Consider the following 72,089-nt stretch of genomic DNA (forward strand, 5'->3'; position numbering starts at 1 on the left):
ACATGGTTTATACCTTTCTTGTTGAATTAAATCGAAGTCTCGAAGTCGGGATATAAACTCTGTCACTCCAAATCTGAAATGGCAATGTACAGACATACAATATCAATTCCCAACTCCATTCAACACCTATCTAATTCTATACGAAATCTTGGCACAATCTGACGGCATAACGACATGATTTCTCAATACCTATCAGTCCAACTCACAACATATAGCAATACATCTTAATTCTCAACCCATAATCATCATCATAGCCATATGCTATTATCCAAAATCTGCATAATTTAGTTCTAAACATGCTGGAATTCATAGTAAATGCATACAATGTTATTTCTTCGATCCGGTTTCGAATATATGTTCAAAATCATCACAAGAACACATATCTATGAACATATTAAAGTTCCTCCAAGACCTATATCTCAAATCATGCAGGAATCGAATGAAACTTACATCACCTTATAGCTCTTAACGCGAGGAACAAGAATCTCAACTCGGAATGAAAATCGGATGGCTAAATCCTTCAAAATCACAAGTCTAAGATGGAAAGGAAATGAAGGTTTTCTCCTTGTCAACTCTCGGTCTCAGCATTCTGAGATGAAGGAGAAGCGACCAGCACATCATATTGCATGGTTATGTACAAGTGTTATTATTTTTCAATCTCCACGCATGACCGCGGGTGCGGTGACTTAAGGAGCGCGGGTGCGCTGTGCTCACGGCACATCTTGCATTTTCTGAATTTCGAGGACCGCGGGTGCGGTCGCTGCACGACCGCGGGTGCGGTCGCACCACCGCGGGTGCGGTGTTATCCTACCACGGGTGCGGTGTGGCTACGGGAATTTTACCAACTTTCTGCCCATTGCACCGCGGGTGCGGTGTCTACAAGCACTGCAGGTGCGGTGTGACTTCGAATTACAATGGCATAATTCTATATTTTAAGCCAAACTTCTTCATCTCTTATTTCTTATCTCTATGCACATTCTTCATAGCATATCTATCAATTTAGAATGATCACTCAGTGTTCGGGGCATTACATAAAATGCCTCCTAGACGTGTATGTAGTCCGATAGACAGGCTGATACTCATGAGGATCATCAAGAGCATCTTAGGCCACTTCTTAATTTGAATGCTGCTACTCGGGTACTGGAAGGTATGGCACGATTATTTGAGCAGCAGGCTCCAAGACTACAACATGATATGCATGATTAGATTTAGAAGGCTCGGTCTGAAGGGGTTTTGTAGGTACCACCGACCCATTTATTGCTGAGGGTTGGATCAGGTCCCTTGAGGTGCATTTCTGCTATCTGAATATGGGGGATACTTATCGAGTTAGGTGTGCTACTTATATGCTGTAGGATGATGCTTCTCTTTGGTGGGAATGAGCTGAGCAGGGTGTCAATTATACACCCTTACATGGACGCAGTTCAAGGACATCTTCTACGAGAAATACTTTACTGCTGACGTCAAGGGACGTTTGAAGAGGGAGTTTATGAGTCTCCATCAGGGAGACATGTCTGTGGCCGAGTTCATAAAAAAGTTCAACATGGGTTGTCACTTCGTGCCACTCATAGCCAGAGATGCTGCTCAGAAACTGAAGTATTTCATGGATGGCCTCAGACCCACTACCCGTCGTGATGTCATGTCGATGAGGCCGGAAAATTATGCAGCTGCCACTGCTTGTGCTTTTCAAGCTGAACAGGCTTTGAAGGACATTAACTTCGAGATGCAGTGTAAGAGACAACAACATCACCAAAACTCTCAGCCAAACAAGAGGCAGTTCACAGGACCTCTGTTGGAACATCTTATGTATGCAATCTTGATTTTGATGTTAACAAAAATTGTTACTTTATTTATAACGTTACCTATTGCGTAAAAAGCTGAAACTGATCGGGTCGTAAACTGATCAGTTCCTAAAGCCAAAACTGAAGTTGTCGAGACGCCAACTGAAAGTGCCAAGTGATTTCCAAAACTGAACCAACCCAATTGATATATCAAAGAATGGTTTAACAGATAGGTGATTCAACAATAGACCTTCAAAAGCCCGGCCAGCTGATGAAGAGCTCAACTGATAATGAACTCAGCTAAACAAAAAAAAATGGATACAGTAAAATCTGGCCAAACTTATTTCAACAAATCATCTCAGAAAACCAGTTCATGTGGATAGTTTAGAGCATCAGTTGTAACTAATCTGTTTGCATGTCACGAAAGACTATCTAATGGAATCCAGTTAAACGTGAATATTCATCGTAGAAGCTACAAGATACCTCACAGACGAAGGTACAATAATGGATGTTGTAGCAATGCTGAAAAGAGAAAAGCTTCCAGAAAAGTTGTCAGAATCACAAGACATGTCCTAAGAATCACATGCAAATGCAACCGACATTATTATAGAGTCTTCATGTACGGTCAGCTGAGCGCCTATAAATACCAGAACAAGACCGTTGAAGATTATAACAACAACCACATCAAAAACAATAAGAGAGAAACTACAACTGAATTCCAGTGAGTGAAGAAAACTTAAATTACGCTTTTTTTATATCAGCTTACTAGAAGAAGTTACCTCAGTTGTGCGAGAACTCCTTCATGTTGTATTGATTAGATCAGTTCTCACACATTCACACTGAATCACTCACATATACAAATGGTTGAGCTTATTGTTTAGCTGAGTGAATCTTCACACAAAGACATTAAAAACTGTGTTGTAGTATTGGCATAAAGACTTTAAATATTATGCAGATTTCAAGGTGGTGCCTACAATCTTGTGTGCTAGGAGTTCTAGTTTGGTGCTGCCCTTATGGAATAAGTTTGTACAAAGAGTTGTATAAATTAAAATTCCTAGTGGATCCTACCCGAGGTGGTAGAAGAGGTGACATAAGAGCAGTTGAAATCTCCGAACATCCATAAACATATCTTGTGTCCTTAACGGTTTAACTATTGTTCTAAAACTTATTTGATCAGTTCAAGCTAATATCAGTTCAGTTCCTCCCATAACCAACTTGATACAAGCCAGAACTGATCCTCCTTACTTCAGTTATTCAGTTTAAACACAAGCTAAAAGCTTTAAACTATTCAGTTTTCTTAACGAATGATTATTTCAAGTATCTTCCACTTGGTGTGAAAACCAAACTCGATTTAATTCATCGGTGTATTCATTCTTAGAACACAAGCTATTGCAGCTTATGGAGAATATTATGTTTGAAGCATATTCAATGGTGTCAAAACCGATCCTTCAACCTCCTAGAGCTCAGAGGTAGCAGAAGCCCCAACTTCAGTCAGCGAAACCAGGGCAGCAGAAGCCGCCAAAGTTTGGAGCCGCCCCAAGGTCTGAAGAGAGGCCACTGTGTAAAGAATGCAACCGCCCACACTATCGAAAGTGCATGTGGGGATCATTCGAGTGCTTCATTTGCAAAGAAGAAGGGCACAAGGCCATTGATTGACAAAGAAGAAAGGACCAACGGCTGGCAGAGCTTATGTCATGCATGCCTAGGAGGCAGAAGCAGAGCCAGGGAAGACTTTGATCACTGGTAAGCTAGTTACTTAACATCTTTACTCTGCTTTCATGAAATTTTGAGTTGGTTAGTAGGATTTATTTTAGGTAATGAAGAACTTAGAAAAAAATAGATTGCATGCTCTACTTTAGTTTGATTCAAGGGATGACATTGAAAATAAATATTAGAAATTTGGGCATAAAGTATAAGTTTTAAAAATGTAAATGAAGGAATTGAATCAATTTAAGAATTATGGGGCTTCAAAAGGAAGAAAACGAAAGTATGAGGTTTGCATTGCATAAATTGAAAACTATATGAATTATAATGAAAAAACAAAATCGAGAGCTCGAGGGTTTAAATGCACAAAGCCGAGAATTTCAGGAGCTAATCTGTAATTTTAAGAAGTCCAGGGACTAAAATTGAGATGATCGAAAGTTCCAAGTTGAAATATGTAATTTTTTAAAATTTAGGGTCTAAATTTCAAAGTTTCAGAATTACAGGAGCTGTTTTGTGAATTCTAGAAAATAGGGGTTGTTCGTAATTTCTGAAATTTTTGGATCAAAACAGTAAATTTAGAGGGGGTAGGGCCTGAATTGATTAAATTCGAAAACAATTTTGGGCAAAGATGCAAATTTCGGAACTTTCTGGCCAAAATCGAAGGAATTCGAGAAAGGTAAGGGCCGAACACAATATTCGAAAATTTATTTTGGGAAGATTGTGCATTTTCAAGATTTATTAAGGGTTAAGTATGGTAATTTTTGAGAATTTTGGGTGAATAATGATAGAAATTCTTTAATTTTTCGACTCAAATGGATTTGATGATATATTTGTCGTAGGAAGGATATTTATTTCACGTGTAGCTACCTATGCATTGCTAGATTCAGGAGATACACATTTGTTCATATCCTAGAACGTTTGTCAAGCGACTGAAAATTATACCCGAGGATTTGGATTTTGGCTCTAGAGTTTCTATTCTTTCTGGTGATCAGATGGTTACTGCGAATATAGTGAGGAATCTGGAGCTTCGTTTGCAGAAGAATGTGGTGCATGCAGATTTCATCGTACTCTCGATGCCTGAGTTCGACATCATTTTTGACATGGATTGGCTAGCTTTGAATGGAGCTTCGATTGCTTTCTGACAGTGGTCAGTCTCTATTCGACTGTCCGGCGGGAAATCTTGTATTTGAGGCAGTGAAGAACAAGCAAATTCCTCACATTATCTCCTGCATCTGTGCGAGAAAACTTATGAGGTGAGGCTGCAAAGCTTTTCTTGCGAGTGTTGTTTCAGTATCTGTTCCGGTCAGTCAGAGGCTAGAGGATGTTGAGGTTGTCAGAGACTTTCCTAGAGTATTTCCTGAGGATTTTTCTATCAATTCCACTAAACCGAGATATGAAATTTTCTATTGAGTTGATGTTGGGTCATTGCCAATTTTTAAGGCACCCTATCGTCTAGCACCAGCCGAGATGAAAGAGCTGAAGGGTCAGATTCAGGAGTTTCTCGACAAAGGTTTTATTCGCCCTAGTTGTTCTCCATGGGGAGCACTGGTTTTATTCGTGAAGAAGAATGATAGTAGTATGCGACTTTGTATTGACTATAGAGAGCTGAACAGAGTCACTACCAAGAATAATTATCCCTTGCATAGGATCAAAGACTTGTTTGACCAGCTGCAGGGATCTTCGGTTTTCTCGAAGATAAATATTCTTTCGAGATTCCATCAGCTGAAGGTGAAGGAGTTAGATATTCATAAGACGGCTTTCAGACTTGATATGGGCATTACGGGTTTATGATGATGCCATTCGGCTTGACCAATGCGACTACGATCTTCATGGATCTCATGAATCGCGTATTTAAACTATATCTAGATCGGTTTATCATAGTCTTTATAGATTATATTCTGCTTTACTCGAGGAGCAGAGAAGAGCATAGTCAGCACTTGAAGACGGCCCTACAAACATTGCAAGACAGAAAGCTATTTGCTAAGTTCAGCAAGTGCAAGTTTTGACTTGAGAGAATGGCGTTCTTAGGACACATTATCTCTAGAGATAGAGTTGAGGTCGATCTCAGCAATGTCGAGGCAGTTAGAGAGTAGCCAGTACCTAAGAGTGTAACCAAGATCCGCAGTTTTTTGGGTCTAGCTGGCTATTACCGGAAGTTCATTTAGGGTTTTTATTCTATTGCAGTAACCTTGACCAACTTGACAAAGAAAAATGCTAAGTTTATTTAGGGATCAAACTGCCAGGAAAGTTTCGAGAATTTGAAGCAAACTTTAACTTCAGTGCTAGTCCTATTGATGCCATCAGGGCAAGGAGAGTATGTTATAGATACAAACGCTTCGAAGCCTGGTTTGGGTGCAGTCCTAATGCAACATGATCGAGTAATAACATATGTGTCTAGACAGTTGAAGGTTCATGATAAGAATTACTCAACTCATGATCTCAAGCTTGCAGCAGTAGTATTTGCTCTGAAGGTTTATGATATGAATCCTCGTACGAATGAAAGGCAAGCACGAATATAGAAATCGCACCCTCAATTCAATAACAAACAAGGAACAATTATGTTATCCCGATATTTTGAAACGAGTAACGATTTTGTGATATTCACCTCTAAGCGATTATAACTTAGCAACAAATATCAACGATAAAACAATTGAATTTCAAACGAACCTTCAAAGAACTTGTTTTGACAATCCGAGCGAAGAACAATCGACAAACGCCACAAAGATGTAATCTTTGATAAGTTTGATTTTGATTTTGAGCACAAAGCTTTTGCCTTGTAAATTTGAGAGAAATCTGAAGAACTTTTATATATCATTCATCATAATTTGTTCATGGTCTGATACACTGAATATATATTCAATAAAGTATGAAAAAGTAGTGTAAAAAGGCTTATTAAGATAACAAGCAAATCTGACACGGAAGTTGACAATAGACCGCGGGTGCGCTGCAGACTGGACCGCGGGTGTGGTGTGGCTTCGGTGAAGTCGGATATAAAGGACTGCGGGTGCGGTCCATTGATTAGCGCGGGTGTGCTCATTGAACCGCGGGTGCAGATTAGCTTGACCGCGGGTGCAGTCCTGCTTCGGCAATATTCTCTTAAATCTGATTATTATGGACCGCGGGTGCAGTCCCTGAACTAGCGCGGGTGCGCTCTACCTTCGGCAATTGCACTTGAATAACATTCCAAAAACCTCCAATATTATTCCCATGATTTCCAACCTCCTCTAATTTAGACATCCAACTTGTAGGACTTCCTTGATAGCTCATCATGAGTCCTTGAAGTGCATCTTTAAACTTCTTACTTCGTCCCCTCGTTATAGGTCATGCGGGCAACTCCAATGACTCCCATGCTTTCTTTGGTGCTTGATCAACCACGTTTGCATCATTCTCCCCTTCTTGAAAAGGATTTGTCCTCAAATCTTGATCATCTCCTACATCAAACAACGAAAGATCACTAACATTAAAAGTAGAACTGACATTATACTCACCTGGTAGGTCTAATTTGTAGGCATTGTCGTTGATCTTTTCAAGCACTTGAAATGGTCCATCACCCCTAGGTAAGAGTTTTGAACGTCACTTTTCTGGAAATCTTTCCTTCCTTAAGTGCAACCACACCCAATCTCCCTTTTCAAAAACCATCTTTTTCCTTCCCTCGTTGGCTTGCTTCGTGTATTGTAAATTCTTCTTCTCGATGTTATCCTTGACCTTCTCATGCACACTTCTAACGAATTCAGCTTTCTTCTTGCCATCCATGTTCAACCTTTCACTCACAGGTAAAGACATCAAATCCAACGGAGTCAAATGATTAAAACCATATACAATTTCAAATGGCGAATAATTTGTAGTAGAATGCAAGAAACGATTACAAGCAAACTCAACAAATGGTAAACAATCCTCCCAATTCTTTAAGTTCTTCTTAATAATAGCACGCAAAAGTGTTCCTAAAGTTCGGTTAACAACTTCAGTTTGTCCATCCGTTTGTAGTAGAAAACATGAGTTTCGTGCCAAGTTTAACCCACAAGGTTTTCCAAAAGTAACTCAAGAATTTAACGTCACGATCAGACACAATAGTCCTAGGCATACCATGCAACCTAACGACTTCCTTAAAGAACAAATCTGCAATGTTGGATGCATCATCAGTTTTGTGACAAGCAATAAAATGTTCCATCTTAGAAAATCTATCCACAACAACAAATATAGAATCCCTCCCCTTCTTTGTCCTAGACAACCCCAAAACAAAGTCTATAGAAATATCAACCCAAGGTTCACTAGGGACGGGAAGTGGTGTATACAAGCCACGTGGTTGTGTTTTAGATTTAGCTTGTCTACAAGTAATGCATTTTTCACAAACACGTTCAACATCACGTTTCATATGTTGCCAATAAAAATGCTCATGCAAACAACTCAAAGTTTTAGCCACACCAAAGTGCCCCATCAAACCACCACCATGTGCCTCCCTCACAAGCAATTCACTAATTGATGACTTTGGAATGCACAATGTATCTTCTCTAAATAAAAACCCATTATGCAAAAATAAAATTTATCATGTGGACCATGCATACATGTTTCAGATATCTCCTTAAAATCTTCATCCAACAAATACAACTCCTTCATAGGTTCAAATCCCAAGATTTTCGAATCCAAGGTAGAGATTAATACGTACCTCCGTGATAGTGCGTCAGCCACTACATTATCCTTACCTTGTTTGTATTTGATTATGTAGGGAAATGTACCTATGAATGCCACCCACTTAGTATGCCGCTTGTTCAGTTTCTGTTGCCCCTTAAGGTACTTCAGAGACTCATGATCGGTATGGATCACAAACTCCTTAGGCCTCAAGTAGTGTTGCCACACCTCCAAAGTCCTCACAAGCGCGTACAACTCCTTGTCATACGTTGGATAGTTCAGCGCTGCTCCATTTAGTTTCTCACTAAAGTACGCCACAGGTCGTCCTCCTTGCATCAAAACACCTCTAATACCTACACATGAAGCATCACATTCAATTTCAAAAGTATTAGAAAAATCAGGCAAAACAAGTAAAGGCGCATTAATTAATTTTTGTTTAATAATATTAATAGACTTCTCTTGCTCCTCGCCCCAATGGAATGGAACGTTCTTCTTAATCACCGCCGTCATCGGTGCCGCCAGTGTGCTAAAATCTATTACAAACCTCCTATAGAAGCTTGCAAGACCATGAAAGCTTCGAACTTGACTAACATTAGCAGGCGTTGGCCAATCTCGAATAGCACTTAACTTGTCCTCATCCACTTGTATCCCCTCTAAACTTACCACAAAACCAAGAAATACAAGTTTTCTTGAACAAAAATCACATTTCTTAAGATTATCATATAAATGTTCAGCCCTAAGTGTTGTCAGTACAAGTCTCAAATGCTCTTCTAAATATTTGCTATACACAAGAATGTCATCAAAATAAACCACAATAAATTTCCCTATGTAAGCACGCAAGACATGATTAATCAACCTCATAAAGGTACTAGGAGCGTTTGTTAAACCAAAAGGCATTACCATCCACTCATATAACCCATATTTGGTTTTAAATGCTGTTTTCCACTCATCACCTTCCTTCATCCTAATCTGATGATAACCACTCTTCAAGTCAATTTTACTAAAAATACATGCACCATGCAACTCATCTAACATATCATCTAATCTAGGTATGAGATGTCTATACTTGATGGTTATGTTATTAATTGCCCTACAATCCACACACATACGCCATGAGCCATCTTTCTTAGGAACTAGCAAAACAGGTACATCACAAGGAGACATGGACTCACGCCCAAAACCCCTATCTAACAACTCACTTACCTGTAGTTGTAGCTCCTTAGTCTCCTCCGGATTGCTTCTGTAAGCTGGACGATTTGGCAATACACTTCCGGGTACCAAATCAATTTGGTGCTCAATCCCCCTCAATGGTGGTAATCCTTGAGGTAGCTCCTCCGGAAATACATCTTCAAATTCCTGCAAAAGTGAAACAACAATGTTCGGAAGGGATCCGGCTATATCACTTGTGTTAAAGAGAATCTCTTTGTAAAGAATCAACACAAGTGGATCATGTGTGTGCAACAATTGTTTCAACTCACTCTTTTGGGCCATATATGTTTTCTTTTTGACCTCTTTCCTCTCATTTTCTTTTCCCTCATTTTTCTTTTGTATGGCTATCTCACCTTTTCTTTTAGCCATTTCATTTTTGTTTTCAAAGGCCATCTCACTTTTTAATTCACTCTTTTTTCCGGCCTTATCTCTCTTTTTTTTTTTTCAATTGGTCCTCCAACACTTGCTTTGGGGACAAAAGAAGTAAAACAATGGGTTCTTTCTTGAGTACAAAATAATATTTATTTCTAAACCCATCATGTGTCACTTGCCTATCATATTGCCATGGTCTCCCTAAAAAAATATGACAAGCATGCATTGACACCACATCACATAACACCTCATCAACATACTTCCCAATCGAGAATGCAACCAAGACTAGTTTGTTCACTTTCACTCCAGCACAGTCATTCAACCACTGTAGCATATATGGTTGAGGATGTTTCAAAGTAGGCAAGCTCAATTTTTCAACCATCTCAAGACTAGCAACATTGGTACAACTTCCTCCATCTATAATAAGATTGCAAACTTTGCCATTGACAAAACATCTAGTATGGGACAAGTTTTCCCGCTGATTCGTCTCCTCTTCTTTGACTTGGGCACTCATGATACGCCTAGTCACTAATGCCTCACCCACAACTGCTTCATATCCCTCATCAGGATCCTCTAATGTAGGCATCTCATCTTCATTCTCTCCATCATCTCCCTTACTATGAGATTCATACTCCCCATAATTATTCAACACCATCACCCTTTTATTGAGACATTGGCTAGCAATATGTGCAACTCCTTGACACCTAAAACATTTAATATCTCTAGAACGATTAATAGGAGTTTCAGGTTTACCTTGCATTCCCTACTTAGGCGCCTCCTGTTTAATGTCAACTTTGGGCTTGACCACTACCTTGCTTTCTTCACGTTTAACAACATTTGAACGCCAAGGTGTTGATGTATTCCCAGCTTGTGTGGTACGAACAACTCCTCTCCTCTTGAGTTGTTGCTCCAATTTTATCGCCATCTACACCATTTCATCTAGATCCAAGTAATGTCTAAGTTCCACTTGGTCTTGAATTTCCCTGTTCAAACCGCACAGAAAACGAGCCATAGTAGCCTCACTATCCTCATCTATGTTTGCTCTAATCATGACTACTTCCAATTCTTTATAGTAGTCCTCAACACTCTTCACACCCTGTCTCAAAGTTTGTAACTTCTTAAACATTTCTCTATAGTAGTGATTTGGTACAAACCTCTTCCTCATTACGCTTTTCATCTCAGCCCAAGTTTCTATAGGCCTCTCATTGCATCTTCTCTTAGTGGTCAATAATTGATCCCACCAAATAAGTGCATAATCAACAAATTTAACAACGGCCAACCTAACCTTCTTTTGTTTGGAATAATGGTGACAATCAAACACGAATTCAACTCGCTTTTTCCATTCTAAATAAGCCTCTGGATCCGACTTACCATGGAAGGACGGAATTTTCTTCTTAATGCTACCTATGTTATCATCTTCCTTAGTCCCATCATCGTACCTACCACGTAAGGCTTCTCTTCTTCCTCTACCAAATCCTCTACCTCTTCCGCTCCTACCCTAGTTTTCGTTTTCACTCCCCTCTTCTATCCCCAATTCATAATCATCCTCTTCTTCTTCGACTCTACCCAATCCTTTAGGCTTAGATTTATTTTCATTAGTGCTAACTTCAAGCCTATCCAACCTCTCATATAAAGGATCCAACTCGGCCCTCATCATTCAACTAAAATGCCCAAATAACGCCTCCATTTGAACCTCAGACAACCCCTGGTTAGAACTCTCTCCTACTTCCCTCTCCATTTTAATTTCAGATTTTGTACCTACAATAAAATGTTAGTAGAAATAAAAAATTTTTCTCACCCAAATTCTCACGATCACTCCAAAGAAATAACACTCTCACTCAAATGTTTTTCACTTGAATTTGATAGTTCTCTCAAAGGTGTGCTCAATCTTGCATATATATATATATATACATATATATATATATATATATATATATATATATATATATATATATTGTCAAATTAACAAGATTCAACTTGTGAACACTTGCAACTATCTCACTTGGATTGCACAAAAACAAGAACGATAGAATAACACAGAATAATTTTTTTTCGAGATTTTTGGATTATCAAATAACAAAGGATGATAGAACTAACGCAGATATTAAAATAGAACAAAGGATAACACAAAACTGAAACAGAATGAATTTTTGTTTTTGTTTTTGATAGTTATGACAATAGAAACAAAAGTATAACACAGATCTGGCGAATTTTAAACAGATTTGAAAATAGCAACGATAACTTACTTGAATCAAATAGAACCAGAAGCTCTGATACCAAATGATACGAATCCTCGTACGAGTGAAAGGCAAGCACGAATATAGAAATTGCACCCTCAATTCAATAACAAACAAGGAACGATTATGTTGTCCCGATCTTTTGAAATAAGTAACGATTTTGTGATATTCACCTCTAAGCGATTATAACTTAGCAACAAATACCAACGATAAAACAATTGAATTTCAAAAGAACCTTCAAAGAACTTGTTTTGACAATCCGAGCGAAGAACAATCGACAAACGCCACAAAGATGTATCTTTGATAAGTTTGATTTTGATTTTGAGCACAAAGCTTTTGCCTTGTAAATTTGAGAGAAATCTGAAGAACTTTTATATATCATTCATCATAATTCGTTCATGGTCTAATACACTGAATATATATTCAATAAAGTATGAAAAAGTAGTGTAAAAAGGCTTAATTAAGATAACAAGCAAATTTGACACGGAAGTTGACAATAGACCGCGGGTGCGCTGAAGACTGGACCGCGGGTGCGGTGTGGCTTCGGTGAAGTCGGATATAAAGGACCGCGGGTGCGGTCCATTGATGAGCACGGGTGCGCTCCTTGAACCGCGGGTGCAGCTTAGCTTGACCGCGGGTGCGGTCCTGCTTCGGCAATATTCTCTTAAATCTGATTATTATGGACCGCGGGTGCAGTCCCTGAACTAGCATGGGTGCGCTCTACCTTCGGCAATTGCACTTGAATAACATTCCAAAACCTCCAATATTATTCCCATGATTCCCAACCTCCTCTAAAGACATCCAACTTGTAGGACTTCCTTGATAGCTCATCATGAGTCCTTGAAGTGCATCTTTAAACTTCTTACTTCGTCCATTCGTTATAGGTCCTTCGGGCAACTCCAACGACTCTCATGCTTTCTTTGGTGCTTGATCAACCACGTTTGCATCAGTTTTGAGACATTATTTATATGGTAAAGAAGTGCAAGATTTTCACTGATCATAAAAGCTTGAAGTATATTTTCACCCAGAAAGAGTTGAACATGAGGCCGAAGATGGTTAGAGCTGGTGAAGGATTATGATTACGATATTAGCTATCATCTGGGAAAGGCTAATGTGGTCGCAGATGATTTAAGTAGAAAGACATAAGTTATTTCTCAGTTGTCAGTTCAGAGACCATTGCAGGCAGAGATTCAACGATTCGAGCTTGCAGTGTATGCTAGGGGCGATGCTCCTAATATTTTTACTATGTCAGTTCCGTCGACTCTGAAGGATAGAATCAGATCATGTCAGTCTTCTAATGGAGCAGTTACAGAAATGGAAACTGAGAGATGAATCTAATGGTTGAAAACTGTATTCAGAGGAGGACAACATAGTTCGATATCGAGATCGACTTTGAGTTCCTTGTTGTGATTCACTGAGGGATGTTGTTATGAAAGAAGCCCATAATACTCCGTACTCCATTCATCCCGGAAGTATAAAGATATATAAATATTTTTAGTCATTGTACATCTGGCGTTTTGTTTCTGAGTGTTTGACGTGCCAGTAGGTTAAGGCAAAACACCAGAGGCCAGCTGGGAATCTTAAGCCACTTCCTGTTCCCGAGTGGAAATGAGAAAATATCATTATGGATTTTGTAGTGGGATTGCCAAGGACTATCAGAGGATTCAATGCCACTTGGGTGATAGTTGATTGTTTGAAAAAATCATCGCATTTTCTATCTATTAAGACGACATTCACCATGATTCAGTATGCAGAGCTGTACATCCGAGAGATAGTCAGATTGAATGGGATCCCAGTGTCTATTATTTCGGACAGAGATCCAAGGTTCACGTCGTCCTTTTGGAAGAGTATACATTCAGCCATGGGGACGAAGTTGTTGTTCAGTACATCGTTTCACCCTCAGACTGATGGTCAATCCGAAAGGGTTATTCAGATTCTGGAGGATCTACTCCGAGCTTGTGCGATCAATTTCCAGGGCAGCTGGGAACCGAAGATACCTCTAGTGTAATTCACCTATAATAATAGTTATTAGTCATTCATAGGGATGGCTCCTTACGAGGCACTTTATGAGAGTAATTGCATATCACTGATACATTGGGATGAGGTTTGTGAAAGAGGAGAGTTGGGCCCGGAATTTGTCAGACAGTAGAGCTTGTAGTCAAAATCCGAGATAGGATGAAGACTGCTCAGAGCTGCCAGAAGAACTATGGTGGTAAGCGTCAAAGAGAACTAGAGTTTACAGTGGGCAACCACGTGTTTGTGAAGGTAGCACCTATGAAGGGTGTTATGAGATTTGGCATGAAAGACAAACTCAGTCCGAGGTTCATAGGGCCTTTTGAGGTTCTGGGAAGATAAGAACATTAGCTTATAGAGTGGTATTGCCACCGATGATGGCTGGAGTGCATAATGTGTTTCATATCTCGATTCTGCGAAAGTACATGCCGCATCCTTCATATGTACTGAAATATCAACCTCTGGAGTTGACGCCAAATATATCCTACGAGGAAAGACCTACACAGATTATGGATAGGCAAGATAGAGGGCTCATAAACAAGGTTATTAAATGGTCAACGTAAAGTGGCTAAATCATCCGGATGAGGAAGCTACTTGGAAAACTAAGACTGACATGAAGAGTCGGTACCGGGAGTTATTCGATAAGTCTTAATTTCGAGGACGAAATTTCATTTAAAGGAGAGAAGAATTGTAAAGTCCAAAATGAGATAACATATTCCAACATCATGCAAATCTAATAAAAAAATGGAAAATGTCTAATTTAATTATTTTAATTTCATTAATAAAATGTAGTAGACATGTTTACATATTTAAAGTAGGGATTCTATTAGAATGCATAAATCAGGGTTTTCAAGGGTTATTGGAGACGCGACCGAGAAACGGATACCGGGAACTGTAAAGAAAAAATATTTTTATCAAATTATTTTTAATTATTTAATATATGGTATAATTAATATGTAAAATTCGAAAACTGTGTCTTTTGAGATGTTTTTACACGTCGACTCATATTTTAAATCAGTAATCGATTTTTGACTAAAATAAGGACTTTTTGGAGGTTCGGTTAATATTTTCGAAAATATTCCTAAACAAGATATTTTTCATATGTACTAATGAGCTTAATGGGCCTATAAATTATTGGGACTAATTGTCTATCTTAATATTTATATCCAAAGCTTTGGCTTCCAAGCCATAAATCTCCCTCAACCTCATGCCTAACACACAAAAAAGCTAGGGTTTCCTTTCCCTAGTAGCGGCTGCACACACCTCACATCCTAGGTACTCACACACCGGTTCTGAAGGCAACAAACGCATCAAGGCTTCCCCGTCCCTCCGGCAACACTCCTTTATGTCTAGACTCGAATATTTGTGCGTGAATCACAAAAAGCACTCATTATTCCTTTTTTCTCATCATTCATGCCATAATACGTGTGAATATATATGTTTGCATGAAAAATCTGATATAATTTTATTATTTTTATTTTTACGGTTCATACATGGAAAAAAAGGAATTTTTATTATGAAACTCATGTTTCTTGATGGTATGAAGGGGCTCACAGTTTTCAGGGGTTAGGGGCTCGAATTACAGAAGTTTTAAGGGCCTTTAGGTGTACGATTCAGGTCTGGTATGGTGCAAGGAAGGAAGGCCGATTGGTTTTGGCTTGAAGGGTTAGGGCACGATGAGTTTTAGAAGAAAAAAAGATAGGAGGCTGTGTAGGGGTTGTCTAGGCGAGGGGCTGGGTTCGAGGGTCTGAGATAGGAGCCATGATGGTCCATACATGGCTAGGTGGGCACATATGGGTAGGCTCAGAGCTAGGGCACAACATAGCCATGCATGCGTGGGTTTTTATTGAACCATGCACGTCCTCGTGCATGGCTCGTTAGGTACAGCAGCATCCTAGGGGTTCGGTCATGGTCCTAGGGTGGTTGATCATGGGCTTGATTTTGTGCGGAAAATGTTTATCGTCAAAACCGAGGACCGTCAACTGTTAAATCATCAATTGTGCAGAAAACTTGCTTGGCTTGATTCTGTGCGGTTACTTCTTTATCACTGCTAATATTAAGGTTAGTAGCATCAATCTATTTCTTAAATCATTACATCATTGTTATTATTATCATGACATATGAAAGATTAATTGAAAACGTGCACAGATTCTTCAACGGTTAGAGTTCTAAGGTTATAAATCCTATATTCTTTATTAACAGAATAATAGCCTCAAAACACAACAACATCGGATTTAGCATCAAAAGCGATTAGATGTGTTATACCATTATTATGCATGAAACACACTAGATCTCTTAATCGTTGATCTATTGTCTGTATAACAGGCAGTGCTTACAACTTCTATCCAAAATATTTGAGAGATACCTGATTTAGCCAGCATGATTCGAGTCGCTTCCTTGATTGTTATATTTATTTTCTTAGCACCTGATTTAGATAAAGTTTTCACATTTCTTAAGCTAAAATTAGACATAAGTTTTCAGTAATTGCATGTTTATGTCATAAGTTTACCGAAACATGGGTAGATTATCGAACCATTGTTCTTTACTGAAAGCATAAGTTTTTACATTTCTTAAGCTGAAATTAATCATAAATTTAATGAATAATACATAACATTTGTTCTCTTAGTTTCCTGTTTATATCATAACTAGTTCTTATTATCATGTAAAACAAAAAAAATGTAGGATCAGCAAAATTATCATCATTCCAGCTCACTTTGTAAGTGTTTTTTTAAAATCATATTGCGGATAGCATAACATCATACACGGGTTTTTATTGAACCATGCACGTCCTCGTGCATGGCTCGTTAGGTCCAGTAGCATCCTATGAGTTCGGTCATGGTCCTAGGGTGGTTGATCATGGGCTTGATTCTGTGCGGAAAATGTTTATGGTCAAACCCGAGGACCATCAACTGTTAAATCATCAACTGTGCAAAAAACTTGTTGGGCTTGATTCTGTACTGTTACATCTTTATCACTGCTAATATTAAGGTTAGTAGCATCAATCTATTTCTTAAATCATTTATATCATTGTTATTATTATCATGACATATGAACGATTAATAGAAAACGTGCACAGATTCTTCAACGGTTAGAGTTCTAAGGTTATAAATCCTATATTCTTTATTAACAGAATAATAGCCTCAAAACACAACAACAATAGATTTAGTATCAAAAGCGATTAAATGTGTTTTACCATTATTATGAATGAAACACACTAGATCTTGTGGGAAATCGTTCCATGATTTTTATTAATCATTGATCTATTGTCTGTATAACATGCAGTGCTTACAACTACTATCCAAAATATTTGAGATATACCTGATTTAGCCAGCATGATTCGAGTTGCTTCCTTGATTGTTATATTTCTTTTCTTAGCACCAGATTTAGATAAAGTTTTCACATTTCTTAAGATGAAATTAGACATAAGTTTTTAGTAATTGCATGTTTATGTCATAAATTTACTGAAACATGGGTAGATTATCGAACCTTTGTTATTTACTAAAAGCATAAGTTTTCACTTTTCTTAAGCTGAAATTAATAATAAATTTAATGAATAATACATCACATTTCTTCTTTTAATTTCCTGTTTATATCATAACTAGTTCTTATTATCATGTAAAACAAAAAAAATATGTTGGATCAGCAAAATTATCATCATTCCAGCTCATTTATAATTGTTTTTTAAATCTTATTTCAGATAGCATGATATCTCCATTATATAGTTAACATTGCATATGGGTTTTACAAACTCAAAAAAATAACCATTGTCACATAATGACTGATGTTAATCAAGTTGTAACAAAGATACTCATATATATATAATCTTACACTTACCCACAGCCTTATTTTTGGAATTGCCTCTCGAAGTGATTATTGGTCTTTTCTAATTGATTATTTCAGACAATAGATTGTTATTTCTTTTCATATGTCTGGAGCATCCACAGTATCAGATAGATTCTTCAAAAAGCTTTTTCTTTAATACCTGAAATAATTAAAATAAACATTGTTTACCCAATTAGATCAGATTAACCCTTTTGAGACTTATACTTGAATTAACCTAACAGTCTTACTAGTGTGTGTATCCTAAAGAGTGCGTGCTTGAGCAGAACAATGTGATGTTTTGTACTGTTTTCTTTCTCTTACAATATGTTGTTTATGCTGTTAATCCTTCCCTGTAAGTTTGTATCTCTTTTAAACATGCCTACAATTGTGGAAACAACTAGGTTTTTCCTTCATAGAGTAATGTTCGGTTGGACTTGGTTTCTTGCTAAACCAATTAGATCCATTGTAACCTTGATCTTGTCTGAATTTAAGTCATGCTTGGATATAATTAGAACTCTATGGTTCAACATAACCTAAACCTCTATGCTTGCTTTTTTTCTTAAGATTTGCATTCCGTCTAGGTTGAATTTCTGGCTGATCATATCCATATATCATGCTAGATCTGACAAATTTTATCATCTTAGAATTGCCTTTGTCTAGACATGATTGAGTACCTGCCACATAAGAACTACATTCATTGTTGGCAAACCCTAGACCAGATCTATCTCTAACCGGTTTTTTCAACTCTTGTATCTTCTCAATGGAAGCAGAACACCTGCTCCAAGAACTGAATATTAATGGCAGCCATTTATTCTCAAAGATAATTCATTGGAACACTCATCGCATATCATCGTCTTCAGCGAGTAGCAAATTGAGTGCCACCCTCATATCGTCAAGTTCCTTTTTCTGCGAGAAGCTAGAGTTTCTTGACATATATATTAGGTTTTTATTCTCTATCTTGACTTCCTCGAATAATTAAGAAACTATACTCATCTACCATGTTATGTATTGTCATTACAAGATCTTCTCGTGAAAATTTGTCAGAATTGAACTCAAATTCCAGATCATCATAGGCAGTCTCCAGCTCAACATATATGATCTCTGGCTCAACATCTTCCATGTGACACTAAACCTTCTCATAATCACTCTCGCTGGGTCTGAGCATGATTGGTCTAAATATGAGTTTGTTCATTTGATTTTGCTATCCACATCAACAAATATTTTTAATATTTCTTCTTCTTTAAGAATTTCTTCTTATATCTAAATCTACTATTCTCATAAGTCTTCTTGACCTCTTTCTTCGGACTATTACAATCTGCAATAAAATGACCATTCTTTCCTATTATGAATTTTCTAAATTTCTTAACAATTTTGTTAATTGTTTATCTTATCAACAGATTTCCTGTTGGAATATTCTTCGTTGACGATTGAAGTTGGAGTTATTGTGGCTAGAGCTTTGGTGGGTTGTGTATGAATGACTCTTCTTATTTCTTGATATCCAGATCGAACTCATTTACTTTTAGGTATGCAAATAAGTCATGAAGCTCGAGTTTTTTGAGGTCCTTGGACTCTATCATAGCCGTCATATTTACGTCTCATTTTCGGGGTAGTACTCTCATTTCCTTCAAGGCAAGTTCATAGTTAGACTATTCTTTACCAAGTGATGCAAGTTCAATAACAATACTACTAAATCATTCATAAAACTTGTTCAAAGTCTCGCCAAGCTTCAACTTTGCATTATCGAACTTCTGATTTTCCACAGTCAAATTGTTATCTTTAGTATGATCATTTCCTTGTAGAATTGGTTCACTTTTTCCTAGATCTTTTTATTTTTTGAACATATCTTGATCTTGCTGAACATGTTTTTGTCAAGTGTGGCGCTCCAAACCTTGCCACGTAATCATATAATATGAATACAAATTTTTTTTCGACAACATAATAATATAATGCATTAACAATAAAAATTGCAATTAAAACACTATTTACATCAATGTATCAGATATAGTATAATAACTACATAACACATAACTTGAAAAAAACAATAAATTATATGTTCTCTATACACTATCAAATACATGACTTCTTTGACTAGACATACCTATTCTTTTACCTCTATCTTATCTCAGCACTAGTCCTGTAAGATGTCTCATAAACAACCTCCGAGTGGTGAGCATATATAATAAACTTTATCGTACCACATAACAGATACATTAACAATATAACATAACTGAATCATAATAGAGATACCCCCTAGATCATTCGTACTATCAGAATATCCCTTCACTATTTCTATACAACAATTAATATAAAAACCAACAATGTCAACAAACGTCGATCTCAGACTAATACGAAAAATTAACAATATCTCGCTCCTTTAATACCGCGAAAAACAATATCAGCATACCTCGCTAATATGTGAACACATTCCTGGTAATCGAGTATATATATATTATATGTTCATTTCTTTGATCTCGATGCTTGTGACATATGATTATAATTCAACAATAATTATCAGGTCATTGGCATAGCTGTGGGGACCCGGACGCTAATCATCTTCTTAATCGTCATTGGGACTAATTCAATCAATTAAGATAAACAGAGTCTAATTTTTTTTTTTAAAATGCGGATGGTAATGGAATTATTCTATTATACAACCAGTATAATAATACAAATCCTGTATAACATGCATCTAGCTCAAAACTAGGTTCAACTACTACAATCAAGTAATAAAACCTATCTATATCCAAGTCCGGAATCACCACTCTAATCTCGATCTTTCTTCACCTCTGTGACCCCGAACCTGTCCCACCTGTTGCCATGCACACATACAGACAAGACAACAGCCGGATAACTCCGGTGAGATATAAATATCCCAGTATAAACAATGTATCAATGCAATCATATAAAACATATATAAAAGCATAAACAATCATTAAAACATGTATTCAGTCTGATTACATGAACCAATACGAATCTGTATTTAAGTCAATGACTTATGATCTTATCTCAACTTATTTCTAACCTAGGGATCCCGATCTAATTTAGACCTCGGCATGCTGTATCGAATGTCTACAATAGAAGTCGATCTACATCTAAGCTCATCGATACACCGTAAGTCTAGAGTCTCAGCGGTTCTGACAAAGACTCGGCGGTTCTGCCCTAGACTCAACCTGTGGGGACCCGGACGCTAATCATCTTTTAAATCATGATTGGGACTAATTAATCAATTATAGTAATCATGGTCTCATTTTTTTTTTAAAAATACGGAAGGTAATAGAATCAAACTCCTATACATATCAGTATAAAAGTATAAATCTGATAAAATATACAATCATACATACTCAGGTTCAACAACTACTATCAAGTGTTCAAACCCTAGCTCTAGTCCAAGTCCGGTATCACCACTCTAATCTCAGTCTGTCTTCATCTCTGTGACCCTGTACCTGTCCCACCTGTTTTCATGCACACATACAAACAAGACAATAGCCGGATAACTCCGGTGAGATATAAATATCCCAGTATAAACAATGTATTACATGCAATCATATAAAACATATATAAAAGCATAAACAAACATCGAAGCATGTATCTAATCTGACTACATGAATCAATGACTCGTGATCTAATCTTATCTTATCTCAAATCTAGGGATCCCAATCTAATTTTGACTTTGGTATGCTGTATCGAATTTGTCTGAGATAGACGTCGATCTACATCTGAAGCTCTTCGATACACTGTAAGTCTAGAGTCTTATCGGTTCTGAGAAAGACTCGGCGGTTCTGCCCTAGCTAGGCTGTCTGCCCTAGACTCGGACTCTGACTCTGTTCTAATTCAATACATTAACATATCAATCTGATAATATGCAAATATCAATGCAATAAAATAAAGTATGTGATTTAGGGAAACTCAAGTCAAACCTAACTCGAGTTGTGAAATCCCGAATCAACATTTATTTATACCTTTCTTGCTGTCGCTCTGATACAATCGAAGTCTTGATTCAACGTCTGTCACTGTTCAATCTGACAATGACAATACCAATATTCTGTATCAATATTCTAATCAAATCACAATATCTCTGTTTTATCAAATTTTGACAGTACAACAGTACAATCTTGCGATACTGATAATACTATATCAGTGTATACCAATTCCAATCATTTACAATCAACCACTGTACCAATCTGATATCAATTCTAGTCAATTTCATTCTGAAAATCATAACAATTCCCTATTCAGTCCGCTTCTTAATCTGACTTCGATTCTACGCTGTCTAACATGTCAAGAATAACATATATGACGTGTATTCAATTCTAACCACATCATAATTTCAAAACATGTTAAAATGTAGTAAAACTTACGTCCAGTTGAAGCCTACGTTGATAGGAACACGGTACCGAAGTCGGATTTAAAATCTGACGGACGGATTTCTCACAAAAGGCGTAAGGATTTTTCACAACTTTCCCCTGACCCTTTCCTCGGTTTTCTCTCTTTGATTCTGAGGAGAATCGCTTGTTTCTTATATATATATACAAGTTGGTCGGTTAAAGAAACGTGGCTGGTTTTCACCATTTTCAGGCGGCGCTCGAGCGGTGCAAATCTACCGCACGAGCGCGGCATGTTCTGTCCGTGTTCTTCCGGATTGCACCTTTGGCGCTCGGGCGGTCAAAAACTACCGCCCGGGAGCCAAGTCTTGTGCCCGAGACCATTTCTTGATGCACACTGGCGCTCGAGCGGTCACTTCCTACCGCTCGGGCGCCAGACTTTCTGTCCCAAAGTGGTATAAATCATATACTTGGTACGATTTGATCTCGTAATGGCCCGATTATACTCATATTATCTTAACTCCAATAATCTCATGTGAATATAATTAAAATCTCATATTAACAGAATCAAGATCTTGGCCCTTACACAACCTCTGGCTCTGCTATAATTCAATAGACTACACATATCAATCTGATAATCTGCAAATATCAATGCAATAAAATAAAGTATGTGATTTTTGGAAACTAAAATCAAACCTAACTCGAGTTTTGCAATCCCGAATCAACATTTATTTATACCTTTCTTGCTGTCGCTCTGATACAATCGAAGTCTTGACTCAAAGTCTGTCGCTGTTCAATCTGGGAATGGCAATATCAGTATACTGTATCAATATTCTAATCAAATCAGGACACCTCTGTTTTATCAGATTTTGACGATACAACAGTACAATCTTGCGATATAGGTGATACCAAACCAGTATCTACTAATTCCAATAATTTACAATCAACCACCGTAAAAATCTGACATCAATTGTAGTCACTCTCATTCTGAAAATCATAACAATTCCATATTCAGTCTGTTTCTTAATCTGACTTCAATTCTACACTGTCTAACATGTCAAGAACAACATATATGACGTGTATTCAATTCCAAAAACATTATATTTTCAAAACATGTCAAAACGTAATAAAACTTACGTCCTTTAGTAGCTTGCGTTGATATGAACACAATACCGATGTCGGATTTAAAATCTAACGGACGGATTTCTCACGAATCAAATTGGAAAAGGGGTCTCGATTTCTTCTTTTTCCTCTGATTTTTCCATTTACCTTCGTATGTAATATATATATATATATATATATATATATATATATATATATATATATATATATATATATATATATATATATATATATATACCATGCATGTTTCCCAAAATGTGGCCCATGTCTTTGTGCTGCACGTCTCGCGCATATGCACGACCACTATATATATATATATATATATATATATATATATATATACCGTGCATGTTTCCCAAAATGTGGCCCATGTCTTTGTGCTGCACGTCTCGCGCATATGCACGACCACCTTCCGCGCATATGCGCGAGACATTCTGTCTCGGTGCGTAGCTTCACGGAGACTCGAGCATATGCGTGCCCTACTCGGCGCATATGCGCGAGGCCACTGCTCAAATTTGCCAAGTCTCGGGTACCCTCGCGCATGTGCGCGAATCCAAGTCACACATGTGCGCGAACCTCTCTGGACCTCTCGCGCATGTGCGCGCGTATAGTCGCGCATGTGCGCCGATGCTACTGTCCTCGCACATCAATTTTCCCACGTGATCTCATTTCGCGTTTCGGTTAGCCCTTTCATAATCGTCTCGATTAGAAATTAATAATCGTAATTTAACACGATATAAAATCTTGGGCATTACATTTCTCCCCCCCTAAGATACGATTTCGTCCCCGAAATCTCAGGTAATCAATCGTATCAATAAGGAGTATATATACAAAAACTGTATAAGAAATTTACATCATCGAAATAACTTTGGGAATTCTTGTCTCATATCTGATTGAGTTTCCCAGGTTGCTTCTTCAGTACCATGTCCATTGAACTTTCACAAGTGGAATAGTCTTCGTTCTGAGCTGTTTTTCTTTACGATCGATAATCTGAACCGGCTTTTCAACATAACTAAGAGATTTATCAAGTTCGGCCTCGTCTGACTGTATAGCATGTGAAGCATCAGGAAGGTATTTCCTTAATAACGATACATGAAAAACATCATGTATCCCGAATAATGAAGGCGGTAAAGCGAGTCGATAGGCACGATCTCCTATCTTCTCGAGAATCTCATAAGGCCCAATGTATCGTGGAGACAGTTTCCCTTTTTTGCCAAATCTGACAACTCCTCTGAAAGGTGAAATCTTCAAAAATACTCAGTCTCCTGCTTCAAATACCAACGGTCTACATCGAATATTGACATATTTGGCCTGTCTAACTTGCGCTGCCTTCATTTTCTTTCGAATTAGCTTCACTTTTTCTGTCATATCTCTGATCATATCAGGTCCAATTTCAGGCACTTCAGAGATATCATCCCAATAGAGAATGGTCGACATTTCTTTCCGTACAACGCTTCGAATGGTGCCATCTCAATACTCGTCTGATAGCTGTTGTTGTACGAAAATTCACAAAGCGGCAATGCATCTTGCCAATTAGTGCTGAAATCAAGCACTACTGCTCTCAGCATATCCTCCAGTGTCTGGATAGTCCGCTCTGATTGTCCGTCGGTCTGTGGATGATATGCGATACTCAGATGTAACTTCGTACCGAGAGCCTGCTGCAACCTCTGCCAGAAGTGCGAAGTAAATCGAGGATCACGGTCTGATACAATTGACTTCGGCACTTCATGCAATCTGACCAGTTCTCTGACATCGATCTCTGCCATTTGGTCAAATCTGTACGTCATCTTGTACGGAATAAAACATGCGGATTTGGTTAATCTGTCAATCACGACCCAAATCGCATCACAACCTTGGGAGGAACGCGGTAGCTGCGTCAAAAAATCCATGGAAATGTGATCCCATTTCCATTCAGGAATGGATAAACTCTGTAATAATCCTCCTGGTTTCTTTCTTTCTGCTTTCACCTGCTGGCAATTCAGACATTTGGTAACAAATTCGGCAATGTCAGTCTTCATTTGTTTCCACCAGAACTGTTTTTTCAAATCATTATACATCTTTCTGCCACCAGGATGAATACTGAATCGACTGTTGTGTGCTTTTGACAATATCTGTCGTCTCAGATCTGAAACATTTGGCACAACCAGACGATTATTTACATACAAGACTTTATCACGTACCTGATACTCCGATCGATGCTCTGTTCTGACCAACGATATTGATTTTTGTATATTCTGATCAACTTTTTGAGCTGCCTTGGTTCTCATAATCAGCTCAGATTCTACTTGCACCGTATAAAGTTTCAATGGTCGATAATCTGTTTCAAATGCTAATCCATACAAACAGCAATCTTCTATCAAATTTGTAACACCGATCGTCGACAAGGATAAAGAACATACCTTTCGACTTAGTGCATCAGCTGCTGCATTATACTTTCCTGGATAGTATTTGATTTCACAATCAAAGTATTTAAGCAAATCTAGCCATCTTCGTTGTCTCATATTTAATTCAGATTGTGAAAACATAAAGAACAGTTACCTGTCACAACGTCGTCTGGTGCTTCCTGGGCCTGCTCCTTTGTCAAAGCAAATACTCTGGCCTGCTGTCTAGGAGGCTGGCTAACAGTCTGGCTACCTCCTGGCCTCTGCTGTGACTGAGATGGTGCTAGCTGGAATGTGTGAACAGCAGCTGATCGTCTCTCAGTCTGTGCTGCTGATCCCGATGACTCGGCTCCCTGAGATCTTTGAGAACCTCTCTGTGGACACACTTTAGCAAAGTGTCCCGGTTGTTTACAGATGTTGCAACTACCAGTCACTCCCTGGCATTGTTCAGTTGCATGTCTTCCTCCGCAAGTCTTACAATAAACTCCAGTGTAACTCTGACTCTGTCTGGAACCACCGGAGCTGGAAGAACTGCTACCAGATTTCTTGAATTGCTTTCCCCTGGCTTTCAAAAATTTTTTCTTCCCTCCACTGGGACTGCCACCCTCAAATCTGGGAGTTGGTTGCTGTGGTCTCGGTGCTGGAGGCACAAATGAAGCCTCTTTCTGTCTCATCAGACCGGCTTCTGCTCCCTTAGCTCTGTTCAGGGCGTCAGTAAAATTATTCGGTCGCCCTGTGTTCACCAATGTGAAAATGTCGGGGTTCAGGCCATTGATGAACTGGTCAGCAGTAGCTTCCTCGCTGTCAGCCACATGTGGAGCAAATTTCAGCAAGGAGGAGAACTTGGACACGTACTCTTGTATGTTCATCTGTCCGCCTTAGATTGGCAAACTCCGCCCCTTTGTCCTTTCGGTACGACACTTGAAAGAATCTTTGATAAAATTCAGTTCTAAAAATATCCCAGGTAATAGTCGTACCTCTATGCTCCAATGCCCTCTTTCTCGTAATCCACCAGTCCTTTGCAACATCGTGTAACTGGTGTCCAATCAATTTCACTCTCCTCTCGTCTGTGTACTCCAAGGATTCAAACAACATTTCAATATCATCAAGCCAACTCTCGCATTCCACAGCGTTCTCTGTTCCTTTCAAAGTTGGCGGATGAAATGACTGAAAACGTTTCAGTAACGTTTCCGTTGCAGTCGGGGTGACATCCATTGGAGGATTTGATGTACTTCCCTGTTCTAGTACTCGTCTCGGAGGCATATCTGATAACCAAATAGATTAGTATCAAATACCACAATTCTATTTCAATCCTCCTCTGATCATCTTACTGCTGATCTAGAATCCGTACTGATCCAATCTCAATAAAACATATTACTATATCAAATCAGATAAAGAAGTAACATGTATTAAAGCTGTAAGACATACTAGCATTCAAAAGCAGGAAAGAAAACCTCAATCTACCCCGCTCACTAGCCTCTTCTATCTCAATCTAAAGGATCTATCGCTCTGATACCACCTGTTGTGGGGACCCAGACGCTAATCATCTTCTTAATCGTCATTGGGACTAATTCAATCAATTAAGATAAACAGGGTCTAAATTTTTTTTTAAAATGCGGAAGGTAATGGAATTATTCTATTATACAAACCAGTATAATAATACAAATCCTGTATAACATGCATCTAGCTCAAAACTAGGTTCAACTAATACAATCAAGTAATAAAACCTATCTATATCCAAGTCCGGAATCACCACTCTAATCTCGATCTTTCTTCACCTCTGTGACCCTGAACCTGTCCCACCTGTTGCCATGCACACATACAGACAAGACAACAGCCGGATAACTCCGGTGAGATATAAATATCCCAGTATAAACAATGTATCAATGCAATCATATAAAACATATATAAAAGCATAAACAATCATTAAAACATGTATTCAATCTGATTACATGAACCAATACGAATCTGTATTTAAACCAATGACTTATGATCTTATCTCAACTTATTTCTAACCTAGGGATCCGATCTAATTTAGACCTCGACATGCTGTATCGAATGTCTAAGAAGTCGATCTACATCTAAGCTCATCGATACACCGTAAGTCTAGAGTCTCAGCGGTTCTGACAAAGACTCGGCGGTTCTGCCCTAGACTCAACCTCTGGCTCTGCTATAATTCAATAGACTACACATATCAATCTGATAATCTGCAAATATCAATGCAATAAAATAAAGTATGTGATTTTTGGAAACTAAAATCAAACCTAACTCGAGTTTTGCAATCCCGAATCAACATTTATTTATACCTTTCTTGCTGTCGCTCTGATACAATCGAAGTCTTGACTCAAAGTCTGTCGCTGTTCAATCTGGGAATGGCAATATCAGTATACTGTATCAATATTCTAATCAAATCAGGACACCTCTGTTTTATCAGATTTTGACGATACAACAGTACAATCTTGCGATATAGGTGATACCAAACCAGTATCTACTAATTCCAATAATTTACAATCAACCACCGTAAAAATCTGACATCAATTGTAGTCACTCTCATTCTGAAAATCATAACAATTCCATATTCAGTCCGTTTTTTAATCTGACTTCAATTCTACACTGTCTAACATGTCAAGAACAACATATATGACGTGTATTCAATTCCAACAACATCATAATTTCAAAACATGTCAAAATGTAATAAAACTTATGTCCTGTAGTAGCCTGCGTTGATATGAACACAGTACCGAAGTCGGATTTAAAATCTAACGGACGGATTTCTCACGAATCAAATTCTAAAATCAAATTGGAAAAGGGGTCTCGATTTCTTCTTTTTCCTCTGATTTTTCCATTTAACTTCGTATATATATATATACCGTGCATGTTTCCCAAAACGTGGCCCATGTCTTTGTGCTGCACGTCTCGCGCATATGCGCGACCACCTTCCGCGCATATGCGCGAGACATTCTGTCTCGGCGCGTAGCTTAACGGAGACTCGCGCATATGCGTGCCCTACTCGGTGCATATGCGCGAGGCCACTGCTCAAATTTGCCAAGTCTCGGGTACCCTCGCGCATGTGTGCGAATCCAAGTCGCGCATGTGCGCGAACCTCTCTGGACCTCTCGCGCATGTGCTCGCGTATAGTCGTGCATGTGCGCCGATGCTACTGTCCTCGCACATCAATTTTCCCACGCGATCTCATTTCGTGTTTCGGTTAGCCCTTTCATAATCGTCTCGATTAGAAATTAATAATCGTAATTTAACACGATATAAAATCTTGGGCATTACAATAGCAACCTCAATATACAACATCAAATAGCCCAACAACAATAAATTCTACAAAATATAAAACTCGATTATAAATCTTCATCGTTCAATAATTAATACTTTGGTGTATTTTGTTCATGATACTAACATCAAATACATCTTAAAAACATCAATTTCAAATAATAGACCATATCAAAACATCTGCTAAATTGCGAAAACTTTGTATAAAAAGATAGCATATACATCATAGATTCCGAATATATAATATGATTTAACAACAACAGAAAAACAATGTAAAACCCACAAATTCTAAACTCGAGATATTGTTTGGTAATTTAAAGTTGTACGTACTATGTTATCCAAGATTTTTTTATCTTATTATTTTATCAAGTCTATCTAAAGTTGTGTAGGATAATAAAATGGTGTGTACAATATCTACGGAGCTCAATATGTTTTTATTTTTAGATTATTAAATAGGCCAAGATCCAAGAAATTAAATAATGAGATATTGGATATAAAAAGGTGAATTTTGAGACATAATTTCAAAATTTGGGAAGAAAATAGAAGATTAATGTATAAGATTTGAGATAATATTGATACACATGGATCAAGATAAAAGGGAGATCAAGCAAGAGGATAATGCAGTAAAAGAATTCAAAATTTTCATGTCTTTAATTATATATATAATTTTCGAAATAGTAGATAGGAGAAAGTCTACACGATAAGGAAATGCAAGCATGAGAAATTCAAAAGTTTGCTCCAAGATTTCAAAAACATAAAGAGTCCAATTTTTTGGATAAATTATCAATAAAATTCGAAATTAAACAAGGAAAAAGGCTAAAATTTAAGGGCAAAGATTAAGTTGTACTACAAAATAAGAGATATACCGAATGCTGAAAATTAGACTTGGAATTTGAAATTCCTGACCTAGCCAAAGGATTATTTTGGAAATTTATCCAAAAAAATGGATAAAGAATGATAAATTATCCTAGATTCAAAGTTTAAATGCGGATATAATACAAGATTAGGAAAGCAATCAACCCATATAAATAGGAGGAACCTCCCATTTGAAAATCACACATTAAAATTATACCAAATTTTCGAAAGTTGCTCCCTAGTTCTCTATAGAAATTTTGAGATTTTTCTCTCCCAATTCCGCCTAGTGTCGAAGCTCTGCTGCAGTCCAGATCCAGGAAGGATTAAAAAATCCTAGTGAACAAAATGCCCTCCATGTTTTTAACATCCAGATCTAAGGTAAGTAGGATTGTTTTAAAAGTATAATTTCAGTTATGCATTTTTCATTTTTCAAAAATTTCGGTTGAGTGTAATTCTTCTTCTACATTCTTCTTGATATGATTATCGTATGTTTTATGTTTTAGCACTGTGAGAATTTAACTGGATATGGGTGAGATACCAATATGAGATATGTTTATGACCCTTACACGGTGGGATTATAACCGTTATATGGTATCGCCCTTTAGAGGAATAAAATTAGAGACTGATATCAGTAAACCATGAAAAATAGAGGAATCTCGGTGCCTAGAGCAAAATATGCTTATGTTGATGCTGATGATATGTATGCGAATAATGTTATGCATGATGTGATATATTTTTTTTCAAAAATCATGTTTATTTGTTATGTGTGTGCTTGAACAATTCTCACTTGCTGAGTGACGACCATATCACTCACCTCTTACTCTCCTTCCCATATAAGTCTGAAGATCAGATAGAGGAAGAAGAACATGACCAGTTTTGAGGTTGGAGATGGATGGATTTAATTTATATTTATGGTCATTCTAAGTTTAGTTGTTTTTCCGTTGTAAACGCTTTCGCATAGTTTTATATCGTTTCGAGAATTTACGTTGTAAAGACAATTTTATGATTGATTATGAGTGATAAACTGATTTTTGATTTATAATGTACTACAAAGCTTGTTGTTTTCAATTGTATGGTTGTAAAATGCCCGTGTCGACTAACCCCGTCTCGGGGCATGACAAACAATGTCCCGATTTTAATTAATTCAATGATTGAAATTTCTCGTTATAATAAATTAGAAAAAAATTTCAAATAATACAACTATAATTTTCCATTCTCCATTAAAATCATACATTATTCAACAATATTCAATTTCAATATGATTTAATAATTTATGATATTTATTTTGAAAACTGACAAATTTCAAACATTGCCAAAAATATGAAATTTATAGCTCAAATCGAAGACCTCATGTCAGCGATCCCAAAACTAAGTTCGAATTCATCTATTAGATAAACAATAAATTGCAAGGTCAAAAAGAAAATCTGGAATTTTATTTCTCTTCTCTCTATCTCCGTGGATATCTTCTATGATTGTTCAATTCCACCGACTTGCTTTTAGTTTTTTAAATATTATTGTATATTATTATTTAATGTTTCCAACACCATATATCCATTAAGACCACTAAAACACTCAAATTTTCCAAAACTCAAAACTCTGAGTTTTCGACTTCCTCTCTAAATTTTGAATCATTTGGAATTCATATGATCAAGATACGACATATTTAATTATTTTATCATCAATGATTAATTAGCAATATCACATTACTGGATAAAAAATATTTACTTCTGGGCAATATATTTCTACCCCATTAAATTAATTTCAACTCCAAATTTAAGTAACAACAGTAAGAACATACGTAAATAATAGTTCATCATACAATCTGAATAAGTAAGGTTAGAGCTCTCTCATATATCACTCTGTCTCCCAAGAGACCTCTTCGATACCCCTATGTTCCCAATAAAACTTCACCATTGGTATAAGCTTACTACGAAGCTTCTGTTCAGATTGACCCTCCATATAAACTAGTCTCTCAACATAGGACACATCAATATCAAACTGAACCTCATATGTTTCTAATAAATGTGAATGATTTGACTAGCACTTTTGCAATATAGAAACATGAAACACATCATGAATACCGGATAAATATGGAGGTAGGGCCAATCGATAAGCCAAAGTGCATATCAGCTGTAATATCTCATAACAGACCGACAAACCTCGATGTCAAATTCTCTTTCATTCCAAATCATGCCGTGTCACGAAAAGGAAAAAATTTCAAGAATACTCAATCTCTCTGCTGAAAATCTAAGCGTGTTAATCTTTTATTTGTAGAGGCGTTCTACCTATCCTAAGCTGTTCTCAACCATTTTTGTATAAAATTTAATTTATGTTCATCTCCTGAATCATCTCAGGACGGGTAACTGCAGCTTGATCAACATCATCCTAACATAACAAAGATCTACAATGTCTTACATACGATGCCTCAAATGAAACCATCTGAATACAAGACTAATAACTGTAATCATACGTAAACTCAACCAATATGATAGATGTAGAACCCGTTAAATCAGGCTACGTATAAGCCATGCATAATTACTATTATTTAAATTAAAATGATTTTTATGCATGAGGATTTAAATTTTTTTCTTTAAATTTGCTGAGTTATTTTATGCAGAAGTTTAGTTTTATCTTTTCGGTAAATAAGCGAGGCCGGACTAGGGTTGGAGTATTGAGATAAGATTTAATAACAAGAAAATATTCCTAGAATTTATTTAAGATAAATAATAATTTATTTTAATGTAAAAGAATGTTTAAGGATTTATTTAATTAATTAGAGATAATTAACCACTCTCCCTCACCCCATTCTCTCGAAATTCAGAGTAAAACACTAGAGAAAAATCGTGAGAAAACAAGGAAGAAAACAAGAGAGAAAGCTAGAAAAGAAAACTCCGTCTCCGCCGCGCCGTGTCGTCGTATCATTTTGTTTTCTTCAAAGCGAAGTTCAGACAGGTATATGTTATTTTTTTCTCTTTAATCAAGTCATGTAATTATTTTTAAACATTACATGTACACTATTTTATAGGCAAAACCGAAATCATCACAGAACCTTCGAAAATTTGTATGCATATTGTTTCGGCTTTACTTCATGCTTCACGTTTGGTATTGTTTTGATGGTTTCAGGGTATGGCTCGGTTCCAGGCGTTCAAGGCTGAATCTAGACATGTAATAGGGTATTTTAGGGTCATGTTAGTCCATTGGTTCCAGCCTCTACACGCTGGAGGAAGAGATTTGACAGCAACTCTCCATAGTTGCAATTTTTGAGTCTCGATTTCTCTTCTCGTTTGTCTAAGGCGAGGGTTCGGACCTTGGTTGGCCTAGAGCCGGTAACCATGGTTTGAACACTTGCTTAGCATCTCTAGGCCGTGACCAAGTCGGCCTTTCAAGGCTTGGTCCATGGTTCCATCGGTTTTCAAAACAAAACAAGACAAGTACCCCCCCCCCCTTCGATTTTTGTTCCTGCGTGAGTGAAGCTTCGTCTTTGAGGATTGGAATAGATCTTGTTGTCTTCTTAGACCTTAGCCAAGGTTCACACAATATTTCATGATTTCTAGATCAAGCCATGGTCAATCATATGGCCACTGAAATGGTACATGAAAGCAAAACAAACGCAACACCCCACGCGTGCAGTATGCGTTCTCGGGTGAAGCGCGGGTTGCCTTGGGTGGTTGCTTGGATTGTGGTTGGCCTAGGGCCCTTAGCCATGGTTCACGGCACACCTTAGGATGTTGGTAAGAGGTTCTTGTTGGCGTTTAAAGCCCCAATGGCAAATAGCCTCGTAAACAAAGCAAAGTAAGTACAACAGCTGCTGCTGCATTTTTGTTGACAACAGCTTGGGCTTCGGTTTGGGAGGCTTGTTTGAGTTCTTGGTTGGATTTTAGCCTATGGCCTTGGACTGAGCAGTACCTCATTGAGTTAGGAAGGTCATGTTTTTGGCCGTTTGTGATTTGGGTAAGTTTAAAGGTCGTATGAGAATTTACGGTGCAATGAGCCAAAGTGACTCTCGAAAGAGCGTCTCATGATTTTGGCCTCCATGCACAATTTTCTTGTATTACAGGCCTTGGTATTTATTTTCCCGTATTTTAGGTGTATTTTATTCATGACTAAATGATGGTTCGATGTTGGTGCAGGTTGGTACGGAGTCATGGTTAGATACTAAGTTTGTTGGGCGTAATTGTCTCGTTTTTTGTTCGGTTATGATATGTTGGTCAAGTTGAGATTATTTGCATGTGTCTCATGTTAGAATTAGGTCGCTGCGAGCTTGGGAACGATCCAACTCATTCGATATAAAAATGTGATTTTAATTATATTACGTGAATAAAAATAGAAAATGTTTATTTTTGAGATATATGCGATATGTCTTGTGGCCACCTCACGCTTATGGGATTATGATTATGTGATTATTACTTCACCCGGTGACTTACGACCGGTTCGTGTTCATGTATGGGTACGGATATCCAGTCCAAGGGTTGTGATGATCTCTACCGTCCAGTATACTATGGTTTAGCCTGATCAGACGATTCATGTCATGTTATGTTATGGGCCACTTGCGTAGAACATTATCTCAACATAAAAAATTATTATATGCTATTTTCTGACAGGGCTTTTGTTGGAAACTAAATTCTGGAGTTTGACAAAACACAAATCAAACGATCAAATCAACTAAATACATGAAAGCAAATTCGGCAGCTGGACATTCAACTGAAATCAATCAGTTAAGAACAGATCAGTTAAAACATTCAGCCGAAAACATTAAAGCTTCTCAACTGAAGATACCTCGGGAAAGATCATTCAACAGACAAAAAGACATATCAGACAGCAACTGAATATGGAAAGCCGCACTGCATAGAACAACGTATTTCGGCTATTGAGATTAATACGCCGTCGTACAATAAATGATGAAGCGGCAATCGAGAACATTGTCCAAGAAATGATAAGGTGGCAATCAACGGATACGAGAGTTCAAAATTACCTTGAAAGATAAGTCTATAAATATGACTAAAGAGCAGTTGACAAGTGACGCGATTGACCAATCTCAAACTTGCCATTACTCCGTAAAGATCTCAGATCACACTTATCAGATCTACTCGTAGCAATCAAGGCTACACATTGAGCAAACTAGCACTCTGAAATATTGAAAATTCGATAAGTGCTAAGTTCAGTTACTTACAGAGATCATTGTATTATACTAAGAGTTTCAGTTCAGGCAATAGATAAGTCCTAACTGAAGTGGGTCTGTACAAGCGTTGTACTCGACCAAAGTCTTTTAGTGAATATCCTATCCTTGGGATAGAAGGGGTGACGTAGGAGTTATTCAATTCTCCGAACATCCAGAAACATATTGTGTTATCTTTACTTCAGCTCTTTATTTCCAGTTAGATATTCTATCTTTCAATCAGTTTATTTTTCGCAACTGCTTATTCAGTTTAACTGATTGATATTGATCGACGGGATACTTAGTTTAGTTTGTAACAAAACTGAACTACCTTTTTCGAAAAACATTTAAAATTCCTAGAAGTGTTTATTCAACCCCCCCCCTTCTAAACACTCCTTAGTCAATAACCGATCCTAACAAGTGGTATTAGAGCAAGGCATATCCTGTCAAAGATTATCTATCCTCAATCCAATCACTATGTCTTCATTCAATAAGATTCCAATGTTCTCCAGGGAAGATTTTGATGATTGGAAAATCAGAATGCAGGCTCATCTAGCTGCACAAGATGATGACATGTGGTACGTCATAACTGATGGACCCATGAAAATTTTGAAAGCAAACACAGCTGTTGCTATCACTGAAGGGGCACCTCACCGAATTGAAAAGCCTCGAGATGAGTGGACTACAGAGGACAAGAGAAAGGCAAATCTAGACAACGTTGCAAAAGATATATTGTATAAGACACTGGACAAAGTAACGTTCAGTAAGATCAAAATGTGCAAAACCGCCAAAGAAATTTGGGAGAAGTTAATTCAACTTTGCGAAGGAAATGATCAAACAAAAGAAAACAAACTTTCAGTTGCTATGCAGAAATTTGACAACATCAGAATGAAGATGGGAGAAACAATGGATGAGTATGATGAAAGAACAAGCTGTATCATCAACGAACTAAATGCACTTGGAAAAGTGTATACAAATAAAGAAGTAGTATTGAAAGTAATCAGAGGACTTCCCAAAGAATGGGATGTCAAAACTATGGCAATGAGGGAATCCAAAGATCTTAACAAAGTTGAACTTCACGATTTATTTGCAGATCTAAAAGCATATGAGTTTGAACTTCAAACTCGAGAAGGAGAACCATCTACTCCAGCAGCAACTACTGCCTTGACTGCTGTTAGAAATGAATCAACTGGTTCAGTTGAGAAAACTGCTGATCAGCTGAGCAATGATGCCATGTCTCAATTCATTAAGAAATTTGGAAGATTCATGAGGAAAAATCAAGGAAATTTTCAGAAGAATTATCAAAGAAACAACTCCAGAGAAGAGTCTAATGTATGTTTCAACTGTGGCAAATCCGGTCACTTTATTGCCAACTGTCCAAAGCCTAAAAAGGATAATCAAACCTCAACTGAAAGAAAGAAGAAAATGTATGAGCACAAAAGAAGATCTAAGGACGAAAAGAAGCCTTACAAGGAGAAACATGAAGTACTCCTAGCTGAAGACAGCAAAGCCAAATGGGCAGAAACTGACAGCGAAGAGTCAGATCCAGAAAGCTCCTGCAGTTCAAGTGAGGATGAGGAAGAAGTAACATGTCTAATGGCAGATAACATAGAAGATCAATCAAGCTGCGAGCAGGTATTTGATTTTAGCTCTATTAATTTTACACGAGAAGAACTCATCTCAACTCTTCATGACATGGTCAATGAGTATCAAAAGCTTGCTTTATCATTTGAAAAACTCAGAGCAAAGCAAGATGATCCCAAAGACAATAAAACAAAAACTGATGAATCAGTTGAAATGTTGAGTCTGAGAAGGGAGATTGCTGAACTCACTGATGAAAGAAGCAGGAATCAATCAATGATTCAAAAATTGTTGCTTGAAAATACAAAGCTCAATGAGCTCATTCAAGTTTGGAACAAATCATCTAAAGCTTTAACTAACATACAGAATTCTCAGAAATCAGTTGATGATAAAACTGGTTTAGGATTCTGTAGTAAAGATGATTTGTCTTCCCATGATACTCAACCAAAACTGAATATGAACAAAGGGAAATACATTCACTTTGTAAAATCAGTTATGGTACAAAATCAAGAAGAGTCGAGCAAACTGATTGAACAGCCATCTCAGAATATGAATAAAGGCATGAGATGTGGAATTGGATATAATCCAAAGGGTAAGACTGACTCATGGAATCAGCAACCAAAAACTCTCAGCAGAAAACATTCATATGGCTACTCAAACTACTACAACAGTAAGCCAATTCAGAAAAGATATCGGCTGAATCATCAGTTGAAAAAGGTCAAAACACATGTTGTATCATCTACACACCATACACCAAGCACACACAAACAGGGAAGGACCATATGGAATACAGCAACAGGACGGTCAGTTAGACTGATTCAAGTCTGGATTCCTAAAGGACTAATCAACTTTGGACCCAAATAGAAAAAGGTACCAGAATATTATTTTGTATTTAATTGCATGCAATAAGTACAAGCATTAGATCAATATGGTATCTGGACAGTGGATGTTCACGACACATGACAGGAGATTCAAACTTATTGTCTCAACTGGTCAAATACAATGGTCCAAACATCAGTTTTGGGGATAATTCCAAAGGTAAAACTGTGGGTAAGGGTAAGTTTATCCATGGTAACTTCACCATTAATGATATTCTATTAGTCGAGAATCTTAAGTATAATCTGATAAGCATTAGTCAGTTATGCGATAATGGATTCTCAGTTCAGTTTGACAAACACTCTTGTTCAGTCAAAAACTCAACTGAAGAGATTATTCTAACTGGCAAAAGGTGTGGAAACACTTACAAAGTCAGCTGGAATGATCAACCTTATACACCAGTATGCTTTATTGCGTCTAAATCATCTCAAAACTGGTTGTGGCATAAACGTTTAAATCATTTAAATTTTAAATCTATTGCCTATCTGAGTAAGCATGAACTTGTAACTGGTTTGCCCAAAATAAATTTTTCAAAAGAAAAACTTTGTTCAGCATGTCAGTATGGAAAACAAGTTCGATCCTCTTTCAAAAACAAAGGCTGTAAATCTTCATCCCGATGCTTAGAATTATTGCACATGGATCTCTTTGGTCCAATACCAGTCATGAGCTTATGGGGAATGAAATACACCTTAGTGGTCGTAGATGACTTTTCAAGATTTACTTGGGTTATATTTCTCAAATCCAAAGACCATACTGCTGCACAACTGATTAAACTCTTCAAAAGACTTTTAAATGAAAAATCAGTTGGGATTGATCGAATCAGATCTGATCGAGGAACTGAATTCATCAATCAAACACTTTCAAACTTTTTAGAAAATACTGGAATCAAGCATGAGTTCTCAGTAGCAAGAACACCTCAGCAAAACGGTGTAGCTGAGAGAAGGAATCGGACTCTTAAGGAAGCTGCTAGAACGATGCTTGCTGATTCAGGTATTTCTCAAAGATTTTGGGCAGAAGCAGTAAACACTGCATGCTACACTCAGAACAGATCAATGATTAATAAAAATCACAAGAAAACACCATATGAGATCTGACATGGAAGAAAAAGCATAATCACTTACTTCAAAACATTTGGCTGTAGATGTTTTATTCATAACAATGGTAAAAATTATCTAAAAGCATTCGATGTCAAATCAGCAGAAGGAATATTCCTTGGATATTCATTAGTTAGCATAGCTTACAGAGTATTTAATAAGAAAACCTTGAATGTTGAAGAATCTGCACATGTTGATTTTGATGAAACTGCACTAATCGATAAGCCAACTGATCAAGTTGAGCTAGCTGATCGATTTACAGATATCAGTCTGGAAGATGATGACTCAGACAAAAGTCGTAATAATCAGAATATCTTTCATACACCTGAACCTGAGATATTGGATCAACCAGCTGAATTGAAAGCAAATCTTGACAATCAGTTAGTGGAGCAAATTAATGAAAATCAATTATCAACTGAATCAGCTCCAACTGAAACTGAGAACATTCAGTTACCTAATGAAGAATTTGCTGGCTGTGAAGCACCCAATGCTGAATTTAGATGGAAGAAATCACATCCTCCAGAACTGGTAATAGGTAACCCATCTGATCCAGTAAGAACAAGAAATCAGATGCTCAATTTATTTATTCATTCAGCTTTTGTATCTCAAATCGAACCAACAAAAACTGCCGAAGCTCTTACTGATCCTAATTGGATTAATGCAATGCAAGAAGAGCTAAATCAGTTTGTTCATAACAATGTCTGGAACTTAGTTCCAAGACCAGTTTCTAAAACTGTTATAGGTACAAAATGGGTGTACAGAAACAAACTAAACGAAGATGGTTCAGTTGTGCGCAACAAAGCAAGGTTAGTGGCACAAGGGTATAGACAAGAAGAAGGAATCGATTATGATGAAACATATGCACCAGTTGCAAGACTGGAGGCAATCAGAATATTTCTTGCCTATGCATCCTTCAAAAACTTTAAAGTCTATCAAATGGATGTGAAAAGTGCATTCCTAAATGGCCAATTGCAAGAAGAAGTCTACGTTGAACAACCTCCAGGTTTTGTCAATCATAATCTTCCTGATCACGTTTATCATTTAAACAAGGCATTATATGGTCTCAAACAAGCTCCACGGGCTTGGTATGAAACCCTCTCAAAATTCCTAACTGATCATGATTTTTCTGTAGGATCAGTTGATAAGACTTTGTTTAAATTCTCGAAAAATGATCATATCTTACTTGTTCAAATTTACGTTGATGATATTATTTTTGGGTCAACTAACCCCAAATTATGCAAGAAATTTTCCAAGCTGATGCAGGATAAATTCGAGATGAGCATGATGGGTGAGCTGACATTCTTTCTTGGTTTACAAGTGAAGCAACTGGATTCAGGAACATTTATTAGTCAAACCAAATATACCAAGGAATTGCTAAGAAAATTTGGCATGGAATCTTTTTCAGCAGCAAGCACTCCAATGAGTTCATCAGTTAAATTAGACACTGATCAAGGGGGAATATCAGTTGAGACGACAATATACAGAGGTTTAATAGGTTCTTTATTGTACCTAACTGCTAGTCGCCCTGATATTATGTTTGCTGTATGTATATGTGCAAGATTTCAAGATAACCCTAAGCAATCACATTTTTCTGCGGCCAAACGTATCTTGAGATATCTTAAAGGCACGGAAAATGTTGGTTTATGGTACTCTAAAGACTCATCTTTCAATTTAGTTGGCTATTCAGATGTAGATTATGCAGGATGCAAACTTGATCGTAAAAGTACAAGTGGATCATGTCAGTTTCTTGGAGACAGACTGATCTCTTGGTTCAGTAAGAAGCAAACATCCATAGCAACTTCCACAACTGAAGCAGAATATCTTGCTGCTGGAAGCTGCTGTGCCCAACTGCTCTGGATTCAGCAACAACTGAAAGATTATGGTGTTGATGCAAAGGAATCACCAATATTCTGTGACAACACTAGTACAATAGCTATTGCATACAATCCAGTTCTTCACTCCAGGACTAAGCATATAGATGTCAGACATCATTTCATCAGAGATCATGCATTAAAGAAGAACATCAGATTAGAATACGTCTCAACGGAACAACAAGCAGTGTTGCGACTTTGATTGTTGCACTCCCAAGAGCAGGTTGTCCACAAGTAGTATAATTCGGTGAGTCCGAATATCGTATCCACAGGGAAGCAAAGGTAATTACAAGTCCACTACAATGTCTTTTTGTTTTTGTTTTTGTTTCTTTTTAATTTTAATTGAATCTTTAATGGGTAAATTTTAATTGTTCAAATTTTAATTTAAGTAGTTGAGATTAAAGGATCCACTCTTGGCATTTTAATAAAATTAACATTAATGAACAATATTGAAATCCACTTAATAAAATGGTTCCAATATATTAAATAATCATATTTATATTATGTTATATATAATTATCTTATAAGTATATATACCAAAACTTATAAATGTGGTCAAGTATTTATATTCTATATATATTTGTAAACACTAAATCAAGGTTCCCACTTTAAATGGTTGGTAAAACCAAACTAACATTTAAATGGTACCAAGAAAATATTATTATGATATATTTATATATAGTAAATCAAGGAATCCAAGTTAAATGGTTGGTAAAACCAAACTAACATTTAAATGGTTCCAAGAATTTAATATTATAATATATTTATATATAATAAATCAAGGCATCCACTTTAAATGGTTGGTAATACCAAACTAACATTTAAATGGTTCCAAGAATTTAGTGTAACATATAGCAACAATAAATCAAAACTCCCACTTATAAATAGGGTATAAAAATGCTTAAAGAAATAAATATAACATAAACAATAAATAATGATTAAATAATATAAAACATAAATTCTTACCTTTTAATAACCTTATTATCATGCCAAGAGTTTCACCTTATCATCTCAACTTTAGGAAGTTAGCTATTCATTATTCAAAGTGTAAAACTTTGAATATGAAATTAACATGCTAATTGTATTTAAATGAAGAAATAAAGGAAAAATATAGAGAGAAATATTATGAACTCAAAGGTTTGTTCATAGAATGAGGGATATCCCCATACATTACAATACACCCCTATTTATAGCCAAATTTGGGGAGACAACTACAAATAAAATATTATTTTTTACACAAAAGTCTTCATTGGTGTTCCAAGAAATTAATATTATATTACACATCACTTTTGAAGGTCTTCTTCTTCGAATTTGCTTCTTTACATAAAATGAAACATGTGGATAATTGAGTTGTCTAGTTGTGGTATTTTTTTCAGAATATTTGACCAAGTAATTTGAGAGATATGGTCAAAATACTAGAGCATGGTAAAACTGCCACTCCTTTGGTAACTTTAATTGTTGCTTAATTTGATCCCAATTGTGAAAGGATTTTTATCTCATGCTTGCCATCAATATTGTAGATATTAACATCAACTTTCTAGAGGTCCAAGAATCATCTTAATCTCATTTGCAATGCCAAGTTTATTCTTCTTTTATCGAACCTGTAAAAATAGTAAAAACTTATAATTACACAACAACTTATATTTTATACAATTTATTATAAAACATATAATATTTAAACATTTAATAAAACAAAAACTATATATTTATATTATAAAACATTTAATTAATGTACAATTTTTATGTTTATCATACCTCCCAACCAGCTTATTGCTAGTCCCTAGCAATTTGAGCGTTAATAGCAATACAAAACATATTGATTAATTTAAATAGAAATGTAATCAAAACTATCTAAGTGTTTAAATTAAATTTGAAAACTGTCAAAGTTATATCAAGATCATCATAATTATAATTTATGAAATAATTTGAGATGATTAATTCAAAGCTTATTTCAGGTAGTTAAGTGTACACGGCCTTCAGAAATTCCTAGTAAGAGTCTCAACTCCATATCCTCACAGGTTAATAAATGTTTCTATTTATGGCATCGATTTCTCTCATGGAGTTGGAATACAGATGAATGCTCAGGAAAATGGTTTACAGAATGCAGACAGACAAACGAGCCAAACTAATCAAAAGATAGAAAATCCATTGAGTTAAAATCCATTTGTTCTTATTATATATTTTTTTTTTCCTGATTTTTTTTTTTTTACATCATGGAATCAGACTAAGTTTATGCTTTTTGACCACATATTTATTTAATTTGTACAATGTATTTCTCTCTTTATTTTTTTTTTCTTTTTTTTTTTTATTCTTATGAGAGAAAAATGGGTCGCAGCATATAACTTAAAAATTACATAGATCTTCAACATCTTTCTTTTTGTATTTTTCTCTTTTTTTTTCTTTTTTTTTTTCAGGAAATATCATTTTTTTTTCAAAATAAGAACTCAAGATCTAAACAATAGATAGTCTCTCTCATGATCAATAAAGGCTCGAAAGCTGTTTTCTCAGTCCTCTCCGCTCACTCACAAAATATGTGTGAGTTTAAAATTTTAGGCACTCTTATAAGGTATATCTTGGGCCATATACTTTAATACCTGATTTTATCACAATGGTTAATCACTCAAAAAGATTTCATAAATCATATTTTTATATTGATCAGAATATTAAAATTGACATTTTTTTTTCAAATAAAAATTTAAACATTCTTAAATAGATTAATGCATATTCTAATTTAAATCTTTCAAACATGTAATGTATAACATTTTTGCAAAAATTACTAAGATACAAACAATAAACATGATTTTATTTTAAAATAATATATTTTTTTTAATTTTTTAATTTTTTTTTAAATGTTTTTATATAAGTTTGTTCTCCCCCCAATCAGAATATGACATTGTCCCTAATGTCAAAATAACTAGTAATAAAGAGTGCATAATGAAAGAGGTATCACCTGGAATTTTATTGAAGATAACAAACTGAAACAAATGCAAACCAATCCACGACTTTTGAATCAATGATCCAACTTCCTTTTCTTACTGCTTGATTGCGACCAATTGATCTTTGTTATCATCGGATCTGGCTTATGAACAAAAGCTTCCAAATCATCAATTAATTGATCGGCAGTCGAAGCACAGATGAGCATCCGTCGTGAATTTTTTGAAATGAAATTCTGTTCCACAGCTTTATCAAGAAATGTCAACAAACTGTCATAATAATTATTGATATTCAACAAGCCCACAGGTTTATTATGGATATTAAGTTGTGCCCAAGAAACAGTGTGAAAAATTTCTTCTAATGTACCAAAACCACCTGGTATTGCGATAAAAGCATCAGAATTTTCAATCATTTGAGTGATTCTTTCATACATAGAAGAAACTTTTAATTCCTCCCCAATCGTAACACCTGTAATATTTCCTTCAGCTAAAGCTATAGGAATAATACCCAAAACCTGACTACCTCCAAGATGAGCAGATGTTGAAACAGATCCCATTAACCCAATATTACCTCCCCCATATACCAAGTGAATTTTTCTCTTAGCCAATATCTTTCCAAGATTATTCGCTGCTTCTACAAACACTTCATTTTTTCCAGGACTCGACCCACAAAATACACAAATATTTTTCAATGTTTGTGCAGAGGATCCAGCCATGTTTTTACTTTCTTTTTTTTTTCTGCGAAAATAAAGAGAAAGATGAGAGATTTTATAGGGGTAATATGTTATCATGACAAAACTATGGGTCACAGCTGTAAACAGAATAAATAGTAAAAACAATAATGAGACACATGCATATAAACAGTAGTGTGATTGTGGCTCACAATTTTCCTCTGGTTTTACGTCCAGAAACGGCTTCAACGCCTTCTATGAGTCGAGGATATGCTTCCCATCCAATTTTCTTATAAATTGGCAAACAGGGTCTTTTTTAGTCAGATTCCCAAGACTATGACGCTTATCTTGAAATTGTTTCCATAAACGGAGAAGTTCAATATGCACATGTCCACTAGAATGCGTCTCAAGAGTCAATAAGATGTTATCCAAAGACTCCTTACTCAGCCCATTCTTAATGAAACCAATTTTATCTTCTCTGTTATCGGAAACACATCCCAAAGATCTGCATCGTTTGTCACAAGTCCATCTTGCACACTTATGACAAACCCCTAAACTTTTTGCCCTTCGTTTTTTCGCATAAGTGCTTTTTCCTAATCCAGGCAAATACCGAATGAGCAATGATTGTGGAACTTCTCCTCCTAATCGGACCTTAGCTTCAATTACAAGACGAATATCTTCTGGAATTCCTTTTTGCATTAGCAATCTCAATCTTTCACACCTTCCTGCATAAATTTTTCTTAGAACATTTTTCAGAAACAGAGGGAAAATATTTACAAATTTTTGAGAGAATTTCATCCATTTTGAAAAGAAAAGAAATGATTTTTTTTTTTTATTTTTGTATCAGCAATTGTGGGAAACTGATTTAACCGACTATGAGAGTCACGGAGTACCGTTATCCGCCATTTAACCGGGAAAATAAAAAGATTAAGGAAACCTGAAATAAAAACAAACAAAATTAAATGCAACATAAAAATTTAAGGATCAGAAAGGGAAATAAACTCTTCTTGAAAGATTTCATTTTCCAAAAATGGTTTAAGCTTTTGTCCATTCACTTTAAAAACATCACCATTTTTAGGATTTTCAATATCCACAGCTCCATAAGGATACACATGCTTTACAACATATGGGACTGTCCATCTTGATCGTAATTTTCCTGGGAATATGTGAAGTCGAGAATTATAAAGCAAAACTTTTTTACCAATCTCAAAAGATTTTCTAAGAATTGTTTTATCATGAAATGATTTGATTTTTGCTTTATAAATCCTTGAATTCTCATACGCATCATTTCTGAGTTCATCAAGTTCATTAAGTTGCAATTTACGCAATTTGTTGGCATCATCCATGCTTGAATTTAAAGTTTTGATCGCCCAATAAGCTTTATGTTCCAATTCCACAGGCAAATGACAATGTTTTCCATAAACCAACCTATAGGGAGACATATTCAATGATGTTTTAAAAGCTGTTCGATATGCCCACAGTGCATCATTAAGTCGCAGAGACCAATCTTTTCTATTTGAGTTAACAGTTTTTTCCAAAATTTGCTTTATCTCCCTATTAGCTAATTCAACTTGTCCATTTGTTTGAGGATGATAAGGAGTTGTTACTTTGTGAGTAATACCATATTTTTTCATTAATGAAGCAAATGGTTTATTAACAAAGTGAGTTCCCCCATCACTTATCATAGCTCGAGGAATTCCGAATCTACTAAAAATATTTTCTTTCAAAAATTTGATGACGATTTTATGATTATTTGTTCGACATGGAATTGCCTCTATCCATTTGGAAACATAATCAACTGCAACTAAAATATACAAGTATCCAAACGACGGTGGAAAAGGTCCCATAAAATCAATTCCCCAACAGTCAAAAATTTCAATTTCAATGATAGGATTCAAAGGCATCATGTTTCTTTTTGAAATTGCACCCAATTTTTGACAATTTTCACAGATCTTGCAGATTTCGTGGGTGTCTTTAAACAAAGTGGGCCAATAAAATCCACACTGCAAAATTTTTGCAGCCGTTTTCTTTGAAGAAAAATGTCCTCCGCATGCTTCTGAATGACAAAATTTAATGACACTACTTACCTCATTGTCGGGTATGCAACGTCGAAAAATTTGATCTGGACAGTACTTGAACAGATACGGATCATCCCAATAAAAGTTTTTTACCTCATTCAAAAATTTTCTCTTATCTTGGGAACTCCATTGCGGTGGCATTTTTCCTGTCACAAGAAAATTTACTATATTAGCAAACCAAGGTGTAGTAGTAACTGAAAATAGATGTTCATCAGGAAAATTATCATTAATTGGTGTCATTTCACAAGATGATCCTGTTACTAGTCTCGATAAATGATCGGCTACGACATTCTCGGTTCCTTTTTTATCTTTGATCACAATGTCAAATTCTTGGAGCAACAAAATCCATCGTATCAGTCGTGGCTTTGCATCCTGTTTCGTCAACAAATATCTAATAGCAGAATGATCAGTAAACACAAAAGTCGTTGATCCAATCAAATAAGAACGAAATTTATCTAATGCAAATATTACAGCAAGTAGTTCTTTTTCAGTTGTGGAGTAATTCATTTGAGCATTGTTTAAAGTTCTACTTGCATAATATATCACATAAGGCTTACCGTTTCTTCTTTGACCCAGTACTGCACCGACTGCATAATCACTCGCATCGCACATGATTTCAAATGGTAAAGACCAGTCAGGAGGTTGCATGATAGGAGCTGATGTTAAATGTCGAATGATTTTATCAAAAGCATTTTGACATTCTTGAGTCCACTCAAATGCAGTGTCTTTTGTTAAGAGGTTACAAATGGGTTTAGAGATTAAACTAAAGTCCTTTATAAACCTCCTATAAAATCCAGCATGTCCCAAAAATGATCGAATTTCTTTAATGGTTTTTGGAGGGGGTAAATTGGCAATGACATCAACTTTTGCTTTATCAACTTCAATTCCATGAGATGACACGACATGTCCCAAAACAATTCCAGAAGTAATCATGTAATGACATTTTTCCCAATTTAAAATAAGACCTTTTGCCTCGCATCTTTTTAAAACTTTTTCCAAATTTCAAGACAATTATCAAATGTATTCCCAAAGACAGTTAAATCATCCATGAAAATTTCCAAACAATTTTCAACCATGTCGCAAAAAATGCTTAGCATACATCTTTGAAATGTTGCTGGGGCATTGCATAATCCAAATGGCATCCTTCTAAATGCAAATGTTCCAAAAGGACATGTGAATGTAGTTTTATCTTGATCTTCGAGTGCAATGGGAATTTGATAATAGCCTGAATATCCGTCAAGAAAACAGTAGTAGGGATGACCAGCTACTCTTTCTAAAATTTGATCCAAAAATGGTAATGGAAAATGATCTTTTCTAGTGGCATCATTTAATTTTCTATAGTCAATACACATCCGCCAACTAGATGGGACTCTACTTGTTAACAATTCACCTTTTTCATTTTTTATCACTGTGATGCCAGATTTTTTTGGAACTACTTGTGTTGGACTTACCCACTTACTATCAGAAATAGGGTAGATAATCCCAACATCAAGTAGTTTGAGAACTTCAGTTTTCACAACATCTTTCATGTGTGGATTTAATCTCCTTTGTGGTTGTTGAGATGTTTTAGCATTTTCTTCTAAATGAATTTTGTGTGTGCAAATTAGTGGATTAATGCCCTTGAGATCTTTCAGTGTCCAACCAATTGCATTTTTATGTCTTTTAAGCATATCAACTAATTTACCTTCTTGATCACTTTCTAGTTTGGAAGAAATTACCACTGGATATGTTTCATCTTCTCCAAGAAATGCATACTTCAATTCTTCTGGCAAGGGTTTTAACTCCAATATGGGTGGTTCGTCTTTGTTCTCATATTTCGCCTCAAATTCTTTCTCTGATCCTGTTAACGAGTGATACCTGATAAAATCATCAAGATCAATTTCAATATTTTCTTTAACAGTTTCAATTGAACAAATATCTAATTGATCACGAGTACTCCCTTCTTGAATGTTTTCTTCCACAAGAGTTTCAATAAGATTTTCATCTTCACTTTCATCTCCTTTGTCATGTGGTTGCTTACAAAGATTAAAAACATTGAGCTCCAAGGTCATGTTACCAAATGACAACTTCATTATTCCATTCCTGCAATTTATAAGAGCATTAGAAGTTGCTAAAAATGGACGACCCAAAATTACAGGAATTGCATTACAAGCTTCGATAGGTTGTGTATCTAAAACTATGAAATCGACAGGATATACAAAGTTATCAACTGGGACCAACACGTCTTCTACCATACCTCTTGGCACTTTAACAGATCTATCGGCAAGTAAAAGTGTTACCGAAGTAGGTTTTAACTCGCCTAGATTGAGTTCTTGATAAACTGAATATGGAAGTAAATTCACACTAGCTCCAAGATCAAGCAAGACTTTTTTAATCTTTCGTTCTCCAATAATACATGAAATAGTAGGACAACCAGGGTCTTTGTATTTCAAAGTATTATTATTTTGAATGATTGCACTTACTTGTTCGGCTAAAAATGCTTTCTTTTTCACATTCAATTTTCTTTTCACAGTGCACAAGTCTTTCAAAAATTTAGCATATGATGGTACCTGTTTTATTGCATCTAATAAAGGAATATTAACTTTTACTTGTTTAAAAATATCATATATATCAGAATTCAAATTTGATTTTTTTGTATTTTTCAATGCATGAGGGAATGGTGGTGACACTGTCTGTTGAACCTCCTCTTCGCAAGTTATGGGTTCCACTTCCTTACCCTTTGAAGTTGATTTATCATCATCTTCACAAGGTTCAAGAATGGATTTTTCCACAACCTTACCACTTCGAAGGGTAATAACAGATTTTACCTGATCCATCGGTTGAGTTCCAGAAGTTCCAATTTGTGAATGATGATCCTTGGGATTAGGCAAAGGTTGTGAAGGAAATTTACCTTTCTCATGAACATTAAGTGCAGATGCAAATTTAGCAAGAGTATCTTTCAAATCTGTCATGGTTTGAGCAGTTTGAGTATTGATAGACTCTTGCTTTGCAATGAAAGAATTCAATGTATCTTCCAAATTTATTTTCGGTGGAGGAACGTAAGGTGCATAATTTTGAAAATTTTGTTGATTTTGAAAATGTGGTTGCGGAAATTGTGCAGCATTATCATTCCTCCAACTAAAATTTGGATGGTTTCGCCAACCTGGATTGTAATTTTGAGAAAATGGTTCAAAATTTGGCCTTTTGAAATTGTTCAAAACATTGGCTTGTTCATGGAGACATTCTTTAAAAGAGGGCAAAGTGGGACAATCTTTTGTAAAATGATCACTTGTATCACAGATGTGACACGCAATTTCTTGAACAGATTTTAATTGACCATTCTTTTTCAATTCAAGTGCTTCAACTTTTCTGCCAAAGAAGTAAATCTAGCTTGAAGATCATGTTCATCTTTGAGAGTGTACATACCTCCACCAGATGTAGGAGATTGAATCTTGTTTGATGGTTCGATTGTACCTATAGTGTCCCAATTTTGAGCATTTTCAGCTAATGAATCAAGATACTCAATTGCCTCGTTTGGATCTTTATCTTCAAATGTTCCATTACACATAAATTCAACCATTTGCCTATCTTTAGGTGTTAAGCCTTCATAAAATTGAGAAACAACTCTCCAAATTTCAAAACCATGATGTGGACAAAGATTAAGCAATTCTTTGTATCTATCCCAACATTGATAAAAAGTTTCTCCTTGTTTTTGAGTGAAAGTGATGATTTGCCTTTTGAAAGAATTTGTTCTATGAGATGGAAAAAACTTTTTCAAAAATTGTTGTTGCAATTCATCCCAAGTTCGAATGGATCCCGATCTAAGATTTTGTAGCCAAGTTTTAGCTTTATCTTTTAAAGAAAAAGGAAAAAGCTTAAGTCGAATGGTGTTCATGCTACAATTTAGATCATTATATGTGTTGCACACTTCTTCAAACTCTCGTAAATGCATGTATGGATTTTCAGAATCTAAGCCATGAAAGTTGGGTAAAAGTTGGATAATACCAGGCTTAAAATTGAAATGAGATGCATCAGGGGGAAAAACTAGACATGAAGGTGCACTAGTACGTGTAGGATTCATGTGATCTCTAAGAGTTCTTCGTCTATCATGATCATGTTGAGATTGAATTTCATCTTCATTTTCTTGGATGGGTTCTTCCGCCATGTTTTGTAAAAATAAAGGGTTATTTCGAATGAGTCGACCACTAAGTGTACGTGACCAAATGCTCATGCAAATGCAAATGCAAATGCAAAAGAATAAAAACACACAAAAGCAATAAATATTCAAATAAATAAAAATAAACTATAAACAAAATTAAATAGACTTGAAATTAAATTATACTTCCCCGGCAACGGCGCCAAAAACTTGTTGCGACTTTGATTGTTGCACTCCCAAGAACAGGTTGTCCACAAGTAGTATAATTCGGTGAGTCCGAATATCGTATCCACAGGGAAGCAAAGGTAATTACAAGTCCACTACAATGTCTTTTTGTTTTTGTTTTTGTTTCTTTTTAATTTTAATTGAATCTTTAATGGGTAAATTTTAATTGTTCAAATTTTAATTTAAGTAGTTGAGATTAAAGGATCCACTCTTGGCATTTTAATAAAATTAACATTAATGAACAATATTGAAATCCACTTAATAAAATGGTTCCAATATATTAAATAATCATATTTATATTATGTTATATATTATTATCTTATAAGTATATATACCAAAACTTAAAAATGTGGTCAAGTATTTATTGTGCTATATATATTTGTAAACACTAAATCAAGGTTCCCACTTTAAATGGTTGGTAAAACCAAACTAACATTTAAATGGTACCAAGAAAATATTATTATGATATATTTATATATAGTAAATCAAGGAATCCAAGTTAAATGGTTGGTAAAACCAAACTAACATTTAAATGGTTCCAAGAATTTAATATTATAATATATTTATATATAATAAATCAAGGCATCCACTTTAAATGGTTGGTAATACCAAACTAACATTAAATGGTTCCAAGAATTTAGTGTAACATATAGCAACAATAAATCAAAACTCCCACTTATAAATAGGGTATAAAAATGCTTAAAGAAATAAATATAACATAAACAATAAATAATGATTAAATAATATAAAACATAAATTCTTACCTTTTAATAACCTTATTATCATGCCAAGAGTTTCACCTTATCATCTCAACTTTAGGAAGTTAGCTATTCATTATTCAAAGTGTAAAACTTTGAATATGAAATTAACATGCTAATTGTATTTAAATGAAGAAATAAAGGAAAAATATAGAGAGAAATATTATGAACTCAAAGGTTTGTTCATAGAATGAGGGATATCCCCATACATTACAATATACCCCTATTTATAGCCAAATTTGGGGAGACAACTACAAATAAAATATTATTTTTTACACAAAAGTCTTCATTGGTGTTCCAAGAAATTAATATTATATTACACATCACTTTTGAAGGTCTTCTTCTTCGAATTTGCTTCTTCACATAAAATGAAACATGTGGATAATTGAGTTGTCTAGTTGTGGTATTTTTTTCAGAATATTTGACCAAGTAATTTGAGAGATATGGTCAAAATACTAGAGCATGGTAAAACTGCCACTCCTTTGGTAACTTTAATTGTTGCTTAATTTGATCCCAATTGTGAAAGGATTTTTATCTCATGCTTGCCATCAATATTGTAGATATTAACATCAACTTTCTACAGGTCCAAGAATCATCTTAATCCCATTTGCAATGCTAAGTTTATTCTTCTTTTATCGAACCTGTAAAAATAGTAAAAACTTATAATTACACAACAACTTATATTTTATACAATTTATTATAAAACATATAATATTTAAACATTTAATAAAACAAAAACTATATATTTATATTATAAAACATTTAATTAATGTACAATTTTTATGTTTATCAAGCAGCAGACAACTTCACAAAACCGTTACCAGAGGCTAAGTTTTCTTATTTCCGAAATATTCTTGGTTTAATTGATATAACTTCACTAACAGAATTAAGTGCAGAAAATAAGAATACAACAAATTGATAATAATATTTCATTAAGAATACCAACGTTCTCAATTTACAGAAGAAATCATAGATCCAACTGTATCTAGCCATGCCCTAACCCAATCATTCAACTCATAAATTCGAACTCCAGCAAATGCCCTTGACTTTGAAATCTTATCAACAACATGCCACTCCTTCCATAGCATTGCCTCTAAAAGACATTTGTCTTCAACCAAATCATTAACGTGGCTAACCTCAAAACGAGCAAGGTATTTCAGTGCTCTTCTCTCCTGAGCACGAGTAGGAATGACACCACTGTCACTCACCATCTTCAGCTCATCAATCTTTTCCCAGATTGTCAATACCTTCTGAAAAACATATTTTTCCATCTTTCTTTTAATTTCAGCTAAACGATGGGCTGACTGATCAGTCACATGAACATGCGTGCTACTGCATGCATCAGAATCAGACATGTTGCAATAATTTTGAACTGATCACATTATCACCACTATCATCTCATTTATAAGAAAAAGGTGTTGAAGAAGTTGAAGAATCACAAGTCAATTAAATCGACTCTCACATTTACCGAGGACATTTAAGATATCAGTTAATAATAGTTTGAATTTTATTAGTTCATTTTTTTACTTATCAAAACTGATGACTGTTAGCATGTCAATAGATCATATAACAGGATTACATAATCATTGATCGTAATTTGTTGTTAACCTTTATTGCTGTTTTACTGAATATATAAATGAGTTGCTTACTCTTATGAGTTCTTAACTAATGTCAGCAAGTGTTTGTGAATATATCTCTTCCAGATCATTGCAGGCAGAAATAAAAGAACAGAGACGATAAAACATAATAAATATTTTATTAAGAAGAGGAGCAGGTTACAATTTCATATTCATTCTCCACAGCAATTATCCACAAACTCATCCATGCATCTAGTGCTGAGGAAGAGGTTTTGCAGAAATTGTGGGAGGCAGCGATGCGGCGGAGGATCTCTAGCTCCTTCAGAAGAAAGAGCTTGTAGAGATAACACTCTTTAAAAAGGTTCACCCCCGCAGGAACCTCTAGGAGCTCTCGCACCTCTTGAAGTTGGGCCTTTCGCCTGAAAGAATAGACACGCCCAGAGTAATACAGGAACTCCAGTTCCTGCATCTCCTCCCAGTAAGGAAGGCTAGCATAGAAGACTTCATCTTCTATGGACTGCTTCCTGGCCTGCAGTGTAAACTGAGCGTCGCTTGAGCTTCCAGCTTCTGCCATTTTCCTTATCTCTGAAACTTACTTGCTGAGATAATTTTGGCTAACCCTTTCACTCTTATTTATAGGCCAAGAGGGAAATGAAAGGACACTTCACTCTGTGACGATTGCTATGCCGAGCACCATACTCACTTTAATCATTACCGACTATAGCCGTCATTTTGCGTTAATGCATTTATTAAGGGGGAATAATGGTTCAAGAAGTTAACTGAGAAGACAGTTGTTAGTGAACTCTCGACTGAAAGAACCCAGTCTTATCAACTGATCTACCAGTCGAATTTTCCACTAATCTTCTCATATAAGTTAACTAATTAACCAATTATATTTCAAAACAAATGAGGTGAATGTCTGCTAAACTAATGATGACTTTTAATTTATGACGTGGAATCAATTTTAACCGCTCATTATTTTACAAACACGATTATAGCACACGTACACATATTTTTACTCAAAATTTTATTGGACTAACACGTGTCCAAAAATTCAAACAGTCACAAACATTAGTACAATTACCCGCCTCATTTCAGTTTTACTTTTCGACTACTTCAAATCATCTTTAGAGCAAGAATTACCTCATCATTCGAATTTTCTTTCAAGAAATTTTTCAGCATTCAATGGCGACTCAAATTCCCGCTTTCATGCTAAATGCTATGGCCATCAATTTTGGATCTATCTTATCTTTCGGCGATGCTGAAGTTCAGAAAGTATTTCAGAAACTTGAAGCTGCTGGTCTAAGAACATTTTTGGGACAATCCTCTCAGGATATCTATCCCAAAGAACTTCAGGATTTCTACTCTTCTGGCGTGATTGATTCTGAGGGAAATATCAATTCTACTATCAATGGTCAGTTACTGATCATCTCTGAATATTCTCTTGGTGATTTATTTCTCTTACCTTCTGAAGGAATGGCACAACTTTCGGATGTCAAAGCATCTGATATTGAGGAAATGCAAACCCTTCTCTCTGCGAATGGACAGAAGATTAAAGTTTCTGATCCTAAAAAGGAACTCAAGCATGAAGTTCAATTGCTGGCCGATGTAATTGCTAAAGGGCTTTTGGCAAAAGCTGGATCATTTGCTGCCCTAACTTTGGAGAAATTTCAGACCATTACTGTAATAATGGCTAATCACAAATTTAACTGGAAGCATCTCATATTTAATATTTTGAAGAATATGTTTCTGTCTCCTAAACAATCCAAGGTTTTTGCTGTTCAAATCAGTTATCTGCTGAAAGCAAAAAGTTTAGTGGCTGAGGAATCTGAGAAGACGTCGAAATTTAAGGTGTTCAATGCAAAGAACACGATGCCAATCAAATCCAAAATGGACATATCTCCTACTCAGTTTGTGCGAATCAAACAGGAAATTGGGACTCAGTTAGCTGCTCCCAAATCAGTCAAGAAAACCAAAATGTTGGCTCAACTGAAGGTTGCCAAAAGGAAGTTGATTTTGAGTACATCAGAGTCAGATAAGACTTCATCACCTCAAATTGCGAAGAAGCCAAGAACTCAAAGGGTTAAAACTACTTCTAAGGTATCCATTCCTACTGACAAAATGATTTCCTTTAATGATCAGCAGCCTATAGAAGCAGTTCCTCTACAGATTATTCCACAAGCTGATTCAGTAAGTACCATAAAGAAATCAGTTAGGACCCAAGATCCTGTTACTCAAATACCTCGACCAATTGGTGTAGCACCTGCCAGACCCAAAGGAATAAAGTTTGTAGAACAGATTGAATCAACTCGAACCGGACTGGAAATACCTCATATCATGAGTACTGATAAAGGGAAAGGGAAATTGATTGTAGAACCCAGACCCTCCAACCCGATTCAAACTCATATTGATCTGGTATGGGGAAAAGTGAACAGTTTTGCTGCTGCAAAGACTAAGTCCTATGATGCTTGGGTAGCCTATCGTACTGAGGTTTTTGCCAAGCAACTGAAGGAAAAGACCGAGCTCAGAAAATTCATCAAGCTGGAGGCCTTTGTTCTTCGAACTGTCAAAGCTGCTTCTATTGCTCAAGCCTTAGAGAGGAAAAGTTATTTCTTTGATCAGATGAGAGCAAAGAAGTTGGCTCAATTTGTAGCTAAGCTTAAAAACAACTACTTGCCAACTGGTCCTACTGCATATGCTGATCAAGCTGTAATTACTCAGCTTGACACTGACCTTATAGGACTACTTTCTCGAATTAAATTTTGGGAATTGGATCAAGAACTAGTAGTCTACCAAGAAGATTCAGATGATGATGTGGAACTAGTTGAAGAAGCACCCTCTAACACAACAGAACCATCATCAGCTTTAATTATTGTTCCAACTGAAGAACCAATTTCTGATAAGCTTTCTTCACCACCTGTTGAACAACAACTATATACTGAAGCAGAGCTGTCTTTCGCTCATATTGATGAAGTAATTCAAGCCGTGGTAGAGGAATCCCACCTTAGTGGACCAGTGAATAATAAAGTTGATCACTCTGTTGATCAAACCAATCCAGAGGTCACTATTCCTTCAGTGGAAATTGTTCCACCAGATCAATCTGCTGATCAGGTCATACCAACTGATATGCCAGATGACTCAATCGATCATTCCCTAGAGACATCAGTTCAGATTGTGTCACCATCAACTGACCAAAAACCTTCCTCACCACCTCGGGATCAAGCAGAAATCCCTGCTGCTGATATTTCAGTTCGAAATGTTACTGAAACAATTTCGATTGATCAAGCCTTGATCGTGTCTGAACTTGATACAAGTAAACCAAGCACTTCTCAACAATCCAATCCTCCATCTTCAGCAGATTTTGATCTCATTTTTGAAGAAGTCCAACATATGCAGGACAGTATGAGTCAAATAATTACTGCCATCTCCAAAATTCAAAATACGCAACTTTCGCACAGTCTGAAGTTGGATGATAATCAGGAATCCTTGAAAAGACTGAAAGATATTCAATCTGCTGTTTCCGCTCTCTCTTTTGCAGTTGGTGATATTCAGAAAAATAGAGGTATCATGTCCAGTCTGACTGCCACTCAAGATTAATTAGACAACGCATCGACAATGTGGAATCGCTTGTGTCTCGGAAAATTGAACTACTGCAAGTCACAATGACTACTGCTATTGAAAATATGTCAGCCTCTGTCACGGTTCTTTCTTCTCACGTTCGCAAGCTATCTGACAAGATGGATATGTTTGACAAAAAGGGGGAAAGCAGCTGAAGAAACTGATATCATTTGACAAGTTATTTTATGATTCAGTTATGCTAAAGAATTAGATGAAGAATTAATCAAGCTAATATTATCAACTGATATCATTTCCTCAGACTTCTATATTATCTACAAGAAACCCAGATATTCTATGATTCAGTTGCGTAATCTATTATCAACAAAGAGCTGAGTTAAATCTCTTGGTTTTGTCAAACACCATAAAGGGGGAAATTGTTGGAAACTAAATTCTGGAGTTTGACAAAACACAAATCAAACGATCAAATCAACTAAATACATGAAAGCAAATTCGGCAGCTGGACATTCAACTGAAATCAATCAGTTAAGAACAGATCAGTTAAAACATTCAGCCGAAAACATTAAAGCTTCTAAACTGAAGATACCTCGGGAAAGATCATTCAACAGACAAAAAGACATATCAGACAGCAACTGAATATGGAAAGCCGCACTGCATAGAACAACGTATTTCGGCTATTGAGATTAATACGCCGTCGTACAATAAATGATGAAGCGGCAATCGAGAACATTGACCAAGAAATGATAAGGTGGCAATCAACGGATACGAGAATTCAAAATTACCGTTGAAAGATAAGTCTATAAATATGACTAAAGAGCAGTTGACAAGTGACGCGATTTACCAATCTCAAACTTGCCATTACTCAGTAAAAATCTCAGATCACACTTATCAGATCTACTCGTAGCAATCAAGGCTACCCATTGAGCAAACTAGCACTCTGAAATATTGACAATTCGATAAGTGCTAAGTTCAGTTACTTATAGAGATCATTGTATTATACTAAGAGTTTCAGTTCAGGCAATAGATAAGTCCTAACTGAAGTGGGTCTGTACAAGCGTTGTACTCGATCAAAGTCTTTTAGTGAATATCCTATCCTTGTGATAGAAGGGGTGACGTAGGAGTTATTCAATTCTCCGAACATCCAGAAACATATTGTGTTATCTTTACTTCAGCTCTTTATTTCCAGTTAGATATTCTATCTTTCAATCAGTTTATTTTCCGCAACTGCTTATTCAGTTTAACTGATTGATATTGACCGACGGGATACTTAGTTCAGTTTGTAACAAAACTGAACTACCTTTTTCGAAAAACATTTAAAATTCCTAGAAGTGTTTATTCAACCCCCCCTTCTAAACACTCCTTAGTCAATAACCGATCCTAACAGCTTTATTGAGCAAACATTTTACGTACGATTTTCAGTTATGCACGTATTTATAATTACTCATGACACGATTTTCACGTTACGCTTTACGATACGATTTATTTACGTTACGCAAAATTTTATGATATATTTTACTTGTTATTCACGATATATGCATGCTGAGTCTTTAGACTTTTTAGACTTGATTGCTGTAGGTACTGATGAGGTCGGGACCAAGGGCGAGGACCAGTGAGCTAGCTTGGGTCGACAGTAGTAGGAACCCGAGAACTTCATTTTTCATCTTATTTATCATTTTTATGCTCAAACTAATTTTTGTCTTGTTGAAATATTTTTAAGTGATTTTTTTGAAACAGTATTTACTTCCGCTGCTATTTTGACATTTAAACATTTTTATAAGTTTATTTTATGAATGAGGCAAGTTATTTACTTTTAAAGGAAAATTTTAAATAATTCCGTTAATTTACAAATACGAAATACGGGCCTCTACAGTTGGTATCAGAGCCTATGTTCTTGTAAAGGGTTGTACAACTACTGATCTCGAGAAGCTCACGAAGTCACGTCTTTGGTCTGTAAGTTTTACCTTTACGCATTTCGTTTAAAGCATGAAATATTTTAACAGCATGTTTTCATGAAATGATTTATGTCCAGATTATGATTATGCAGTATTTATTTAAATTTAAAGTAATAATAGAAATTATGCATGTTAGTTACGTATGGGTTATGTATGGAGCAGTATGCCTCCTAGACGCATTCCTGAGCGCATGAGAGATGATGAGCAACGTCATGAGGACGGTGAGGATCATCGGCAGGAGAGAGATGTACCTCCACGCCCTCCACTAGACATGAACTCCTAGATGTTAGCTGGGATGAATCGATTCTTCACGCAGTTTGTGGGGAACAATGCTGGGGTAGCCAGGAAGGCGGGGCCTGAGGCTACCTATGAGCGGTTCATGAAGATGAGGCCGAAGGAGTTCTCAGGGACGGCAGATCCCATGATTGCCGAGGGCTAAATTAAGTCCCTCGAGGTTATTTTTGAGTTCATGGAGCTTGGAGATGAAGATAGGGTTTGTTGTGAAACCTATCTATTTGGAGGAGACGGCCGCTTATGGTGGGAAGGAGAATCCGTAGCCTTGAACTTGGCTACTCTGAACTGGACGCGCTTCACAGAGGTATTCTACTCTAAATATTTTACTGACAAGGTGCGTTTCAGGTTGACCATGGAGTTCATGACCCTGAGGCAGGGAGATATGAATGTTACGGAGTTCATCCGTAAGTTTGAGAGGGGTTGCCATTTCGTGCCCCTGATTGCAAGTGACGCTGGAGCCAAGTTGAAGCATTTTCTAGATGGTCTACGACCGATCTTGTGCCGTGATGTTAGGGTGGCAGGCCCTACTACCTATGGTGTCGCTGTCTCCAGAGCTCTAGCTGCAGAGCAGGACCAGAATGATATAGAACGAGACCGCCAGGGCAAGCGACTAGTCCAACTGCCACACCGCCCTCCTCCTCAGCAGCAGCATCAGAATAAGAGGCCTTTCCATGGCCACCCCAGGAACAAAGGACAGCAGCAGCAGGGACGTGTAGTCCCGAGGGCCCCAGAGTACCCAGTCTGTGCTAAGTGCACACGCCGCCATGCTGGAGCTTGTATGTATGGCTCAGGGAAGTGCTACAAGTGTGGTAGTCCAGACCACTTGTTGAAGCAGTGCCCGCAGGGGAGTTTGCCTACCCAAGGGAGAGTTTTTGCTCTCCGTGCAGCGGAGACGAACCCGGAGACCATGCTCATGACATGTATCTTAAAGTTTTAAGTTTATATTTGAAAGTTAATGTTTCGAGGGTTTGGGTTGAGATTCTGAACTTTGAATTGGTGTTAGGATTGCATGCTCTAATCAGTGTTCTTTCGGGAAATTAAGTTAGAAGAACTTTGACCTTCGCCTTTCTATAAGTTTAGTTCGTGTGATTATTGGGTTCAGCTTGGTGTTCCAACTATTCAGGGAGAATTTTTATAGCTGGTTCACCTACGAATGCATTGATAGATTCAAGGGCTACTCATTCGTTCATTTCAGAGGTCTTTGGGAATTTCCTCAAGGTCAAGACCATTGGGCTAGATACAGCGTATTCAGTATTATTGCCTTCTGGTGAGGAGATGGCCGCTACCAATATGATCCGAGACATAGACCTCGAGCTTCATGTCAATCTTGTTTATGCAGATCTGATCATGTTGCCGATGCCAGAGTTTGACATCATCCTGGGTATGGGCTGGCTATTAAAGAACAGAGTTTTGATCGACTTCCAGCGGAGATCTGTTCTAGTCCGACCGCCTGGGATGGCGCAATTCTTATTTGAGCCAGACAAGTACTTTCCTTTACCGCGCATTATACCTTGTGTCTAGGCTAGGAAGCTCATGCATAGAGGGTGTCGGGTGTTTTTAGCGACTTTTGTATCTATTCCCGAGGCACCCAGTCAGTCAGCCTCCGATGTCCCAATTGTTAGAGATTTCTAGCCATTTTTCCTGAGGACGTCTCTGGCATGCCACCCGAGCGAGAAGTGGAGTTTTCTATGGAGCTTATGCCAGGTACGGCACCGATATCGAAAGCACCGTATCGATTAGAACCGACAGAGATGGCAGAACTCAAGAAGAAGATTCAAGAACTTCTTGACAAAGAGTTCATTTGCCCGAGTTTTTCACCATGGGGCGCGCCAGTCTTATTTGTGAAGAAAAAGGATGGTTCGATAAGGCTCTGCATTAATTACTGGGAATTGAACAGGGTTACAGTGAAGAACAAATACCACTCTTGAGGATTGAAGATTTATTTGACCAGTTGCAGGGAGCCTCAGTATTTTCAAAGATTGATATGCGTTTTGGTTATCACCAGTTGAGGGTGAAAGACGCCGATGTTCTCAAGACTGCTTTTAGGATTCGTTATGGCCGCTTCGAGTTCCTTGTGATGCCGTTCGGTTTGACGAATGTTCCAGTGATCTTCATGGATCTCATGAATCGCGTATTTCAGCCGTACCTTGGTCAGTTCGTGATCTTATTCATAGACGACAATCTCGTCTATTCTAAGAATCAAGAAGGACTGTAATAGCCAAGCCTGGTGTACGGTACGGTTTAAGTCTCGTATGTTTGTGGATTAATTGGTTTAGATGTTAAGAGTTGTGATTATTGGTCATAGTATGGTTGGTTATCATTATTTTGTGTCATTGTTGGTAGTTGTATTGTATCAGCGTTGCGATTCGATTTTAGTTGCTTTAGAGTCTGTTTTTGCCGTGACATCACCGCACCTGCGGTATTTTAAGCAGCACACCCACAGTCTATATTGCAGCATTTTGAGTAGGATTGCCGAACAGACACCTCACCCGCGGTGTGGTAGGTACCGCACCCGCGGTGGAGGCACCGCACCCGCAGTAAGGTTGGCACCGCACCCGCGGTCGTCATTTTCAGAATTTTGAATGGAATGTCGTGAGCCTAGCGCACCCGCGGTGCATGTTGGAGCGCACCCGTGGTGCATGAACAGTGTAAGCGTGTTTTCGAGATTAAGTGATATAATTTGATGAGTTGGTTCACTTTACTCATTTCTTTCTCTCTCATTTTCGATTTTGCTCTCAAGGGAAGCTAGGGTTTCTTTATTCTTTCATTTCCTATCCTTGATTCAAGCTCTTAGTTGGTTTATTGTTGAGAGATCAAGGTTCTTCTTGGTTCTAGGAAGCTAAGGTAAGCTTTTGGTGTTGTTTATTCTTGGTTTTGGGGTGAGAGATGATATGGGTTTGTTGATTTTGTTGGTTTTATGGATTAATTGACATGGGTTTTTGGTTATTGAGATGTTAATGGTTCAATATATGGTTTATTGTTGTCGGATTGCTATCAAGAGATTAGATACAAGGTTTCAAGTGGTTGTAAGTGGAATTTCATTCTTGTGTTCACATGATAATATATGTATGATGTTTGAAATGGTTTTAATGTACTATTCCCTTCATTTGATTCATATTACGTATTGATACACTTTGTTGTATATATTGGAGACACTTTATGTCTCAATTGTTCAAAGGGGAATACAAAAGAATAGAGTCTTTAAAGTGTTTGATGAAATGCCAAAGAGAGAGTTCAAATTGATTTATTGGATTGATAGATACATAGTCAGAGATTGCATGCAATTAGTTGATCAACCACCATAGGCTTATATCCCTCAGAGTTGTTGATTTATATCGATGGGATATAGGTACAGAGACAGACATACTATATAGATATCAATCCAATACAGAGAAAAGAGAAATGCCATCTTATTGTTATGTTATTGCTATATTATTCATGTTTCAAGAGTTGATGGTATTTATTGATTTCAAAGTCATGTTTTCATAGTATGATATGTACATTGCTATGTAAGAGTTCCACTTGCTGAGTTTCATACTCATTTCAGTTTATTCATGTGATGCAGATCAGAGCGACGGGCCGGGACGTTGATTGTGGGCCGGAGTCATATGCATATCTTAGATGGAAGGAAGAATATATTTTGATGGCATTTTAGACATAATCATAAAAATGATATTTTGTATTTTTGGTTTATCATTTCATTGATCATGTATATACATTTGTTTGTAAAGATTTTATGTCAAGAATTTTAATCCTTCCTCCCTTCAAAGAAAATTTTAATTTCCGCTGCTATTTTATTAAAACCAGTCAGAGGTGTCACATTTAGTGGTATCAGAGCACCGTTCTTCGGACCAATGCATATGACTTCGTCTACTTTCAACTGTCCGGGTATGTCTTCTTCTACATCTATTCATTGTTATCTATTGATATGTATTGTGTGAGCACATTGTAGGAATTATGCCTCCTAAGAGGAAAGCCGTAGAGGGTGAGGATAGTTTTTCCTCTAGAGTTGTCGATGAGTTCAGCAAGTTGTTGAAAGAGCAAGCCAAGGTCCATAGTGAACAGATTCAGCAGTTGCTGCGTATGCAAAGTACAGGTCAAGGTAGAGGACAGGGTAGAGGCCAAGTGGCTCAAGAAGTTGGTACCGATGGCATCTTTACTACTTTCAAAAGGATGGATCCGCCGGAATTTGCAGGAAGCACTGATTCGTTGATGGCCGTAGAATGGATCAAAGCTCTTGAGGCTATTTTCGATCATCTCAACTACGAAGACAAGGACAGAATCAGTTGTGCAGTGTTCATGTTAGTCAAAGCTGCACGTATTTGGTGGAATGCTACCAAGGTTAGTGTGGACGTTCCAGCATTGAAGTGGCAAGAGTTCACCGATCTTTTCTATGATAAGTACTTCCCAGATGCACTTCGAGCTAGGAAGGTGACTGAGTTCTTGGAGCTTCGTCAGGGAGAGATGAACGTTGATGAGTACATCTTAAAGTTTGAGGAAGGCTGTCTGTTTGCCCCGTATATTGCTTCCAACGACAAGGACAAATGTGCTCATTTCATTCGAGGCCTTAGAGCAGAGATCCGGAGGGATATCAACATGTCGAAGGCTGTGACATTCAAGGAGATCGTGGCTAAGGCTTTGTTGGCTGAGCAAGATGAGAAAGACATTGCCAGGGAAAGACAAGCGAGACAGCAGGCCATTGCTCAGAGAGGCCAGGGTTCGAATCAAAGAGGAAAGGATCGTTTCAAATAGAAAGGCAAGATAGAGCCGAGTCCTAAACCACCGACAGTTCCTTTTGATCCTGAGAAGCCTTTGTGTCCCAAGTGCAGTCGACATCATCAGGGAGAGTGCAGATTTGGTACTCATACTTTCTATCGATGTGGCACTGCAGGCCATATTGCCAAAGACTGTCCAAGAGGAGCGAGTAAAGAGAAGGTTCAGGGTCGCATATTTACCATAACGAAGGAAGGTATAAATCCTGATTCTTCTGTGATCTCTAGTACTATTTTAATTTCAGGCAGAGTAGCTACGACATTGATAGATACAGGTGCTACTCATTCTTTTAAGTCTGAACTATTTTTGAGATCTTTGGGTATAGTTCCTTCTGTTCTTCCCCTCAAGTTCAATGTTGTTTTGCCTTCGGGGGATGTGTTGTGCCCGAAATCTATTGTGTATGCGTGCTCTGTTCAAATTGATGAGCGAGTGGTTTATGCTGATCTGATTGTTATCCCAATGGTTGCATTTTATATTATACTTGGTATGGATTGGCTATCGACCTATCGTGCAGTGATTGATTGCGTTGCTAAGACGGTGTCATTTGTAGATGATGGCAATAAGGAAGGTATGCTCGCCAGTGCAGGTACTTCGCTGGTCCTTCCTTTTATTTCGTGTCTTGAGGCTAAGAAGTTGCTGTTTAGAGGTTGTGTTGGGTTTTTGGCTTCTGTTGTGGATGTGGATAAAATGATGAAGTTGAATATTGATGATATTGATGTTGTGAGAGAGTTCTCTGTTGTTTTTGAGGATGATGTGCCGGGTTTGCCGTCGGACAGAGATGTGGAGTTTGTGATTGATCTATTTTCGGGTACGGTTACTATTTCTAAGGCTCCGTATAGAATGGCCCCTACAGAGATGAAAGAGTTGAAGTCGCAGTTGCAGGATCTATTGGATAAAGGTTTCATTCGGCCGAGTTCTTCGCCTTGGGGAGCTCCGGTTCTTTTCGTCAAGAAGAAGGATCATTGCGTCTTTGCATTGATTACAGAGAGATCAACAAAGTGACTATCAAGAATAAATATCCGTTGCCACGGATAGATGATTTGTTTGATCAGCTGCATGGGGCTACAGTATTTTCGAAGATTGATCTACGATCTGGCTTTATCAGTTGAAGGTTAGGGAGTCTGATATCCCTAAGACGGCGTTCCGGACCAGGTACGGTCATTATGAATATCTTGTGATGTCTTTTGGTCTGACCAATGCTCCTTCATTCTTTATGGATCTGATGAACCGTGTGTTCAAGCCTTATTTGGATAGCTTCGTCATTGTTTTCATCGACGACATCTTGATCTATTCCAAGACCGGAGAGCTTCATGCAGAGCATCTCAGAGTTGTTCTTCAGTTGTTGAGAGAGAAGAGATTGTATGCCAAACTGAAGAAATGTGAGTTCTGGTTGGAGCAGATTTCTTTCTTAGGCCATGTTGTTTCAAAGGATGGTATAGCTGTTGATCCAGTGAAGATAGAGGCAGTTCAGAAATGTCCTATCCCTACCACTCTATCAGAGGTACGCAGTTTCTTTGGTTTGGCGGGTTATTATCGTCGTTTCATTTCAGATTTTTCCAAGATTGCCCTGCCACTAACCAATCTGACGAGGAAGACTGTGAAGTTTGAGTGGTCCAATGAATGCCAGAGTGGATTCCAAGAGCTGAAAGATAAATTGACTACAGCTCTTGTTCTTGCATTGCCCAGTGGTTCAGAGTATTTTGTTGTTTTTACTGATGCGTCGAAGAAGGGTCTTGGTGCAGTGCTGATGCAACGTGGAAAGGTCATAGCCTATGCTTCTTGCCAGTTGAAGGACTACGAGAAGAATTATCCTACGCATGATCTGGATCTAGCAGCAGTGGTTTTTGCCTTGAAAATCTGGAGACATTATTTATATGGCGAAAAATGTGAAATTTTCACGGACCACAAGAGTTTTAAGTATTTGTTTTCTCAGAAAGAACTCAATATGCGACAGATACGGTGGTTAGAGCTTGTCAAAGACTATGATGTGACTATTAGTTACCACCTAGGGAAAGCGAATGTTGTAGCGAATGCTTTGAGCCGTAAGTCGAGTTCTTCTTTGAGTTCGATGATTCAGCAGCCGTTGTTGTTAGACTTGCAGAGAGAGGAGATAGCTTTGGTGGTTCCGGGGACCATTGCTAGTTTTTTAGCATTGGTTATTCGGGCTATATTGACGGACAGGATCCGTAGAGAGCAGGCCAGTGATTTACAGTTGATAGAGATGAGAGCCAGAGCAGAGGAGAGAGGTAATTCAGAGTTTGGATTGAATGGAGATGGTTTGATGACTTTCAGAGGCCGTATTTGTATTCCTGTTGGTGATGTTATTCGGCGAGACTTCTTGACAGAGGCACATACCGCACCATATTCGATACACCCAGGTAGTACCCAGATGTATCAGGATCTTCGTAGACTTTACTGGTGGCCAGGTATGAAGAAAGATATTGCTATGTTCATTTCTTAGTGCCTAACTTGTCAGAAGGTGAAGATCGAGCATCAGAGACCTGCTGGGACATTGCTATCATTGCCAATTCCTCAGTGGAAATGGGAGCATATTACGATGGACTTCGTGACTGGTCTTTCCAGAACGCAGAAAGGTTTTAACTCTATTTGTGTTATTGTCGATCGGTTGACCAACTCAGCGCATTTTCTTCCAGTCAAGACGACGTATTCCATGAACCAGTATGCCGAAGAGTACATAGCAGAGATTGTTAGACTTCATGGTGTTCCTGTGTCGATCGTGTCTGATCGTGACCCTAGATTTACTTCAGAGTTTTGGAAGAGTTTGCACAGAGCTATGGGTTCACGGTTAGCATTCAGTACAGCTTATCACCCCAGAGCGACGGTCAATCAAAGAGAGTCATTCAGATCTTAGAGGATATGCTCAGAGCTTGTACTATCAATTATCCTGGTAGATAGGATTCCAAATTGCCTCTTGTTGAGTTCACATATAATAACAGTTACCAAGCGACGATTGGCATGGCACCGTATGAAGCACTTTATGGTCGGAAATTTAGATCTCCCTTGTTTAGGGATGACGTTGGTGAGAGGAAGATGTTGGGTCCAGAGTTGGTCCAAGAGACAGCTGATTTTGTTGCTGTTATTCGAGAGAGAATGAAGACAGCGCAGTCGAGACAGAAGAGTTATGCTGATGTGCGTCGTAGGCCGTTGCAGTTTGAGGTTGGCGATCATGTGTTCTTGAAGATATCACCTCTTAAGAGTGTGATGCGGTTTGGCAAGAAGGGAAAGTTGAGTCCGAGATTTATTGGTCCATTTGAGATCTTGGACAGAGTTGGTGATCGAGCTTACAGGTTAGCCCTACCGCCAGATCTTGACAGAGTTCACAATGTTTTTCATGTGTCTATGCTCTATTGCGAATCCTTCCCATGTACTTCGCCACGAGCCATTGGATTTGACGCCTAATTTGACTTACCAAGAGATTCCAGTCCAGATTCTGGATCGCAAAGTTAAAGTGTTTAGAAACAAGGAGATCGGCATTGTTAAAGTCCTTTGGAGGAATCATTTGATTGAAGAAGATACGTGGGAACTAGAGGAGAAGATGAGAGAGAAGTATCCCGAGTTGTTTGCGCAGTGACGTCAATTTCGAGGACGAAATTCCCTTAAGGAGGGGAGATTGTAATAGCCAAGCCTGGTATACGGTACGGTTTAAGTCTCGTATGTTTTTGGATTAATTGGTTTAGATGTTAAGAGTTGTGATTATTGGTCATAGTATGGTTGGTTATCATTATTTTGTGGCATTGTTGATGTTCATTGTTGGTAGTTGTATTGTATCAGCGTTGCAGTTCGATTTTAGTTGCTTTAGAGTTTGTTTTTGCCGTGACATCACCGCACCCGCGGTATTTTAAGCAGCGCACCCACGGTCTATATTGCAGCATTTTGAGTAGGATTGCCGAACAGACACCGCACCTGCGGTGTGGTAGGTATCGCACCCGCGGTGGAGGCACCGCACCCGCGGTAAGCTTGGCACAGCACCCGCGGTCGTCATTTTCAGAATTTTGAATGGAATGCCGTGAGCCTAGCGCACCCGCGGTGCATGTTGGAGCGCACCCGTGGTGCATGAACAGTGTAAGCGTGTTTTCGAGATTAAGTGATATAATTTGATGAGTTGGTTCACTTTACTCATTTCTTTCTCTCTCATTTTCGATTTTGCTCTCAAGGGAAGCTAGGGTTTCTTTATTCTTTCATTTCCTATCTTTGATTCAAGCTCCTAGTTGGTTTATTATTGAGAGATCAAGGTTCTTCTTGGTTCGAGGAAGCTAAGGTAAGCTTTTGGTGTTGTTTATTCTTGGTTTTGGGGTGAGAGATGATATGGGTTTGTTGATTTTGTTGGTTTTATGGATTAATTGACATGGGTTTTTGGTTATTGAGATGTTAATGGTTCAATATATGGTTTATTGTTGTAGGATTGCTATCAAGAGATTAGATACAAGATTTCAAGGGGTTGTAAGTGGAATTTCATTCTTGTGCTCACATGATAATATATGTATGATGTTTGAAATGGTTTTAATGTGCTATTCCCTTCATTTGATTCATATTACGTATTGATACACTTTGTTGTATATATTGGAGACACTTTATGTCTCAATTGTTCAAAGGGGAATACAAAAGAATAGAGTCTTTAAAGTGTTTGATGAAATGCCAATGAGAAAGTTCAAATTGATTTATTGGATTGATAGATACATAGTCAGAGATTGCATGCAATTAGTTGATCAACGACCATAGGCTTATATCCCTCAGAGTTGTCGATTTATATCGATGGGATATAGGTACAGAGAAAGAGATACTATATAGATATCAATCCAATACAGAGAAAAGAGAAATGCCATCTTATTGTTATGTTATTGCTATATTATTCATATTTCAAGAGTTGATGGTATTTATTGATTTCAAAGTCATGTTTTCAGAGTATGATATATACATTGCTATGTAAGAGTTCCACTTGCTGATTTTCATACTCATTTCAGTTTATTCATGTGATGCAGATCAGAGCGACGGGCCGGGACGTTGATTGTGGGCTGGAGTCATATGCATATCTTAGATGGAAGGAAGAAGATATTTTGATGGCATTTTGGACATGATCATAAAAATGATATTTTGTATTTTTGGTTTATCATTTCATTGATCATGTATATACATTTGTTTGTAAAGATTTTATGTCAAGAATTTTAATCCTTCCTCCCTTCAAAGAAAATTTTAATTTCCGCTGCTATTTTATTAAAACCAGTCAGAGGTGTCTCAAGGACTATGAATATGACATTAGTTACCACCCTGGAAAGCTAATGTAGTTGCGGATGCATTGAGCAGGAAAGTCGCAGTGATGGCTCATTTGACGATTCAGAGACCTCTTCAGTTTGAGATGCAGAGGTTTGACCTAGAGAATTATTCTCGAGGTAGAGTTCCCCGTCTATCTACTTTGACGATTCAGTCTTCTCTTCTAGACCGTATTCACAGTGGACAGTCAGCAGATGAGCAGTTGGTGAAATGGAGGCAGAGAGATGAGGCCAAGGGCAGTACCTTGTATACAGTTAACGACGGTATTGTGAGATACCGAGACAAAATGTGGGTTCCTAGCAGTGATTCTATTCGAGCAGATATTCTATCAGAGGCCCATATGTCATCGTACTCTATTCATCCTAGGAGTAAGAAGATGTAAAAAGATCTGCAGTTGATGTATTGGTGGCCTGGAATGAAGAAGGATATCAGACGTTTTGTATCCGAGTGTCTGACGTGCTAGCTAGTGAAAGCGGAGCATCAGAGACCAGTAGGCTTGCTCAAGCCTCTTCCTATTCCCGAGTGGAAGTGGGAGAATATTACCATGGAATTCGTGGTGGGTTTACCGAGGTCAGCCAGAGGATCGAATGCTATTTGGGTGATTGTTGATCGTCTTACCAAATCAGCACACTTCTTGCCTATCAAGACGACTTTCACCATGATTCAGTATGCAGAATTGAATATCCGAGAGATAGTCAGACTTCATGGTATTCCCGTTTCTATAGTGTCTGACCGAGATCCTTGATTCACTTCCGCATTTTGGAAGATTCTGCATTCAGCAGTGGGTACGAAGTTGTTGTTTAGCACAGCTTTCCACCCTCAGACAAATGGGCATTCAGAGAGAGTTATCCAGATTTTGGAGGATTTTCTTCGTGCATATGTTATGATTTCTCAGGGAGTTGGGAGTCGAATTTGCCATTGGTAGAGTTCACCTATAACAACAATTTCCAGTCATCTATATGTATGGCTACGTATGAAGCACTGTATGGTCGTAAGTGCAGATCGTCGGTTCATTGGGATGAAGTAGGGGAAATATCAGAATTGGGTCCGGAGATCATTCAGCAGGCTATTGATGTAGTAGTCAAGATCCGTGATAGGATGAAGACTGCTCAGAGCCGACAGAAAAGCTATGCGGATCAGAGGAGGAGAGATCTAGAGTTTGCCGTTGGCGACCATGTTTTTGTGAAGGTAGCACCTATGAAAGGTGTCATGCGGTCGGAAAGAAAGGAAAGCTCAGTCCGAGATTCATCGGACCATTTGAGATCCTTGACAGGGTTGGAACGTTAGCTTATCGTGTTGCTCTTCCGTCGAATCTGGCCGGAGTACACAATGTGTTCCACGTCTCTATGTTGAGGAAGTATATGGCGAATCCTTCGCATTTCCTGAATTTTGAAATGTTGCAGCTCACTCCGAACCTGTCTTATGAAGAAAGACCAGTGCGGATCTTAGACAGACAGGAGAAGAAGCTTCAGAACAAACTGGTGAAGCTAGTGAAAGTCAAATGGCTTAATCATTAAGAGGAGGAAGCTACGTGGGAGTCTGAGCCAGAGATGAGGAGTCGTTATCCCGATTTATTCGGTGAGTTTTAATTTCGAGGACAAAATTTCTTTTAAGGGTGGGGGGAGAGTTGTTGAACCCGTTAAATCAACGTATGAGCCATGCATAATTACAATTATTTAAATTAAAATTATTTTTATGCATGATGATTTAAATTCTTTTCTTTAAATTTCTTGAGTTATTTTATGCAGAAGTTTAGTTTTATCTTTTTGGTAAATAAGTGAGGCCGGACAGGGTTGGAGTATTGAGATAAATATTAATAACAAGAAAATATTTATTTAAGATAAAAAATAATTTATTTTAATGTAAAAGAATGTTTAAGGATTTATTTAATTAATTAGAGATAAGTAGTAAATAAGCCTTCTATGTCCAATAATTAATTAAAAGTCTAAATTAAAATTCGTGACCAATTGAGATAAGTTAATATAGGCTTATTTTATTTAATAAATTGTAAATTAACATGTTAGTAATTTATTTTAAAGAATTAGCAATGCATGCAAGAAAATTACCATCCTAATTTAAATGTACTATTTCACTAAAATACATAATTAGTGTTTAAAACTTTAAGGAGTTGAAATTCAATAATATAACAATATTTCTACCATATATTTATCTAGCAATTTTGGCCACGCCACCTTAAAGATTTAATCATGATTAGGTAACTCACCATTTTGATTCATTTCCTTAATCTTTTCTTAGTAGATAATTTCCTCACCTTTTAATCAACAAAAATTAATAATAAGCAATATCCTTACCCTTATTTGACAAGAAAAATCGGTCATTCCATTCGATTAATTATCCCTCAAATCCCTTGATATCATTATCATTTCTTATCTCACAAACCCAAAGAAAGCAAGATTCATTTTGCCATTTAATTATCCTTTTTATCTTGTAACTTCCCCTCATTTCCTAACCACTCTCCCTCACCCCATTCTCTCAAAATTCAGAGTAAAACACTAGAGAAAAATTGTGAGAAAACAAGGAAGAAAACAAGAGAGAAAGCTAGAAAAGAACACTCCGTCTCCGCCGCGCCGTGTCGTCGTGTCATTTTGTTTTCTTCAAAGCGAAATTCAGGCATGTATATGTTATTTTTTTTCTCTTTAATCAAGTCATATAATTATTTTTAAACATCACATGACACGATTTTATTGGCAAAACCGAAATCATCACAGCACCTTCGAAAGTTTGTATGCAGATTTTTTCGGCTTCTCTTCATGCTTCACGTTTGGTATTGTTTTGATGGTTTCGGGGTTTGGCTCGGTTCCAGGCATTCAAGGCTGCATCTATACATGTACTAGGGCATGTTAGGGTTATGTTAGTCCATTGGTTCCAGCCCCTACACGCTGGAGGAAGAGATTTGACAGCAGCTCTCCATAGTTGCAATTGTTGAGTCTCGATTTCTCTTCTCGTTTGTCTAAGGCGAGGGTTCGGACCTTGGTTGGCCTAGGGCCTGAAACCATTGTTTGAACACGTGCCCAAGTCAGCCTTTCAAGGCTTGGTCTATGGTTCCATCATTTTTCAAAACAAAACAAGACAAGTACCCCCCTTCGATTTTTGTTCCTGCGTGAGTGAAGCTTCGGCTTTGAGGATTGGAGTGGATCTTGGTTGGCTTTTTAGCCCTTAGCCATGGTTCACAAAATACCTCATGATGTCTAGATCAAGCCATGGTCGATGATATGGCCACTGGAATAGTACATGATAGCAAAACAAACGCAACACCCCACGCGTGCAGTATGCATTCTCAGGTGAAGTGCGGGATTCCTTGGGTGGTTGCTTGGATTGTTGTTGGCCTAGGGCCCTTAGACATGGTTCAAGCCACACCTTAGAATGTTGATAAGAGGTTCTGGTCGGTGGTTCAAGCCCCAATGGCCAATAGCCTCGTAAACGAAGCATAGGAAGTACAACAGCTGCTGCTGCATTTTTGTTGACAGTAGCTTGGGCTTCGGTTCAGGAGGCTTGTTTGAGTTCTTG

The 72,089-nt window shown here is 37.1% G+C and overlaps 1 protein-coding gene and 1 non-coding gene across 2 annotated transcripts; one reads left to right on the plus strand and one right to left on the minus strand.

Moving 5' to 3' along the window:
* Positions 1–10,614: 10,614 nt before the first annotated feature.
* LOC140802795 (uncharacterized) lies at positions 10,615–53,251 on the minus strand. Its single transcript, XM_073158420.1, has 5 exons — positions 53,028–53,251; positions 47,667–49,330; positions 45,993–46,128; positions 45,186–45,380; positions 10,615–10,672 (listed from the first exon to the last, which is right to left on the minus strand). Exons 1-5 carry the CDS (start codon positions 53,249–53,251, stop codon positions 10,615–10,617), a joined length of 2,277 nt encoding a protein of 758 aa, XP_073014521.1.
* Positions 49,600–49,708, plus strand: LOC140804124 (small nucleolar RNA R71). The gene has a single exon (XR_012112082.1). It is a non-coding gene; the product is annotated as a small nucleolar RNA R71 (small nucleolar RNA).
* Positions 53,252–72,089: the final 18,838 nt, after the last annotated feature.

Source organism: Primulina eburnea, chromosome 10 (assembly GCF_022965805.1).
Source record: "Primulina eburnea isolate SZY01 chromosome 10, ASM2296580v1, whole genome shotgun sequence".
Classification (NCBI taxonomy): Eukaryota; Viridiplantae; Streptophyta; class Magnoliopsida; order Lamiales; family Gesneriaceae; genus Primulina; species Primulina eburnea.

Bases quoted from the DNA above. Each gene is read 5' to 3' on its own strand.
- LOC140802795 (XM_073158420.1), bottom strand. From the start codon at position 53,251: ATGGCAGAAGCTGGAAGCTCAAGCGACGCTCAGTTTACACTGCAGGCC. The intron at 46,129-47,666 runs GTAAATTAGTTG...TTCTTGTGACAG, and splicing joins ACTAGAAAGTGATCAAGAAG to GAAAAATGCCACCGCAATGG. The intron at 10,673-45,185 runs GTATGAGAATTC...CGGTTTGAACAG, and splicing joins GATGAACTCAGAAATGATGC to GGAAATTCAAGACCAAGTGG.